Source organism: Salmo salar, chromosome 09 (genome assembly GCF_965601325.2).
Source record: "Salmo salar chromosome 09, fSalSal1, whole genome shotgun sequence".
Lineage (NCBI taxonomy): Eukaryota > Metazoa > Chordata > Actinopteri > Salmoniformes > Salmonidae > Salmo > Salmo salar.
Genome location: NC_138299.1, coordinates 130,834,815 through 130,906,903, shown reverse-complemented (window position 1 = coordinate 130,906,903; position 72,089 = coordinate 130,834,815). Strand labels below are relative to the sequence as shown.

At 41.6% G+C, this 72,089-nt stretch overlaps 3 protein-coding genes and 5 pseudogenes across 3 annotated transcripts; 2 read left to right on the top strand and 6 right to left on the bottom strand.

The window, feature by feature from the left end:
• The first annotated feature begins 9,091 nt into the window (after positions 1–9,091).
• On the top strand, positions 9,092–10,041 carry LOC123724090 (olfactory receptor 11A1-like; annotated as a pseudogene).
• An 8,796-nt stretch (positions 10,042–18,837) lies between these two features.
• Positions 18,838–19,768, top strand: LOC106612766 (olfactory receptor 11A1-like; annotated as a pseudogene).
• A 15,126-nt stretch (positions 19,769–34,894) lies between these two features.
• LOC106612764 (olfactory receptor 52K2) lies at positions 34,895–35,914 on the bottom strand. The gene has a single exon (XM_014214239.3). It carries the CDS (start codon positions 35,912–35,914, stop codon positions 34,895–34,897), a length of 1,020 nt encoding a protein of 339 aa, XP_014069714.2.
• A 13,179-nt stretch (positions 35,915–49,093) lies between these two features.
• LOC106612767 (olfactory receptor 52K2-like) lies at positions 49,094–49,890 on the bottom strand (annotated as a pseudogene).
• Positions 49,891–50,029: 139 nt separating this feature from the next.
• LOC106612768 (olfactory receptor 11A1-like) lies at positions 50,030–50,962 on the bottom strand (annotated as a pseudogene).
• Positions 50,963–55,472: 4,510 nt separating this feature from the next.
• On the bottom strand, positions 55,473–56,582 carry LOC106612926 (olfactory receptor 52K1-like; annotated as a pseudogene).
• Positions 56,583–56,946: 364 nt separating this feature from the next.
• On the bottom strand, positions 56,947–57,916 carry LOC106612769 (olfactory receptor 11A1-like). The gene has a single exon (XM_014214242.3). It carries the CDS (start codon positions 57,877–57,879, stop codon positions 56,947–56,949), a length of 933 nt encoding a protein of 310 aa, XP_014069717.1. The 5' UTR covers positions 57,880–57,916.
• A 6,008-nt stretch (positions 57,917–63,924) lies between these two features.
• On the bottom strand, positions 63,925–64,875 carry LOC106612770 (olfactory receptor 11A1-like). The gene has a single exon (XM_014214243.1). It carries the CDS (start codon positions 64,873–64,875, stop codon positions 63,925–63,927), a length of 951 nt encoding a protein of 316 aa, XP_014069718.1.
• Positions 64,876–72,089: the final 7,214 nt, after the last annotated feature.

The window sequence follows — 72,089 nt, the reverse complement described above, 5'->3', positions numbered from 1 at the left end:
TGAGCATCCCAGGATCACACATCATCCTCCATGCTCATGTCATCTGTTCCTTCAGATGGCAGCTCCAACACCTACACATTTGTTATTTACTCAGCATCATTATTATCATCCACTGCAGGAAATCGGCAAAGCCTGTGGTCTCATAGATTGTACAGTTGTATGCAAATTAGGGACAATATATCGGTGAGCATATCGGAATCGGCCGATATTAGCTAAAAATGCCAACATCGGCAACGGCCTGATGTCTACTTTAACACCAGAGTGCACTGACGGGCATACCTATGTAACGTAGGTAGATGATGTACTGACACCACAAAAAATACAGCGCTACACAGAACAAAAGCAGAAAAATATTAAGTGCACACTTCCAACAACTAAACGAGTTTAAGTTGAGCAGTCATTTGAAAGAGCAAGAACAGCGAGACAACTCAAAGGAGAAATCCATTGACGCCAAGATAATGGAATTCATTGACCTTGACAATCAACCGTTCTCTGTCGTGGATAATGTTGGCTTTCGCCGACTGGTCGAGCCCCGATACAAACTATTTTTCAGATGTTGCCGTACTGGAGCTACACAGTATTGTTGAAACTCGCATCCATGAGCTACTTGCTATGGGCGTCACTGCTATTAGCTTCATGACTGACATTTGGACCAGCGATGTCAGCCCCATGAGCATTATGAGTCTGACAGTACAGTGGGTCGACAAGGATTTCGTACTGAGGAAAGCCGTATTGCATGCTCAAGAATGTTCTGGTTTTCATTCCGCTGCTGCCATTTCAAAACATGTTTGAAACTTGGAAACATGAACACACTCCTAGTGCCGTTCGAACAACTGACTTGAGAAATAAGCTCATCAACTGCAGCTGCAGCAGACGTGATATCATTTGTCATGGCAATGAAACACCTGCTCAACAAAACTGCCGACACAGAACGTGGGGTTAAAACTTACAAAAGTACTCTAGGCTGTGAACAAGCGATTCGGTGGCATTCTCTCTGAGCCTCTTTACTGTGTCACCACCATGCTCGATGCTAGGTACAAGGACCGCTAGTTCGATGCAGACAAGAAACAGGGTTTATGTGATATTTTACATACACAGCTGGACAAGATGGAAACGGACACAGTGACAGTGTGCACAGAGGAAGAGAGGCCACGGACAGACAGAGCTGAAACTTCTCTGCTTGACATGTATGATGAGATCCTGGTTGAGAATGAAATGACTGAACAAATGAACAACGAAACAGCACAGCAAGAAAGTGGAAGAAATAGGTTTGATTGTTTTACTGGTAAATGGGGACATACATAAATGCAAACAAAAAAAAACGTTTTGGTCAGTGTGGTGTAGTGTGTGTAACCTTTATTTAACGAGGCAAGTCAGTTAAGAACACATTCTTATTTACAATGACAGGCTACCCCGGCCAAACCCGGACAACGCTGGGTCAATTGTGCGCCGCCCTATGGGACCCAATCACGGCCGGATGAGATACAGCCTGGATTTCAACCAGGGACTGTAGTGACGCCTCTTGCACTGAGATGTAGTGACGCCTCTTGCACTGAGATGCATGATTATACTCTCCAGTGGAGCTTTGGCCACCGGATCAGGAGTCTTCCTCATGACGCATCTCCTGCAGCACCACACATACTCCTTGACATCCCTCTCCAGACCATGTCTTGTCCGGTACATCGTCCTCTGTCCATGGTGGCCAGCTTCATCATGGACACGCTTTAACACCGTCTCTCATGGCGATTGGGACCACATACAGGTATGTTTTCCTCTTTGTAACCATGTTCTTTGAAACGCGATACAATATACCCATCTTTTGAGAAGACGTAGAATCTCGACAAACACGTATGGACGCTCTCTCCGTGACGGTCTTCGTCCCCGCTCCACAAAGAAGATCACTCTACTCATCACGTCATCATAACGATGCTTACTCATCAGTTAGTCTTGTGGCAGGACATCGTCATCGGATTGCTCTGATGGCATCACAGCTTGTGGAAGCTGTGGCAACAGCAGTGCACGGGAACACACATCCCCCACCCAGCGCCTGTTTGAGTGAAGAACAGCAGCAACTTCCTCTCTTTATAAAGCACCAGATGGGGTAGCAACAGCAGACTGGCAGCTAATGACTAACTCATTGGTGTTAGAGGCTTTGTCAAAAGGATGAGTGGACCAGCGAAACACATCTTGCACTCGGTCTGTGCACACAGCATTAGCTTCGGCTAGTAATGTCTCGTACGGAAACCTCGTCAGGCGGTGGAGTGCACTGGGTCGTATGAAGTGCTCTCTGAATCTGCAACGACATTTTTGGGACCAGCGATGTACTTGATGTCAAATTCGTACGGTGCCAGCCTGGCAACCCATCTCTGCTTACAAGCAATGAGCTTTGCTTTTGTCAGGATGTGCAGTGCATTTGGAAAGTACTCAGACCCCATCACTTTATTGAAATGTTGTTTTGTTACAGCTTTATTCCAAAATTGATAAGATTGATGAGGGAGAAAAAACTATACACATAATAACCGATACTGACAAAGCAAAAATGTTTTGGGGAAATTTTAGCACATTTATAAAATAAATAAAATCTAAAATATCACATTTACATAAATTGAAGCACCTTTGGCAGCGATTAGAGCCTGAAGTCTTCTTGGGTATGACACTACAAGCTTGGGACATCTGTATTTGGGGAGTTTCTCCCTCCAACTCTCCCTCACTCACTATGCTTCTTTGCCTCCCACATACCGGGCTTACCTGTAGCTGGATCACCCAAATTAAGGAAACGGTGGTGAAGAGGAAGGAAAAGGGATATCCAAGCTGGACTGAAAAGTGCTTTCTGATAAACATTCGATACTGCAGCGATACGAAAGTAATCACAAGCTCCTGCTCACCCAATCTGGAGTTTATGATGCTGAATTGCCGGCCCCACTATCTGCCGAGTGAATTCACATCTGTTTTCATGACTGCTGTGTACATACCACTGACACCACGTCAGCACTCAATGAACTGTACGAGACCATTAGCCAACAAGAATCCTTACACCCCAAAGCTGCCTTTAACCAGAAAAAAACAAAAACATCCTTAAATATCACCAACATGTCTCCTGTCCTACAAGAGCAGGGCCTACAATGAAATGTTTGGTCCACCGGCCACTGTGGCAGGTAGATGGAAAAATCTACCTCTTTTAAAGAAAATATCAGCTGAGACAAAATGTTCAGCTGCCACTTTAAGGACGGGAGGTTACCGTGGTAATGGTGACACTCATGTGTCTGTGTGTGTGTGATTTGGATCTGACAAGTAGAATACTCTTTTGTATCAGTTGAAGCAGCAGAATCAAAAATTGAAAAACAACTGACTTTGTGAACAAAACAATGTAAATAGCCAATAAACCCAAAGACAAAGTCCCTCTTGTAGACTTTCGAGTAAATTAGATAAACTTTTATGCCTGTGAGCAGTGCAGTGCACAAAGCTTCCCAGCCAGGCTGTGTTGCTGCACGAGATATAGATTCATATTTCTTTTTGTGATTAGCAGCTATAAAACAAAACGGCAAAAATACTTTGAAAACAGCTACTGCAACATTTTCCTGCTATAAATCACAACTCGAACATATGCTCATACTTCACCTTTTTTCTTCTTGCAAATGTAATGCTAGCACCGTAGAGGCCTGCAAATTGACCACCCACCTACGTGGTTGGTGAAATAAACAGTCTTACCCGCCAATACCTAAATTGACCCGCAATTTGGCAGTTGGCGGGTGTTGGCGGGTGTTAATTTTATGCCCTGTATGAGACAACGGAACATGCTGGACCATGCTTACACAAACATCCGGGACGTTTAGGGAGCCATGCCCCGCCCCCATTTCGGGCCAGTCAGATCACGTCTCCCTGTTTCTACTCTACTAATCTACACATGAATCATCCGCTAACATTGTGGAATACATTTGACATTTTACAAACACTCTTTTCCAGAGCAACTTACAGTAAGTAGTGAGCACATACATTTTCGAACTGGTCCCCCATGGGAAACAAACCCACAACCCTGGCATTGCAAGTGCCATGCTCTACCAACTAAGCCAAACCTGACCATCTTACACATCAATACATGTTAAATCCAGGCTTTATCACATCCAGGCCGAGATTGGGAGTCCCATAGGGTGGCGCACAACGGGCCCAGCGTCATCAGGGTTTGGCCGGTGTAGGCGTCATTGTAAATAAGACTTAACTGACTTTCCTAGTTAAATAAAAGTTAAATAAAAACATATTTAAAATAATATCAATACACATCATCAGTCACAAGTTTAATTAAAAAATGTGTTGATGTTGTACCCACAGAAAAAACCCAGGATGATTGGAAGAATCCGTGAAATGCTGAGAGCCAGTACTGCAGTATTCAACATCAGCAAAGCAATGCCTGATGACACTGCTGCGCATGATATGTACAAGGCGATCCTGTACGAGGTCTGGAAATCCATTAAGGATGCAAAAAGACAATATAGACTCATTGGAATCAAAATATGACAGCTCAGACACACAACGCATGTGGCAAGGACAACAGGCCATCCCGGACTACAAAGGCAAATCCAGCTGTGAGATGCCCACTGAGTCCTCCCTCCCAGACAAGCTCAACACATTCTATGGTCGCTTTGAGGCCACCAACACCAAGCAATCCAAGAGGTCTCTCTCTGCTCCGGACAACCAGGTGCTTCTGCACTCCGAGGCTGACCTGAGGAAAACGCTTTGTGAGTGAATTACATTAGATTACATTTTAATCATTTAGCAAACGCTCGTTCAGCATTCAACACCATTGTTCCCTCCAAGCTTGTCACAAAGCTTAGGGCCCTGGGTCTCAAAACCACCCTCTGCAACTGGATCCTGGACTTCCTGGCTGGCAGGCCACAATTTGTGAGGATTGGCAACAACACCTCGTTCACTCTGACTCCCAACAAAGAACCTCCAGGGATGTGTGCTCAGCCCACTGCGGTACTCTTTGTTCGCCCATGAATGCATGGCGAAGCACACCAGCTCCATCATCAAGTTTGCTGACGAAAACCATGTACAACCAGATCTCATAGTTTCACTTCGAAATATGCAGTAATTGGATGAATGTCTATTTTTTTACTCATTAATTCCATGTGGTTACAGGGTTTATTCCGTGTGGTTACATGGTTAAAACAGAAACAACTCAAAGGTTTAAGTTTAGGTATGCATTCACAGTGGTTAAGGTTAAAGCTATGGTTTGGGGAAAGCATTAAATAAAAATGGCCATTTCCATTTAGTCATGAAGTAATCTCCCTGCTTGCTAGGGAATTGTGAACTGCTGTGGCATAGTGTTCTTACCAGAAAGCTCTGGTTCTAGGCTTTGTGAGTTCAAGCCCAGTGTTGTGCCATTGTTTTTGTTGGTGAGCCCCGAGGAAGGCATATATCGACGTCCTCAGGACCTTTTCAAATGTCCAAAATCAAAATCTGTTTCTAGTGACCAGCCTGAACAACAACCTTTCCTTCAACATCAGGAAAACTAATTGATTTGATTGTCTATTTTAGGGAGGAGGACACACCCTGATCCACATCGACGGGACTGCAGTGGAAAAAGTCAGCAGCTTCAGGTTCCTCAGCGTCCACATCACCAAGAACCTCACATGGACCGACAACACCACCGCCCTGGTCAAGAAGATGCAACAGCGCCTCTACTTTCTCAGGTGGCTGAAGAATTTAGGCATTCCACCTCGGGTCCTCTCCAAATTCTATTGCAGCACCATCGAGAGCGTCCTGACCCACTGCATCACGGCCTGTTACGGAAATTGCTCCGTTTACGACCTCAAAGCCCTTCAGCGGGTACCGGAGCATCGGGTCCCGGACCTCCAGGCTCATAGACAGTTTTTACCCGCAAGCCATCAGACTACTGAACTCTTGAACCGGGACTGAACCCCGGCACAACAACAGTTTTTTGTACTGACTCCCTGCACCTTAACATACATGCACTCACTCACACAAAGGCTCGAACACACACACACACACACACACACACACACACACACACACACACACACACACACACACACACACACACACACACACACACACACACACACACACACACACTCCATGACTGCTGCTACTGTACTCCCATTGTATTTATAATACTGCACAATGTCTATTTGCACAATTCATCTACACATGTGTAAATATCCTACTTTAATTCAATTGAGTGACTTTTTGTAGATATTTTATCAAAGTTAAAAACCAACTTTTTTTTGTACTCTATTATTCAGTTAATAACTACTTTCCTATTGTTGTTGCATTGGCGAGAGGTAAACCTGCAAGTAAGCATTTCGTTGCACTGTGTACTTCACGTAAATCATGTGTATACAATAAACAAACTTGAACATGAACAGATCTAATGAAAATGGGGATCGACCATGAGTGCATTGTGCGTGCCACAGATTCGGGGGGGGGCGGGGGGGGGGGGGGGATTTGGTGGTGTAGAGAAATGCTCACCTTTAAATGTAATATTCTGCAATTCTACACATTTTGTCATGGGGCCTAGAGAAAATATTGCAGTTTAAAGAAAATTGTCTGCAATTCTTACATGTTTTTGTCATGTTGGCAGAGAGAACACTTAGCAGCCACGTATGCACTTATTGCCTGAGCACTAACCTAACCACCCACAGGAGGCTGAGCCACACCATGACAATTTTATTCTGGGTGTCATTAGAGTTTGAGTAAACAAACTGCTATATACTGTTTTTTATTTATTTAAAAGGTATAAAAGAACAGTGATGTGACAGTAGTTTATGTAGAATAGCCCAAAGACACAGAACATACTCTATGCCTATGTCTACACCACGGCAGTCTGGAGAAAGATACCAGGTGATCTGGACTTACATCCTTTTTTATACTTAAATCCTGTTTTTCTTGTTTTAGGTGGTTTTTTTTACTTTTTATATTCAGAAAGTAAGGACATCAGAGGGGGAGACAGGCAAGTGGGAGAAAGAGTGAGATAGGTGGACACAGGGATTGATCCATGGTCTCTGGTGGGGAGATGTATATATGACTTATGCCAGGGAGTTTTACCACTGTATGGGTCTGCACGACAAGCCTTCTGTTTGATTCACACACACTACAGTGAGGGAAAAAAGTATTTGATCCCCTGCTGATTTTGTACGTTTGCCCACTGACAAAGAAAGGATCAGTTTATAATTTTAATGGTAGGTTTATTTGAACAGTGAGAGACAGAATAACAACAACAAAAAATCCAGAAAAACTCACGTGAAAAATGTTATAAATTGATTTGCATTTTAATTTGGGAAATAAGTATTTGACCCCTCTCAATCAAAAGATTTCTGGCTCCCAGGTGTCTTTTATACAGGTAACGAGCTGAGATTAGGAGCACACTCTTAAAGGGAGTGCTCCTAATCTCAGCTTGTTACCTGTGCAAAAGACACCTGTCCACAGAAGCAATCAATCAATCAGATTCCAAACTCTCCACCATGGCCAAGACCAAGGAGCTCTCCAAGGATGTCAGGGACAAGATTGTAGACCTACACAAGGCTGGAATGGGCTACAAGACCATCGCCAAGCAGCTTGGTGAGAAGGTGACAACAGTTGGTGCGATTATTCGCAAATGGAAGAAACAAAAAAAAGAAATGTCAATCTCCCCCGGCCCGGGGCTCCATGCAAGATCTCACCTCGTGGAGTTGCAATGATCATGAGAACGGTGAGGAATCAGCCCAGAACTACATGGGACGATATTGTCAATGATCTCAAGGCAGCTGGGACCATAGTCACCAAGAAAACAATTGGTAACACACTACGCCGTGAAGGACTGAAATCCTGCAGCGCCCGCAAGGTCCCCCTGCTCAAGAAAGCACATATACATGCCCATCTGAAGTTTGCCAATGAACATCTGAATGATTCAGAGGACAACTGGGTGAAAGTGTTGTGGTCAGATGAGACCAAAATGGAGCTCTTTGGCATCAACTCAACTCGCCGTGTTTGGAGGAGGAGGAATGCTGCCTATGACCCCAAGAAAACCATCCCCACCATCAAACATGGAGGTGGAAACATTATGCTTTGGGGGTGTTTTTCTGCTAAGGGGACAGGACAACTTCACCGCATCAAAGGGACGATGGACGGGGCCATGTACCGTCAAATCTTGGGTGAGAACCTCCTTCCCTCAGCCAGGGCATTGAAAATGGGTCGTGGATGGGTATTCCAGCATGACAATGACCCAAAACACACGGCCAAGGCAACAAAGGAGTCGCTCAAGAAGAAGCACTTTAAGGTCCTGGAGTGGCCTAGCCAGACTCCAGACCTTAATCCCATAGAAAATCTGAGGGAGCTGAAGGTTCGAGTTGCTAAACGTCAGCCTCGAAACCTTAATGACTTGGAGAAGATCTGCAAAGAGGAGTGGGACAAAATCCCTCCTGAGATGTGTGCAAACTTGGTTGCCAACTACAAGAAACGTCTGACCTCTGTGATTGCCAACAAGGGGTTTGCCACCAAGTACTAAGTCATGTTTTGCAGAGGGGTCAAATACTTATTTCCCTTATTAAAATGCAAATCAATTTATAACATTTTTGACATGCGTTTTTCTGGATTTTTTTGTTGTTATTCTGTCTCTCACTGTTCAAATAAACCTACCTTTTAAATTATAGACTGATCATTTCTTTGTCAGTGGGCAAACGTATAAAATCAGCAGGGTATCAAATACTTTTTTCCCTCACTGTATGATTGGAGTGTTTGTAACAGTAAAGTAAAGACTGGTAGCTGAGACATTGCGTCAGTTGTATTTGTTATTCAATATATTCATATTATTGAACTACACTAGGGATTAATGAAGTTTGCTGTATAGACTACTCAATGTCCATTGCAGCCACAGGTAACAATGTTTTTCCATGGGGATGCCTATGGGATTAAACACTTAAAAGAGTAAAATTGTGGCAATAATGCAAAGAGTCTTGGTAATCGATGCAAATCTAAGAATGAAGGATTTATGAGACATCAATAAGAGATTGATAGTTTCACCTGATAGACACTGTTATCCTTGTCTTGTGAACCAAAAATATCTACAAATATTTCTACAGGTACTATTAGGAAAATGGAGAACTCAACGCAATTCACGTCATTTATGCTAGCTGGATATAGTGACAGTGACACTTAAAGTACTTCTATTTCATTATATTAACTGTGTTATACGTCTCCATAGTTTTTGCGAACACAGTGATTATTGTGGTTATATGTATGGAGAGAAGCCTTCATGAACCCATGTATCTGTTTCTGTGCAGTTTGTTTGTGAATGAGTTGTATGGTAGCACTGGTTTGTTTCCTGCTCTTATGATTCATTTGGTTTCAGATGCCCATTCAGTTTCCACTGTGTACTGTTACCTACTGATGTTTTGTTTATACACATATGGATCTATTGAATTCACCAATTTAGCGGTCATGTCCTATGACAGGTACCTTGCTATATGTTATCCACTACAGTATAATGTCGTCATGACACCCAACAGGGTGTGTTTTTTAGTTTGTGTAATATGGTTGTACTCTTTTGTAAAATTCATCATAACACTGTCTTTAACTATTCGTTTGAAATTGTGTGGGAACATTATAGACAAAGTGTACTGTGACAACTACCTGGTAGTGAAACTTGCTTGTTTAACTTCAGACACAACAGTTAATAACATCTATGGACTCTACGGTGTTGTTTTGTCTGTCGCCGTCCCTTTAATTACTATTTTGTTTTCTTATATTAAGATTCTGACTGTTTGTTTGAAATCTTCCATTGAGACCAGACAGAAAGCTTTCAGCACCTGTACTCCTCACCTGGCCTCGCTGCTCAACTTCTCTTTCGGCTGTTTCTTAAATCTGCTCCAGAGTAGATTTGATAGGCCTATGAGAAATGTTCCAACTGTACTTCACACTATGTTGTCAGTGTACTTTGCGATGTGCCAGCCACTTTTGAACCCTATTGTGTATGGAGTTAGGATGGCTAAAATCAGACAGGCTTGTAAAAACATACTACCTGTAGGTCTGTACCCTAAAACATAAGGTAAACCTTAGTGTGACCTTTTCTGTCCTGATTGTTAGATTTTTGTGATGTTGACTTGTGTGTTTTGTTACTTATAGTTACAATAATTAATGGGGGTGAGGATGGTGAAAATCAGACATGTAAAACACTTGCTAATTTGTGAAATATTGTCATTTACCTTTTATTCACTTTCTAAATAAATGGAATCGGACTCGTCTGCCTGTCAGGCCTACTGTCCCCCTATGAACCTTCATTAAGTTAAAGCCACGCCAAACAGCTCCATGCCACCAGGACCTGGATACACACAACGGAGGGCCGTTTCTTTTGATCCCAAGCATCATGCCTTTGGGACTCCCTTCCTGACAATCTCAGGGCTGCTCAGAATGTTGGGGCCTTCAAAGTTGGCCTTAAGACTCATCTCTATGAGCATTCCCTTCCTTCTAGATTTTGATTGTTGCTTTCATGGTTTGGTTATATATATATATTTTGTACACTTTTTTTGTTTATCTTTTATTTTATGCACTTTGAGATTATTCTTGTATAATGAAAAGCACTTAAAAAATGTAATACATTATTATTATTACATAAACAAAAAAAACAGAAGTTCATTACTTTGAATTCCTTACTTAAATTAACAGCTGTATCTAAATATGTAACAGTGGATAAACTTAGGAACAGTAAATGTGGAAAAGGTAAACCCACCTTATAGCCCACCTGGCACATTACATCCATCCTAATAGAAAATAGGCCCTGTACAGTACATACAAGCTTGGGGATTGTTTGGCATTTTGAGAGAGAAATTAAGGGAAATACTGTAACATGAAAACCAACTGTATTCTGTCTGAGATCTGGATGCATGTCATGTTTTCTGAGGGCCAACTGTTCAATGTAACATGATATATGTGTGCCAGCTATCTGACAGATGACTAGCTTTGGTATTCCTCAGAAATGTTGAGTCATACCAGAAAGGCAACTACCTGGGACACAAGAGTAACATGTTGCCTAATTTGAATAGCTTATTCTGTCCTCACAAAATCCAATCATTCATTCATTTTAACAAATATACTGAATATACTGTATTTCGTTTTATTTATAAATCGGAGGACCAGATTTACATTTATGTCATTTAGCAGACGTTTGTGTCCACAGCGACTTACAGTTAGTGCATTCACCTTAACACCGCTAGGTGGGACAACCACATACCCATCTTGTTTTTCCAGGTTCACTGTGAGATATGTTTGACCCACAGAATAAAATAATACAGCAAGGGTAATGATGATGGATTGCATGTATAAAACACATTTGTCATGTACTCTATCCATCCTGTAAAAAGCTGTAAAAAGTTTTGGAGTTCTGTCAATGAAAATGATGTGTGAAACACCAGTAATTTGTTTTACTCCATGCATACTTCACTATGGGGAAAGCAGAAGCCAATAACAAGAGCATAATAAAACATGTTTATTGAGTCATTAGGTACCAGGTCATTAGTCCACTGTATCACCTCGTTCCCTAGGAACCAATTAATGCAGCTATTAACCTGTAGAGACCTGAGGGGCTCCAGGAGAGGCATGGCTGGTTTTGATTGCATCCCAAATTGTACCCTATTCCCTATATATATTCCCTATTCCCTATATTGATCAGAGGCCTCTGGTCAAAGGTAGTGCACTATATAGGGAATAGAGTGCCATTTGGGACACACAACTTCTGTCATAGCCTCTGGGTTGATAGGCTCTGAAAGTGTACTGTAGGCCTAAGGAAGCCCAGAGTGTCAATAACGGTCTCATTTTAACCTGAGCAGGAAAGGCTCTGTGTCTAGTTCTTAGAGCATAGCTAGGACTCAGGGTCCTGAATTATTCCCTGTTTTCCCTGGTTAAATCATATGGTCAGGAAAAACTATAGTGCCCTAATACGTATATAGCCTGGGTACCGGTCTGTTTGTGCTAACATTCCACCCCTTGTCATTCCATACATGACAAGGAGTTGGAATGATAGCACAAATAGATCTGGGGCCAGGCTACCAACAATGACATCTCCTTAGACTGTTGTGTTGCTTCCCTCATTCAGACTGAAGCTAACAAGGTAGTCCCTCAACAATACCAAGATACCTGCCAGTGGTTGGGAACAAGAATAAGCGACGGATTTTCCATGAAAGTGTATTTTAGTCCAGGACTAAACTTAATCTGGGTCCAGGAAACCGTCCATTTGTCCAAGGCTTTGGATTGGTTTCAATTAACTTTTTCTTTACTTTACATGGTGCACAATAAATGGCACCCAAACCTCTGCTTAACAGATAATGAGAGAGCTGATAGTATTGCTTGCCCAGCCCATTGGTGATGTTACATACTTCTTCTACATTGTAGAGTACCAGACTAGAGGGTCCCCACACATACATTGTTTTAACAGGATCTTAGACCACGAACACAGCCTGTTCATAACATTAAGGATGTGTATTCTTCTGATGTGCTGTACTACCCTACCAAACTACTATTTTTATTTAGGAATGTCACTCTGGCTATGTGTAATAGTGTTGCTTCCGTGCTTCAACCTGGGCTTTAACCAGGGACTATCTGAACACATCGTCAACCGAAATGGACTGTCCTGGGTGTATTCTTTATTCATCAACTCCATCATTATCTCCCTGAGTTTACGACTGCAATTTTATGGTAACGTTCCAGACAGATTGTATTGTGACAACTACTTGCCTGTTCAAATATTACACAAAAATATAATATGGGGTCTTGTAACTGTGCTTTCTTTGGCTATTTCCTCGAAATATGTTAAGTATTTTACAGAAAGCATTTACCACCTGTACACCACATATAGCCTCTATGCTGAACTTCTTCTTTGGCTGGTTATTTGTGATTCTACAAGGCAGATATGATACTGCAGATCTTCCACCTATACTTCACACTATTCTATTTGTTTATTTTCTGATATGTCCACCACTTTTCAATCCTATTATGTACGGCATTAGGATGGTTAAAATCAGGCAGGCTTGTAAAAAGGTACGAGGCCTTAACCCTAAAACATAACATGATTGTTTTTTTTTGTAATATTGTATGATGTGTTTTTTAAGTTGTTATAATTGACTATACAAATATGTGGCCAAAAGATAATTTTTAAAAAAGTATGAAGTTTGTAATGTATTGTCACTGAGAATGTTTTATGTCATATTAGGTATCTGATCTTTATCATTTGCCAATTAAGTATGATGTTCCTCAAGGCTCTCTTCTAGGAAAGTTATGGTTTTTTACAGTTTTGAGAATTGGGCTGAAAAATGATATTCTGCTGGCAAAAATGTGTCATTAGGACGTTCCCTGAACATGAACAAATGGTCGCGTGAAGTGGTCAGGATGTTGTGTCATTGTCACCTGGAGGTTTTAGTTCCCGCTTTATCCCGGGGGCTCCCCTGATTACTTAGATTTTGTTTAAATTTCTATTTCATTTTTTCAATAATTTTAATGATCTTTTCGATTGCATCTCTTCAGTTTGTTTAGTTCAGTTTGGAAAGAACAGGGTTAATAGTGAAGCGAAAATATCCAATCAGGATTTGTCTTTGCTGGTCTCTGGGTAAAAAAACCGAGCCAGTTCAGCCAGCCATTGCCTAGGCCTTCAGAAGGTGGGTGGCAGGTAGTCTAGAGGTTAAGAGCGTTGGGCCGGTAACCAAAAGGTCGCTGATTCGAGCCGGTAAGGTGGAAAGTTATGCAACTGACTTGGTTTTCCCTGCCATTCAACTGTATTAGAGCAGGATTGTGGAATGAACCAACATAATTTTGATCTGCAGTGGGTGGAACCGTATATAAAAAAAACAAGTGACGTGTTTAGGCACATCAGTACTGAGAGAGCAAGAGCAAATAATCAGTGGCAAGAGCAAGCTGTAATCTTACCATGCTAGTTGCTAGTGTGTGTTGTAGTAGTGTGACATTGGCAACGATGGCTGCTGCAGCAGCAGGTGTTTTCATTTTCCATATTTTTATTAACTTTTAAAATATACAATCCACCTGCAGAGAAGCTGCCCAACATTTGCATTACATTTTAGTCATCTAGCAGATGTTCCCATCCAGAGTGACCACGGTCAAGCGCCCAGCTCAGGGGCACATCGACAGATCCCCCTGCCAGCTAACTCAGGGAACTGAACCAGCAACCTCATGGCCACTGGTTCAGTGCCCTTCGCTCCCAACCACCAACCTTCCTTTTTAGTGTCTTTCTTTCTTTTTATATTTTTACCGTCACTTCACTCATCTCCAGTTCCAGATTCCAACTCTCGGTTTCCTTCATCCCATCCCACCTATCTCTGCTGGTCATCCCCTTCAGATTTCAGCGCATTAAGTGATGCTATGTTGTCTGTTCATTTCTAGATTTTAAAGTTTGATTCAACGTAGGCTATTGAAAGATTTTTGTTCCCTCTGAAGGCCTTGGTTCGGTCGTCACAGTTCAAACTAAGATTTTATGACATTGTGTCATGGTTCCTCTGGATGTTTTGTCTCGTTCCCGTTTTTTCCCGGGGACGTCACTTGATGGTAGCAAAGAAATGTTATCCATGTATACCCAGGGCATGTATATCCTAGTTTCATTACACATCACTTGTTACTGTTGCCAAGCCCATGGTCCAATCACAGCCCTTTGTCTTTTGACAATGTTAGGGACATCCCCCTATACACAGTGCTTTTACCATACACTGTTTTCAACTCACATATTTGACATAGATGATTACATTGTGCATGTTCATTTATACAGTAATTATTATTCAAACATGTCCTCACCTGGGATTTGAACTCACAACATTCCGATTCTCATGCTATGCCACCTTGTCTATGTCAATGACTGATTTCATTTGTATTCCTACACTTTGCACTTCAAAGTAAATGTCAGTTCTGTTAAAAATACACTCAAGAAAGACTGTTATACTTATCGTAGTGATTCAGGAGTACGACTAAAACAGACAACTATACTGAAAAGCCAAACTCAAATAGTTGAAATAAGTAAATGAACTCAATGATGAGAGAATAGTCAGATTAACTGATAACTAAAATAACAGTGCAGATGGCACTATTTTGCTAAGTGCAGAGATGTATTATAGGTAATGAACATGTATGGGACTTCAGAAATTCTTCATATTGTGGTGCAGAAAAAAAAACAATATACCCCCAAATCCAGAGGTTGTGAGTTCATATCCTAGATATGAAATAATTACATTTCAGTTCGAAGTGATCATGTCAAATGTGATCATATTGTCGCTGAATAAAGATTTTTTTAGCTGAACAGCGTACCACTTACCTTAAAACCTCCATACCATTTAATTATTTAGTTACCTTGGGACACCTGGGACCTTCTTGTGACAAAAACCTCCAGGGGACCATGACACAACATCCTGACCTCTTTAGACGACCATTTTGTGACGTTCTGGGGACGTTCTAAAGACTCATTTTTGGTTGCAGGGACGTTCCCTTGAGACCATCCCACAACGTCCTAATGACTAGTAAAATGAAAGTCTTGAGAACGTCCTAAAAAATATATGATATGGTCCTCAGTGACGTTCTGGTAACTTAAAGGGAACTAGACAATAGTCCCCCAGAGACATTCCCTTGGGTCCATCACGCGACATCCTACTGACTAGTAAAATTAAAGTCCTGAGAACATCCTAAAAAGGTCCTGACATGATCCTCTGGGACATCCTGGTGACTTACAGGGAACTACACAAAAGGCTCCCCAGAGAATATTCCCTTGGGACCATCACAGGGCATCCTAATGACTACTAAAATTAAAGTCCTGAGAACGTCCTAAAAAGGTCATGATATGGTCCTCAGTGACATCCTGGTAACTTACAGGAAACTAGATAAAGGTCCCCAAAAGAACGTTCCCTTGGGACCATCATATGACGTCCCATTGACTATCATGAAACGTCTCCTTGTGGTCATTGAATGTCCCATGGATAACGTCATGTCAGACACAAATAGGAAGCTTTTCATAATGTTCCACATTTTTACATTTTAGTCATTTAGCAGACACTCTTATCCAGAGCGACTTACACTAGTGAATGCATACATTTCATTTCATACATTTTTTTTTTTTTGTGCTGGCCCCCTGAATCGACCCACAACCCTGGCGTTGCAAATACCATGCGTTGCAAACACCATGCTCTACCAACTGAGCTACAGGGAAGGTTCCCTAATGGACTTAAAAATAAATTATTATAACATTATACTGCGTCCAAACCGGGATCTGTACTGAATGTCCTCTTATCGTCCCGAGGTTAACGTCATGTTTCAAAGTTCCTAGAATGTTCTCAGAATGTCAGTGGGATAACATCTCGCTCAAACCCTTAAAACAATGTTTCCCAAACGTGGTCCTGTGGACCCCAAAGGGTGCACGTTTTGGTTTTTGCCCTAGCACTACACAGTTGATTCAAATAATTAACTAATTAAATCATCAAGCTTTGATTATTTGAATCTGCTATGTAGTGTTAGGGCAAAAAGAGAGAACATTGCCAAATGTCCTTAGGACATCCCCTGTTTGCTGGGTTAATACGTTAGCTGAATAAAAATATAAACGCAACGTGCAACAATTTCAAAGATTTTACTGAATTGCAGTTCACATAAGAAAATCAGTCAATTGAAATCAATTCATTAGGCCCTAATCTATGGATTTCACATTACTGGGCAGGGGCGTAGCCATGGGTGGGCCTGGGAGGGCATAGGCCATCCCACTAGAGAGCCAGGCCCAAAACATGAGACATCTGTGGCATTGCATTGTGTGACAAAACTGTACATTTCTGAGTGACCTTTTATTGTCCCCAGCATAAGGTGCACCTGTGTAATGATCATGTTGTATAATCAGCTTCTTGCCACATCTTTCAGATGGATGGGTTATCTTGGCAAAGGAGAAATGCTCACTAACAGGGATGTAAACACATTTGTCCAGAACATTTTAGAGAAATAAGCTTTTTGTGCGTATGGACATTTTCTGGGATTTTTTATTTCAGCTAATGAAACATGGGACCAACACTTTACATGTTGTGTTTATATTTTGTTTTGTGTACTTAGTTCAGTGTAATAATGAAGGGGGGCGAGGATAGTGAAAATCAGACATGTGAAATATTGTCATACCTTTTATTCACTTGCTGATGTCCATTGGCTACCTGTCCCTCAAATAAATTAGTTTAAAATTCTCCTTGTTTACTAGGCTCAACATATCATTGGACCAGCCTACCTGTCAGACCTACTCTCCCCTATGAACCGCCATGCACCCTAAGTTCCAGCAATGCCAAACTGCTCCATGCCCCCAGGACCTGGCACCCAACAGCAGTTGGGAACAAGACTAAGGGCTGGAATACAGGACCCAGATTAAGACTGGTCCTAGAATAAAATACATTCTCAATGGGAATCTCCATTGACAGTGTGGTTTAGCTCAGGAGTAGACTCTGGGTCCAGGAAATCATCCCTTTATCAGAGACTTGGATTGGTTTCACTGAACAATTTATTTACATGGTACATTTACATTTTAGTCATTTAGCAGACACTCTTATCCAGAGCAATTTACAGTAGTGAATGCATACATGTCAATTCATTTCATACATTTTTTTTTCTTCTGTACTGGCCCCCCATGGGAATTGAACCCACAACCCTGGTGTTGCAAACACCATTGCAAACACCATGCTCTACCAACTGAGCCACAATACATAGCACACAAACTCCTGCTAAAATGTAAGAGAGTATAGCCTGCCCAGTCCATTGGTGATGGGGTGGTAGGTAGCCTAGCGGTCAAGAGCATCGGGCCAGTAACCAAAAGGCTGCTGGTTTGAATCCCTGAGTCAACTAGGTGAGAATTCTGTCGATGTTCCCTTGAGCACTTAATCCTGATTGCTCTGGATAAGAGTGTCTGCTAAATGACTAAAATGTGAAAATTATGTCACATACTTCTACAGTGTAGAGTACCAGGCAACATTGTTTTAACAAAAGCCACAGCCCTTGCAGAGCAAGGGAAAAAACTACTTGGTCTCAGAGAGGGTAACATCTCCAATTGAACGCTAGTGTGAAACGCAAACGAGCTAGCCATTTCACATCAGCTAGACATGCCCTGTTTAATGTACTATTCTTTATGAATTACTGTATTTCTAGAGAATTTAAGAAAGGTTTTGAACATTTATATTTTAGTCATTTAGCAGACGCTCCTATCCAGAGTGAGCAATTAGGATTAAGGGCCTTGCTGAAGGGCACATCAACAGATTTTTCACCTAATTGGCTTGGGGATTTAAACCAGCAACCTTTCCGTTACTGGCCCAAAGCTCTTAACCACTAGGCTACCGGCCCCATGGAGGGCCTGTGTTACAAAATGGTATCTGTTTTTCTCTATATGCTTCCTTGACCGAGAATATCAAATTTCCCCCAGGTATTGGGGACTACTTGCATATCACACCAAGGCAGCCACTTTTTTTTCATCCCACAAGTATAAGAATCAAGTGAGGAGTTTCAGGAGTTCGTCATGGATTAGAAATGGTCAGTCTAAACATCATATCAATTTTATCAATATATTTAGCATTTTAATGCAATAAATAATGAGTGCAGGATAGAAAGTATAATATTGTTTGATTTAGGCTATGAATTATGTTATCCGGAGAATGAAAAGCCATCTATATTGGTGAGTACAGCTATGGGAAATGTATCACTGTAACATGAACAGGTCAAGGTTATCAATTTAGGTTGTCTGATCTGGTCTGTGATTTCATTGTTTTAAGTTATATTGAAGTTACAGTACTATAGAGGCTTTGCTTCTCTCCTTCAAACATTGACAGCACATCTTTACCAACTCCCAGGACCATGGAAAACTCTACTCACTACGAGGTCTTCAGGCTTGCTGCATACGGTGATATCGGACAATTGAAGTATTTCTACTTTGCTCTAGTAACTGTAATATATTTTGTCATCATTCTTGCCAATGCTTTGCTTATTGGAGTTATCTGCATTGAAAGAAGCCTTCATGAACCCATGTATCTGTTTCTATGTGCTTTGTTTGTTAATCAGTTGTATGGGAGCACTGGTTTGTTTCCTACTCTCATGTTTTACTTACTCTGACACACATGATATTTCCCTTTTTTATTGTTATCTCCAGATTTATGTGTTGTACACATACGGTTTAACAGAATATAGTAATTTAGCAGTTATGTCCTATGACAGGTACATGTCTATTTGTTATCCTCTACAGTATAACAATATTATGACACCTAAAGTAATTTGTGGCTTAATTCTACTGCCCCAAGTGTATTCTTTTTTCATCAACGCCATCATTATCTCCCTGAGTTTGCGACTGCAATTTTGTGGTAACGTTCTAGACAGAGTGTATTGTGACAACTACTCAGTAGTCAAGCTTGCCTGTTCAAATACTATGCTGAATAACATATGGGGTCTTGTTGTCACTGCACTCTCTTTTTCTTGTACTTTATTTCCTACCATATACTCATATGTAAGAATTCTGCAAATATGTTTGAAGTCTTCTAAAGAGACGAAACAGAAAGCATTTAACACCAGTATGCCACATATAGCCTCTTTGCTGAACTTCTCCTTTGGTTGTTTATTTTTGATTATACAAGGCAGATATGATACTGCAGATCTTCCACCTATACTTCACACTATTTTATTAGTTTATTTTCCAATATGTCCACCACTTTTCAATCCTATTATGTATGGCATTAGGATGGTTAATATCAGGCAGGCTTGTAAAAAGTTACTAGGCCGTTACTCTAAAACATAACCTGGTTGTAATTGTTTTGTAACATTTAATTATGTGTTTTATTACTTATAGTTGCTATTATTGACGGTACAGATACGTGTCATTTTGGAATAATTTCTCTGTAGCCCAAATATTATTGTAAAGTTTATAATGTATTGTAACAGAATGTGTTGTGTCATATTAGATAGTTAACTGCATAACTACAGAGCATCAAGGGGAGCGGCCCTCCCTACCTTCAAGCTGTTCTCAAATAGATGCTAAGTGGGATCCTTGGGATGACCCTACACCCCAACCCATTCTGCCTCTTTTGGTCTCTTGGCTCTGGTCTCTTGGCCCACCGTACATAAACATTTCAGCAATATATATGTAACGTTTGCTTACGTTATTATAGCAGTGATGGCATATGACAGGTATGTCTCCATTTTTCATTGCATTATGACTCCTTCTAAAGTGAATAAGTTGTTAGCCTTGGTATACTTTATTCCCTTAACTATTTTCAAATGTGTATCACTTCAAGGCTCCCTTTCTGCAGGAACAGCAGCTTTTTTTTGTGATGAATAAGCAGTTGTTAAACTCTCTCGTGTTGAAAGTGCACTGAGCAACCTGTATGACATATGTATCATATCAAGTCTAGTGGTTTTACCTTTTGTGTTACTTGTGCTCTCATATGTAAAGATATTGTTTGCTTGAAAGCCTCAAAGGAGTCACAAACGAAGGCTTTTAATACGTGTGCTCCCCACTTGATCATATTCATCAACTTCTCTGTAAGACATCCTTTTTCTGATGTTTACAACAGGCACAGAGGTTAATTGTCACGTCCTGACCAGTAAAATAGGTTGTTATTGTAGTTTGGTCAGGGCGTGGCAGGGGGTGTTTGTTTTATGTGTTTTTGGTGTATGTTCTATGTTAGTATATTTCTATGTCCGTGTCTAGTTTTTCTATTTCTATGTTTAGGCTTTTTGTTTGACCTTCAATTGGAGGCAGCTGTTTCTTGTTGCCTCTGATTGGAGGTCCTATTTAGTAGAGGTTTTTCATCTTGTGTTTGTGGGTGGTTGTTTTCAGTCTAGTGTTTTGTACCTGATGGAACTGTTAAGCTGTCGTTCGTTTCTTGTTTTGTTTACGTGCTCAATAAAAGTAAAAAATGAGCACTCCACCCGCTGCGCCTTGGTCTACTCCCTTAGACGGCCATTACATTAATGTATTAATATCAGTACAGTTCATTCTTTTCCCACCACTGGTACACCCTGTCTTATATGGTATTAGGACCAAGAAGATCAGGACATGTATTGCAAAAATTATAAGAAGAATCTTTCTAAACTCTCGATTTTTCTCATCAAAAATCTGAACCTAAACTGGTACCAATTATGACTATAGAAAGTACAGCAGCAGGACAGGGTTGCCAGACTGAATCACAGGATTGACAGGAACATCTGCCAGAACTGAATGCTTACACATTTGTTTTGATCATCAATCTAATCTCTTGTTTCTCCTTTGTATTGCATTCTATTTCTGTGAATTATTCTGAATTTCCTTTAAATGTAAGTCAAATCAGGGATGCAGTTGTGTCACTGACCCTATGTCCTTCTAGAATGTCAGTGGACATGTACGTGGGTTTCAGTGGGGTTGGGGACAGAGTAAAAGGATATAAGGATACAATAAGTTGTGTTTCCAAAAATGGGAAATAAATGATTCTTCTAGACATGACGGATCTAGCAGATATTCTGAAGAAATGTGAATTAGCAAGTGAAAATACAAATACTTTCCAGTAAAATAAAAAGGATGAATCCATTTTCTTGATCAAACAGTTGCGTTTTTTTCTTGCCAATGAAAATAATTCCAATGCATTTTTGAAAGAGCTTCATGCACAATGAGGAAGATCAGCCCAATTCCCCACTCAGCTACACTTAATCTAAAGACACCTCAGTCTGTCCCAATAGAGTACCACATAATACCCATGAAACCTGGCAGCCAGATAGGGAAATGGTTCCATAGGGGATTTTTTGAAACTATTGGAACCATCTCTCTGTTTGACGTCTAGTTTTTATGGGTATTATGACACCTCCACTGTGGGTCTCTTTATGGAGTCTCTAAGATCACTGGAAGCTCCATTGAGGCCGTCTCCATTTTGAAGTAGTCCATTTTCTTCTACTACTTCTATGAGTTTTCAAACAAACTGGAAGGGTGCATACTGCCACCTGGAGAGTGTTGTTTGAACAGGTATGAAGCCAATGTTGACGATTCACTGACACCAGCAGTTATGGAATGTTAGCTCACAAGTATAATACATTGGCTGATCCCTCATGGTGACCCTTATGGAATTATGTGATCCTTCCTTAACCCATATGAAGTCCCACCCAGTTACTACTCGAGTGACTTTTGGCCACGCGAGTCCTCTATCTATCTCTACGCTTGCTAACTTTTTAGACTGGCCACTGAGCTAAAGGAATGACCCATCTGGCATTTGCCCTAATTACTGGGCCGGTCTGATAAAGCTTAATTCTTAAAAATACAGTTCCAGTCAAAAGTTTGGACACACCTACTCATTCCAGGGTTTTTCTTTATTTTTACTATTTTCTACATTGTAGAATAATTGTGAAGGCATCAACACTATGAAATAATACATATGGAATCATGTAGTATCCAAAAACGTTTTTAAAAAATCAGAATATATTTTATATTAGAGATTCTTCTAAGTAGCCACCCTTTGCTTTGATGACAGCTTTGCACACAGTTGGCATTCTCTCAACCAGATTCATGAGGTAGTCACCTGGAATGCATTTCAATTAACAGGTGTGCCTTCTTAAAAGTTAATTTGTGAAATGTCTTTCCTTAATGCGTTTGAGACAATCAGTTGTGTTGTGACAAGGTAGGGGTGGTATACAGAAGATTGCCCTATTTGGTAAAAGACCAAGTCCATATTATGGCAAGAACAGCTCAAATAAGCAAAGAGAAAAGGCAGTCCATCATTAGTTTAAGATATGAAGGTCAGTCAATCCGAAACATTTCAAGAACTTTGAAAGTGTACTCAAGTGCTGTCGCAAAAACCATCAAGCGCTATGATGAAACTGGCTCTCATGAGGACTACCACTGGAAAGAAAGACCAAGAGTTACCGCTACTGCAGAAGATAAGTTCATTAGAGTTACCAGCCTCAGAAATTGCAGCCCAAATAAACGCTTCACAGAGTTCAAGTAACAGACACATTTCAACATCAACTGTTCAGAGGAGACTGCAAGAATCAGGCCTTCATGGTTGTGTTGTCGCAAAGAAACCACTACTAAAGGACACCAATAAGAAGAAGAGACGCCGGAGAAGAATGGCACCGGAGAGGATGGCTGACGTTTTAAGTGCTCCTAACCAACTGTGATATTTTGTTCATTTTTTTTGCGTTGTTTTGAACTTTTTTAAAAAACGTATTTAGTATATTGGCTCTAATGACCGAAAATAACTTCTGTACATCAGAACAACGATTACTCACCACGAGTTGGAAGAAGCTTTTTCCATTAACGAGTCCGACGTGAAGGATATACTGCTTTCCCGGGAACAGGCCCAAATCCGGCGGAGGTCGGGTTGCCTTCTGAGAATTTGTAGGCGAGCGAGTAAACCCCTACTACCATTCATCCTATTGGACAACGTGTTATCATTGGAAAATAAAATCGATGACCTGTGAGCAAGATTAAACTACCAACAGGACATTAAAAACTGTAATATCTTAGGTTTCACTGAGTCATGGCTGAACGACAAAATGAAGAACATACAGCTGGCGGGTTTTACACTGTATGGGCAGGATAGAACAGCAGCCTCTGGTAAGACAAGGGGTGGTGGTCTATGTATATTTGTAAACAACAGCTGGTGCACAATATCTAAGGAAGTATCAAGGTTTTGTTTGCCTGAGGTAGAATATCTCCTGATAAGCTGTAGACCACAATATCTACCTAGAGACTTTTCATTTGTATTTTTCGTGGCTGTCTACATACCACCACAGACCGATGCTGCCACTTCTAGTGGCCGGGGGCTTTAATGCAGGGAAACTTAAATCCATTTTACCAAATCTCTACCAGCATGTTAAGTGTGCAAACACAGGGAAAAAAAACTCTAGACCACCTTTACTCCACACACAGACGTGTATAAAGCTCTCCCTCGCCCTCCATTTGGCAAATCTGACCATAATTATATCCTCCTGATTCCTGCTTACAAGCAAACATTAAAGCAGTAAGCACCAGTCACTCGGTCAATAAAAAAAATGGTCAGATGAAGCAGATACTGAGCTACAGGACTATTTTGCTAGCAGAGACTATATGTTCCGGGATTCTTCCGATGGCATTGAGGAGTACATCACATCAGTCACGGGCTTCATCAATATGTGCATCGATGACGTTGTCCCCACAGTGACTGTACGTACAAACCCCAACCAGAAGCCATGGATTACAGGCAACATCCTCACTGAGCTAAAGGGTAGAGCTGCAGCTTACAAGGAGCGGGACTCTAACCCGGAAGCTTATAAGAAATCCCACTATGCCTTCCGACGAACCATCAAACAGGCAAAGCGTCAATACAGGATTAAGATCGAATCGTACTATGCTGGATCCGACGTTCGTCGGATGTGGCAGGGCTTGCAAACTATTACAGACTACAAAGGGAAGCACAGCCGAGAGCTGCCCAGTGACACGAGCCTACCAGACCAACTAAATTACTTCTATGCTCGCTTAGAGGCAAGTAACACTGAAACATGCATGAGAGCATCCGCTGTTCCGGACGACTGTGTTATCATGCTCTCCGCAGCCGATGTGATTAAGACCTTTAAACAGGTCCACATTCACAGGGCCGTAGGGCCAGATGGATTACCAGGACGTGTACTCTGAGCTTGCGCTGACCAACTGGCAAGTGTCTTCCCTGACATTTTCAACCTCTCCCTGTCTGAGTCTGTAATACCAACATGTTTCAAGCAGACCACCATAGTCCCTGTGCCCAAGAACACTAAGCTAACCAGCTTAAATGACTACCGACCCATAGCACTCATGTCTGTAGCCATGAAATGCTTTGAAAGGCTGGTCAAGCGCACATCAACACATTATCCCAGAAACCCTAGACCCACTCCAATTTTATACCACCCTAACAGATACACAGATGATGTAATCTCTATTGCACTCCACACTGCCCTTTCCCATCTGGACAAAAGGAACACCTATGTGAGAATGTTGTTCATCGACTACAGCTCAACGTTCAACACCATAGTGCCCTCAAAGCTCATCACTAAGCTAAGAACCCTGGGACTAAACACCTCCCTCTGCAACTGGATCTTCCTGACTGGCTGTCCCCAGGTGGTAAGGGTACGTAACAACACATCCGCCACTCTGATCCTCAACACGGGGGCCCCTCAGGGGTGCGTGCTCAGTCCCTTCCTGTACTCCCTTTTCACTCATGACTGCATGGCCATGCACGACTCCAACAACTTCATCAAGTCTGCCGATGACGGTAGTAGGCCTGATCACTGACAACGATGAGGCAGCCTATAGGGAGGAAGTCAGAGACCTGGCCGTGTGGTGAAAATGTCCCTATCGGACGGAACAGATATGACGGCTGGTTACAAAGAAAGGGGGTTGAGTTTTTAATGAAAGCGCGGGAAGACTGAGGAACAAAGGAATTTGGTCTCTGATCGGACCTTGTAAAGCTATGCTATCGTCAATACAGAATCTTATGCATTCTAAATAACCGCCCATTTGGAAAAGGAAAATGCATGGAATATTTACTCTGAACCGTCCTTCAATAGGTTGGTTGTAGATGGAAGGCCGTGTTGCCCAACAGAGATCTTCCTGTCCTCTGAAGAATGTCTGGTAGAACGGATACGTTGTAGTAACTTTGTGTGTTTGGTAGAAGAGATACTTTGTCCGTCCCTTCCTAGCCCACGTTTACAGCTGCTGCTGCTCGCTCAACGGCTAGGAGGTATCGCTCCTTTAGTGAATAAGAGTTCAAAGTTCATACCAAGTTGCCATACTTTAAGCTCACGCTGAAGTTGGCTTAGTTCTGTAGTTTGATATTAGCCCTTTTAACGTATGGACTGTCGTCCTCACGTCCTCGGGAACACAAATGTTACATTTTCGTAAAGGGCTTATATAGTGGTGGAGAGACGGGCGTGTTTCATTGTTTACAACCAATATCTGTTCACATGGGTGGGGCCACTGAGTTGAGCCTAGTTCACCTATGAAAACCAGTTATCTTATTTAGAAGCTAAATTACATTTCATCTTTTCACAAATAGTTTCATATTTAAACATTTAAATTGCACAACAATTCCATGTGAATCTGATAACTAGAATGTGTAGACTTTCCAAGATACAGTTTATGTCATCCTACCATCAATAATAATGTCTCAGATGACAACTGATCTGATATCATATTCTCTTTAAGTACCAACGCATATTTTCAACTGGTTGGATTTCCAAAATATGGTTCTGGTCCCCACCCTTTTGATGTTTTCAGACTCTCTATATTAACAAAGTTCTTTCCAAGAGTCACTCTGTATAGTAGAGAGAGAGAAATGGGGGGGGGGGGTATTTATGGAGGTCATAAACCACACCAACAGGCCAACGTCATGACAGTACGCTTATGTCTTCCACTTTCTGGAGGAATGAGTTTTGTAGTCAGTAGAATTAGAGTATGATAGCTAAGGAGGTGGAGAAATCACAGGTCTCCAGACTACATCTTCAAACTAAGGGCAAACATGGCCAAGGCGCAGCGGGTTGCGTGCTCATCATTATTTTTTTATAAGTGGACACGAAAAAACAATAAACATGGAACGACAGTACAACAGTTTTGCAGGCTAAACTAACAGCAGTGCAAAGACAACTACCCACAAAGGGACAGGTGAAAAACAGGCTCCTTAAGTATGACTCTCAATCAGAAACAACGATGTACAGCTGTTCCTGATTGAGAGCCACACTAGGCAAACAAATAAATACACAACGTAGACAACCTAGAATACAAAACAAGAACATAAACCAAAAACCCCAGAACACATAAATACAACACCCATCTAAGTACACACACACCCCGAACCATATAAAACAAATACCCCCTGCCACGTCCTGACCAAACTACAATAACCAATAACCCCTTATACTGGTCAGGACGCGACAGTGGTAGGGAAAAGTGTCCAACCATGATGTATACGGCGTGTAAGATAGTCTAGCTAGCTTCATTTTCAGATATAACACGTTTCTAATTTTAACAGAAAGTGGTTTCATTTCATGTGCACTGTTAGCTGGCTGGCTGACTTACTAGCTAACATTATGTGAATGATGTTATTATTCATATCTCAGAGCCTTTTGCTTGGCTAGTTATAGCCTAATGTTAGCTAGCTAACATTGGACCTGGTTGGTTATGTCACGGCCGTCGTAGTGAATGGACCAAGGCGCAGCAGGTAGAGTGCTCATCTTAACTTTTATTGTGAACACTTAAATAAACAAAACAATAAATGAACAGTCTTGCAGGCTAACCACAGCAGTGCAAAGAACAACCTCCCACAATTCCCATAACAAACGCACTCCTAATTATAGGACCTTCAATCAGAGGCAATGATAAACAGCTGCCTCCAATTGAAGGCCCCAATCCCAATACCTAAACATAGAAATAGAATGACTAGACGGAACATAGAAATACACTAACATAGAACATAGACCAAAACCCGGAATACATAAATCAAGCACCCCTCTACATAATACACTAACATAGATCATAGACCAAAACCCGGAATACATAAATCAAACACCCCTTTACATAAACACACACCCCAAACCACATAAAACAAATACCCCTGCCACGTCCTGACCAAACTACAATAACCAATAACCCCTATTACTGGCCAGGACGTGACAGGTTAGCTACCTGCAGATTCATGCAGGGTATTAACGTCATGAGTTGAGATTGTGGTTCATTGTTTATCTAGCTAGCTAGCAACATATCTTAACAAAATACTCCACTATGCAAGTAACCATTTCAGGTGCGTTCGTAAATTAAATCTGACCATCTACTCCGATTTCAGAACACTCTCGTCTGAATGTGCCAGAGAGCAGAATAACTCAAGTCCAGTAACTCAAGTTCTTTTTTTCATCCAACCTTGATTACCTCACAAGCAAATGCAGACTGTATTATCTCCCAAGAGAATTCTCTTCGGTTAGTCACAGCTGTGTATATCCCCCCTCAAGCCGATACCGCGACGGCCCTCAAAGAACTAAACTGAACTTTATGCATACTGGAAACCACATCTACTCCGATGAGGCCGCATTTATTGTAGCTGGGGATTTTAACAAAGCTAATTGGAGAAAAATGCTGCCGAAGTTCTAACAACACATTGACTGTAGTACTCGTGCTGCTAAAACACTCGACCACTGCTACGCCAGCTTCAAGGATGTCTACATGGCCCTCCCACGCTCTCCTTTCGGCAAATCTGATTGAGACTCCATTTTGCTCATCCCTTTCTATAGGCAGAAAATCAAACAGGAAGTACCTGTGCTGAGGGCTATTCAATGCTGGTCTGACCAATCGGAATCCACGCTTCAAGATTGTTTTGATCACATAGACTGGGATATGTTCTGGGAAGCCTCCGATAATAACAATGACGAATACACTGATATAGTGACTGAGTTTATCAGTAAGTGTATAGGAGATGTTGTACCCATTATGACTATTAAAACCAACCCAGAAACCGTGGATAGATGGCAGCATTCGCGCAAAACTGAAAGTGCGAACCATCGCATTTAACCATGGCAAGGTGACTGGGAATATGGCAGAATACAAACAGTGTAGTTATTCCCTCCCCAAGGCAATCAAACAGGCAAAATGTCAGTATGGAGACAAAGTGGAGTCGCAATTCAACGGCTCAGACACGAGATGTATGTGGCAGGGTCTACAGACCATCACGGACTAGAAAAGGAAAACATGTTATGTCGCAGACAACGACGTCTTGCTTCCGGACAAGCTAAATGTCTTCTTCGCCCGCTTTGAGGATAACACAGTGCCACCGACGCGGCCCACTACCAAGGACTGTGGGCTCTCCTTCTCCGTGGCCGACGTGAGTAAGACATTCAAGCGTGTTAACCCTCGTAATGCTGCCGGCCCAGATGTCATCTCTAGCCGCGTCCTCAGAGCATGCGCAGACCAGCTGGCTGGTGTGTTTATGGACACATTCAATCTCTCCCTATCCCAGTCTGCTGTCCCCCCACATGTTTCAAGATGGCCACCATTATTCCTGTACCCAAGAAAGCAAAGGTAACTGAACTAAATGACTATGGCCCCGTAGCACTCACTTCTGTCATCATGAAGTGCTTTGAGAGAATAGTCAAGGATCATATCACCTCTACCTTACCTGTCACCCTAGACCCACTTCAATTTGCTTACCGCCCCAGTAGATCCACAGAAGATGCAATCACCATCACACTGCACACAGCCCTATCCCATCTGGACAAGAGGAATACCTTTCATTGATTATAGCTCAGCATTCAACACCATGGTACCCTCCAAGCTCATCATTAAGCTCGAGGCCCTGGGTCTGAACCTCACCCTGTGCAACTGGGTCCTGGACTTCCTAATGAGCCAGCCCCAGGTGTTGAAGGTAGGAAACAACACCTCCACTGATCCTCAACACTGGGGCCCCACAAGGGTGCGTGCTCAGCCCCCTCCTGTACTCCCTGTTCACCCATGACTGCTTGGCCGCGCATGCCTTCATCTGAATCATCAAGTTTGGAGACGACACAACAGTGGTAGGCTTGATTACTAACAATGGTGAGACAGCCTACAGGGAGCAGGTGAGGGCTTTGGGACTGTGGTGCTAGGAAAATAACCTCTCACTCAACATCAACTAAACAAAGAGGATGAAAGCTTCAAGTTCCTCGGTGTACACATCACTGACAAACTGAAATGGTCCACCCACACAGAGAGTGTGGTGAAGAAGGCGCAAAAGTGCCTCTTCAACCTCAGGAGGCTGTTGAAATTTGGCTTGGCACCCAAAACCCTCACAAACCTTTACAGATGCACAACTGAGATTATCCTGTTGGGCTGTATCACTTCCTGGTATGACAACTGCATCTCCAGAGTGTGGTGCGGTCTGCCCAACCCATCACCGGGGGCACACTACCTGCCCTCCAGGACACCCGATGTCACAGGAAGGCCAAAAGGATCATCAAGGACAACAACCACCAGTGTATCTTAGTCTATGCCGCTCTAACATTGCTCATTTATATATTCTTAATTCCATTCCTTTACTTTGATTTGTGTGTATTGGGTACATGTTGTGAAATAGTTAAATATTACTTGTTAGCGCACTGTCGGAGCTAGAAACACAAGCATTTCGCTACACCCGCAATAACATCTGCTAAACATGCGTATGTGACCAATACGATTGGATTTGAATTTATGAACGCTCTACACCCATTGAATGTGGCCGGTGTCAGTAAATGACGGCAAGAAAGCGTAATTAAATTGTCACCAACGCTCTGGGCAACATGAAAACAGCCTATCCAGCTCTGCTAGAGTGAGTAAAATGGTCAGAGTGGGGTGTTCTCTCGTTTGTGTCTGGAAGTAGCTTACGAGCGCGTCAATGTTAGCCAGTTAGCTTGGGTGCTTGACTGCCGTTGTGAGGTCAGAATGCTAGGATCAACCCTACTCATCGGCCAGAGCGAAACGCTCTGAATTTACGAACGGACAATCTGACAACACAGTTGCAGTCACCAAAGCGCTGGATAACATAAAAACAGCTTAACCAGCTCTGCCATGGCGAGTAATGGTCAGTGAGCTGTTCTCTCATTTGTGTCTGGAAGTAGCCAGTTAGCTTGGGTGATTGACTGCTGTTGTTCGTACAGAACGCTCGAATCAACCTTTGGGTCGGGCTTAAGCTTAAGAGGGTGTGAACGATGCTGAATGGGTGTAGACAAAGAAGAGCTCTCCAACTGGTACCAAAACATTCAAAGACCATTTTCTCAAAAGTGAGGTTACAAGTTTATCAACCTTCAAAGCAGAATTACTTTCCCATTGTTCCTCAAATGCAGTGTATGAGCTACCATTTTGTAGCTCTGTGTCTCTGCTTTTATCCAATGTAAAAAACACAATTTCAAACTGAATCAAGTCGGTCACATTTATCCAGTATCTCCCAAAAAGGGTTCCCCACAAATGCTAAAAAAAAGAAAAAATAGTATTACCCTGCGAGTGTTTATGCAACTTTTCACTGCTTCAGAGTGATTGGAGCAACTACAGGAAACCTGGGACAAAATATCCCTGACGAGACCTCATTTTGTTACATTCCCCCAAAAACTAAATTCATCACTCAACATAAAAAGGGACTAACAAATGAGTCGCTGACAACCAAAACGAAACTAGGTGGGGTTTTGAAATAGGTTCTGAAAGGCATCCATGGGGGTGCCTACTGAGTCCTGGCCAAGGAAACTTGAGTAGGGTCTAAACTAGGGTCGCCATTGGTGTTGGCTAATGGGGATCCTAATAAAATCAATCTAAACATACACCCACTATGGATGCCCACTAGATTTACCTGAGAAGACAAACTAAAAGAAAACCCACACCACCTTAGGTTAGGGAGTGAAAGTAAACATGGAGCAAACCAATCAGAAAAGACACGATAAAAGGCTTTCTTTAACCCAAGCTTAAAGGGAGAGCTAAACATCGGTCTAGCTCTTCCAACATCTCTCGCACCACTAGGAGCATTGGCTCTGCTAGCACAGGTGAAACTAACCAGGCGACAGGTGCAACACATCCTGGCCAACAAGGACGACTCCAATCAGTGCACATCCACACCTAAAAAGAAACCAACCTCGAAATCGAAAACCAAAGCCTGTAACAATTACCACGTTTACATGTGCATCAATATCCCATTATTAATCGGGATACTCAAGTATTCTGTTTTTGAGCTGATGCATATAGACATATCCTGTTAAAATAACCCAAAACAAGTTGTATCCTGGTTATGAGAAACCCGGATACGATGCCTGGGATATACGGATCTAAGATGTGATACTGTGGCATGTAAACATCTTATCCCGTTTACTGTTGTTTTTGCAGTCTGCGCAGGCTCAGTTAAGCATATCATGGGTGTTGTGTGATGTTTTCATCTGATTGTCAAATAAATCACTTCAAAAACTAGGCTATCCTGAGCAGTTCGATCCACCATAATAGTTGAGCCTACTATAATGTATTTACTGGCTACTTTCACCCTTAATTTAGACAAGTTTCTGCTTATAGTTTGGTAGGCCATTTTTTCTGTCAACTACAGTTAAATACATGCATCTTCTCTTCTTTAATAACGTTTTGCCCCAGAAGACTAAATAAAGTAGTGCTCACCAGAATGTCTTACATCGATAGAATGCATGCATTAGTAATCTACATTTTTATTTATTTATTTCACCTTTATTTAACCAGATAGGCAAGTTGAGAACAAGTTCTCATTTACAATTACGACCTGGCGAAGATAAAGCAAAGCAGTTCGACACATACAACAACACAGAGTTACACATGGAGTAAAACAAACATACAGTGAATAATACAGCAGAAAAATACAGCAGAAAAATAAGTCTATATACAACATGAGTGTCACGAGATTTTTCCATCCCAATTTCCCAATATTCGTCATGGTAACTCTGTGCATTCAAATTGAGCTGATGTGAAATGGTCTGATGTGATTGGTGAAAAGACCAATTAGTCGAAAAAAGATCAGAAATGGGCTTTCTGCTTGAACACAGCCATATAGTCATCTTGTTACCCTGACCAATTAATGTCCCAGTGCAGTCAAAAAAGTGATTTTCCTGTGTTTAATATATATTCCCACACTATGAGGTTGGAATAATACTGTTAAATTGTACAAATTATGATAATGCCCTTTTAGAATAAGAGCTGTTTGAAAGTGCTAGAGGCGTCACTACAGACACCCTGGTTCGAATCCAGGCTGTATCACAACCGGCTGTGATTGGGAGTCCCATAGGGCGGTGCACAATTGGCACAGTATCGTCCGGGTTTGCCGGTGTAGGCCGTCATTGTAAATAAGAATTTGTTCTGAAGTGAAAATAGATGTTTATAGGCCTACTGTATATATCCTGTTCTTATATTTGACGTAAGAAGACATTTCCAGTTATGTGGATAATTGTTATCTTAGGCCTACTACTGATTCAAGTTCATTTCCACCTATTGTTGAAGCACTAACTTTAACATTGATCTTGTGTCTAATCCTCTGACTGATTAAAAGTCATGTTTGTCTTTGTGGAGATTTACTACAAACATCAAACCCCCATAAAACATTGCCTTCCTCTCTCATAGGCTTCAGACATACAACACATTTTTCCCATTGACATAATTGCACGATTGAGGCAAAAAATTGCGAAGTTCCAAATGTATTTTTCAAGTTAGAATTCTATGCATACTCCCTTGATCAAAGCATCCAGCCCATTCACAATACTAAGCACTTCATATGTGACACAGTAAGGCCCAACCAATATAATGATCATAAACAAGCCTATTTAAGTTACAATTTAATGATGAACTTTTCCCAAAACATGGGAATTAGCTTTCCTTTGTCCTCCTCACTGTTTGCACTAGAGACATGTGTACCAACACCACTGTTTTCTAATATGCCCACCAATTTTCAATCCTATTATGTATGGAATGAGGCTGGCCAAAATAAGACAGGCTTGTAAAAACATACTAGTTCTGTACCCTAAAATAAGAATCTTCCTGACTGTTTCATTGTGCTATTGAAATAAGTGGCTATTTGCTTATAGTTGTAATCACTGACTGTACACGTCAATGGACTTTCACTGTTGCTCAAAGACTATTAAAAGTTTGCATCAGTTTGCATTGTATTTAACCTTTACGTGTCTCTTGCCATATCATCTTCATACTCAGACCCAGTAACAGCACAAAGGCAGTAATTCAATCAATTTCAGATAAAGTAGAATCACACTGTGGTTCACTTAGAATGTTATGCTGTACCAGAGGTGTTCTCCACGTTAACACTGATACACCCCACAAACATTTCCTCTCAGGGACATTATCATGGGATATTGGTGTGAAACAACACCTGTGCTTAAATGACAGTCTGCACATATCTTGAAGAATTAAGCAGAAACAGACTGGCCAGGCAGTTAGGGCAAATGCTAGATGGGCTTGACAATCTTTAGCTCAGTGGCCGGTCTAAAAAGTTTGTAAGCATAGAGATAGAGAACTCTTGTGGCCAAAAGCCACTAGAGTAGTAACTGGCTTGGACTTCCTATGGGATAAGGAAGGATCACATAATTCCATAAAGGTCACCATGAGGGATCAGCCAATGAATCATACTTGTGGGCAAACTGCAGGTGGCAGTAAATCACCAACTATATACCTGTTCAAACAACTCTCTCCGAGTGGCATTATGCAACCTTTCAGATTGTTTGCCATCTCATAGAAGTAGTAGAAGAAGAAAATTGACAACTTCAAAATGGAGATGGCCTCAATGGCACTGCCCGTACTCTCACAGACGCCATATTGGGACAGATACACTGATGCGATGTCTATGTTTGTAACACTAACTGAGGTGTCTTTAGATTAAGTGTATTTGAGTGGGGAATTGGGCTGATCTTCCTCATTTTACATGAAGCTATTTAAAAAATGCATTGGAATTATTTTCAATTACATAAACAATAAATATTGCAATAATAGTTATATTTATTTTAGGATGACTAAATTAATCAACTGTTTGATCAAGAAAATGCATACATCCCTTTTTTTACAGGAAATGATTTGTTTATTTTACTTTCTAATTCACATTTCTTGAAAATATAAAAAGGATCTACTAGATCCGTCATGTCTAGAAGAATACTTTACTGCCCATTTGTGGAAACAGAACTTATTGCATCCTTACATCCTTTTTCTCTTTCTCCAACCCCCCTGAAACACACGTACATGACCACTGACATGCCAAAGTAGAAGGACATTGGGTCAACGACACAGCAGCATCCCTTATTTGACTTTCCTACATTAAAATAGACTTAACAAAATGCATAATAATTCACAAAAATAAAATGCAATACAAAGGAGAAACAAGCGATTCGGTTGATGATAAAAACATTCAGTTCTGGCGGCTCACATTCTGTCGTAACTTCTTGTGAGACCTGGGATTTAAACCGGCAACCCTTGCCCTGTTGCTGTACCATCTAAAGTCATAATTGGTACCAGTTTAGGTTCCGATTTTAGATGAGGAAAATTAAGAGAGTCAGGAAAGATTCTTGTTCTTATTATTTTTGTAATACATGTTCTGATCTCCTTGGTCCTAATACCATATATGATAGGGTGTACCAGTGGTGGGAAAAGAATGAACTGTACTGATATTAATACATTAACCTCCTTGCTAACTGTGCTGTGCCTGTTGTAAACAACAGAAAAAAGGATGGCTGTAGAGAAGTTGATGAAAGTGATCAAGTGTGGAGCACAAGTATTAAAAGCCTTCTTTCGTGACTCCTTTGAGACTTTCAAGCAAACAAGTAATATTTTGACGTATGAGAGCACAACTAACACGAAAGGTAAAACCACTAGACTTGCTATCATACATATACCATATAGGTTACTCAGTGCACTTTCAACACAGGAGAGTTTAACAACTGCTAAGTTATCACAAAATAGCTTATTGATGTTGTAGCTGCACACAGGGAGCCTAGAAGTGATAAACATTTGAAAAGCAAGCATGGTTATGGGAATAAAATATACCAAGGCTACCAACATCTTCACTTTAGAAGGAGTCATAATGCTATGATATTGCAATGGCTTACAAATGGAGACAAACCTGTCATAAGCCATCACTGCTAGAATAACGTAAGCACACGATGCATATACACTGCTGAAAAACACCTGCAATAAACAACCTTTGTGAGATATGTCCTTTATGTCATTAACAAGATTGTCCATGATCTTCGGACAGACGGATAAACACCCAATCAGTCCATTCACCGCCAAGTTGAACAGAAATATGTACATGGGCTTGTGTAAGCGTGATTCTAAGTAGATGACAAGCATGAGACTGATGTTGGAAAATATTGTAATGAAGAAAAGCAAAAATGTTAAGAAAAAAGCTGTGTAGTTGATTGGGCCTGGAGGTCCATACGCAGTGAAAAAAACAGTGCTATGTAAGATAGTTTGGTTCATATTTACTGAGTAAAAGACAATAATAATCAGAAGTTATCAGACAATTTTACATAAATATAATGCATTAATAAAATAAACGTTTTGAAAATGTGCAAATGTCAAAATAGTTACCATCAGATTAGTACACTAGAGTTGGTGTAAGGGGTTGACAGAATGAATTTGATGAAGATGAGAACATTCTAAAATGAACAGTCTTCCAAGTAAGATGTTGGCTGGCATGATACATTTTAGCCTTTTTTATACCTTCACCATATCATAATTGACATGAGTATTTTTAGTATTTTCCAAATTAAAGCAATGTCTTAGAGAGATGTCACCCAATGGCATTAATTAAGGATGTATTTGTATCACTTCATTTGAGATCAGGGAGGTGTTGTGTTTGTTTGACTGTATTCCAATTATTTTGCTTCTCTTAAATGGGCAATCTTGCTAACCCATTTTCAAACTTTTAAAAGAATGATATACACCCATTGATTCTTGAAAAATATAACTTATGAATGCCTCATGGGCTTAGTCAACTGTCTTACCCCATAAGAACCCAAAATATAAGCTTGTTTCACTCCATTGCTTATAAACAATACAACTGAAAACAAACACTGTATAGACTCAAAACATGGTTAAAACTCTGATTTTGATATCGTGGATGGTCAGTCCTTGCATCTATGAATTTGGACGATATATACCACCGCCAACAACAGGTTGACTTTAGTAGGGGTCATGATGGTGTGGTACTGCAAGGGCTTACAAATAGAGTCATACCGGTCATAGGCCATGACTGTTAGAATCAGATATGCATAGACTCTACTGAAAGAGATTGGATTAAACAGCCAACCGAGATATCTTGGATTCCCATGAGGAGGCATCATGGTCTTTGGACAGACTGAAGAACTTTCAATTACAGCCAAGTGGAACAAAAACATGTAGACTTGTTTCATTGTAGATGACCATGAGAAACAGATTAAGAGACAAAGTTTAGACATACATCACAAACAGAAATATACATTTGAAGTCGGAAGTTTACATACCCCTTAGCCGAATACATTTAAACTCAGTTTTTCATAATTCCTGACGTTTAATCCTAGTAAAAATTCCCTGTCAGTTAGGATCACCACTTTATTTTAAGAATATGAAATGTCAGAATAATAGCAGAGAGAATGATTTATGTCAGCTTTAATTACTTTCATCACATTCTCAGCGAGTTAGAAGTTTACATACACTCAATTAGTATTTGGTAGCATTGCCTTTAAACTGTTTAACTTGGGTCAAACGTTGAGGGTAGCTTCCCACAATAAGTTGGGTGAATTTTGGCCCATTCCTACTGACAGAGCTTGTGTAACTGAGTCAGATTTCTAGGCCTCCTTGCTCGCAAACGCTTTTTCAGTTCTGCCTACAAATTTTCTATAGGATTGAGGTCAGGGCTTTGTGATGGCCACTCCAATACCTTGACTTTGTTGTCCTTAAGCCATTTTGCCACAACTTTGGAAGTATGCTTGGGGTCATTATCCATTTGGAAGACACATTTGTGACCAAGCTTTAACTTCCTGACTGATGTCTTGAGATGTTGCTTCAATATATCTACATAATTTTCCCACCTCATGATGCCATCTATTTTGTGAAGTGCACCAGTCCCTCCTGCAGCAAAGCACCCCCACAACATGATGCTGCCACCCCCGTGCTTCACAGTTGGGATGGTGTTCTTCGGTTTGCAAGCATCCCCCTTTTTCCTCCAAAAATAACGATGGTCATTATGGCCAAATTGTTATATTTTTGTTTCATCAGACCAGAGGACATTTCTCCAAAAAGTATGATCTTTGTCCCCATGTGCAGTTGCAAACTGTAGTCTGGCTTTTTTTATGGCGGTTTTGGAGCAGTGGCTTCTTCCTTGCTTCGTGACCTTTCAGGTTATGTCGATATAGGACTCGTTTTACTGTGGATATAGATACTTTTGTACCTGTTTCCTCCAGCATCTTCACAAGGTCCTTTGCTGTTGTTCTGGGATTATTTGCACTTTTCGCACCAAAGTACGTTCCTCTCTAGGAGACAGAACGCATCTCCTTCCTGAGCGGTATGACGGCTGCGTGGTCCCATGGTGTTTATACTTGCGTACTATTGTTTGTACAGGTGAACATGGTACCTTCAGGCATTTGTAAATTGCTCCCAAGGATGAACCAGACTTGTGGAGGTCTACAATTGTTTTTCTGAGCTCTTGGCGGATTTCTTTTGATTTTCCCATGATGTCAAGCAAAGAGGCACTGAGTTTGAAGGTCGGCCTTGAAATACATCCACAGGTACACCTCCAATTGATTCAAATTATGTCAATGAGCCTGTTAGAAGCTTCTAAAGCCATGGCATCATTTTCTGGAATTTTCCAAGCTGTTTGAAGGCACAGTCAACTTAGTGTATTTAAAGTTCTGACCCACTAGAATTATGATACAGTGAATTGTAAGTGAAATAATCTGTCCGTAAACTATTGTTGGAAAAATTACTTGTGTCATGCACAAAGTAGATGTCCTAACCGACTTGCCAAAACTATAATTTGTTAACAAGAAATTTGTGGAGTGGGTGACAAACAAGTTTTTATGACTCCAACCTAAGTGTATGTAAACTTCCAACTTCAACTGGGTTCACAGGATAACAGAAAGTACACAAGATCAGTTGGATAACAAAGCAGTCTGGAGTTAATCAGACATATGTTTCATGAGGTGAAGATTATTGCATATGATTTTGAGCTTTAGCGTTACATCTGCAAAGAATGTTGCCAATCATTTCCTTGTTTTAGATGTCAATACCAAATTCAGTGAGGTTCATTTTAAGGACATCCATGATAGCGACAACACGTTTCAAGTTGATAAGCAACTATTTACAGTGGTTTAAATGGACACGTAAAATCTGAAATTTGATTTGTCAATAACTCAGCCTATCCCTTAGTTTTTCTCAAACTAAGTATAGACATGGTGTCATTTCGTCCTGTAATTGTTTTGTTTTTTAAGCATATTTTAGCATATTTGCATAGCCGCGTGAAGTAGGGGTACTGATTGTGCTGCAACGCCCCCAGAAAAACAAAAAAATATATATACAGTACCAGTCAAAAGTTTGGACACACCTACTCATTCAAGGGTTTTTCTTTATTTTTTACTATTTTCTACATTGTAGAATAATAGTGAAGACAACAAAACTATGAGATAACACATATGGAATTATGTAATAACCAAATCAAAATATATTTCATATTCTTCAAAGTAGTCACCCTTTTCCTTGATTACAGCTTTGCACACTCTTGCCATTCTCTCAACCAGCGTCATGAGGAATGCTTTTCCAACAGTCTTGAAGGAGTTCCTACGTACAGTATGCTGAGCACTTGCTGGCAGCTTTTCCTTCACTCTGTGATCTAACTCATCCCAAACCATCTCAATTAAGTTGAGGTCGGGTGATTGTGGAGGCCAGGTCATTTCATAGAGCACTCCATCACTCTCCTTCTTTGTCAAATAGCCCTTACACAGCCAGGAGGTGTGTTTTTTCGGTCATTGCCCTGTTGAAAAACAATTGATAGTCCCTGTCATAGGCGTCGTAAGGATAGGACCGAGGCGCAGCGGGTAAAGTGCTCATACTTAATTTATTTAAAGAAACCACTTAAACAAAAATAAATGTACAACGAAAACAGTTCCATAAGGCACATAGGCTATACAGAAAATAACCACCCACAAAACACAAGTGAAACAAACACAACTAAATATGGCCTCCAAATAGAGACAACGACAACCAGCTGCCTCTAATTGGAGGTCATTGCCAAAAACCCAACACAGAAATAGAAAACTAGATATAGACATAGAAATAGAAAACATAGAACCTAAACCAAAAACACCGAAACAAACAAAACAAACACCCCCTGCCACGCACTGACCAAACTACAATGACAAATAACCCCTTTTACTGGGCAGGACGTGACTGTCCCGCTAAGCGCAAACCAGATGGGATGGCGTATCATTGCAGAATGCTGCGGTAGCCATGCTGGTTAAATGTGCTTTGAATTGTAAATAAATCATAGACCGTGTCACCAGCAAAGCACCCCCACACCATCACACCTCCTCCCCCATGCTTCACAGTGGGAATCACACGTGGAGATTATCCGTTCACCTACTCTGCGTCTCACAAAGACACGGCGGTTGGAACCAAAAAGTTCAAATTTGGACTCGTCAGACCAAAGGACAGATTTCCACCAGTCTAATGTCCATTGCTCGTGTTTCTTGGCCCAAGCAAGTCAAATCAAATGTTATTTGTCACATGTGCCTGAATACAACAGGTGTAGACCTTACAGTGAAATGCTTACTTACAAGCCCTTAACCAGCAATGCTTTAAAAAGTTTTTAAAAAGGGGGGTACTGGTACAGAGTCAATGTGCAGGGGCACTGGTTAGTCGAGGTAATTAAGTAATATGTACATGTAGGTAGAGTTAAAGTGACAATGCATAGATAATAGAGAGTAGCAGCAGTGTAAAAGAGGTGTCTGGGTAGCCCTTTGACTAGCTGTTCAGGAGTCTTATGGCTTGGGGGTAGAAGCTGTGAAGAAGCCTTTTGGACCTGGACTTGGCGCAGTCTATGACTAGGGTGGCTGGAGCCTTTTACAATTCTTAGGGCCTTCCTCTGACACCGCCTGGTATAGAGGTCCTGGATGGCAGGAAGCTTGGCCTAAGTGATGTACTGGGCCGTACACACTACCTTTTGTAGTGCCTTGCGATCGGAGGCCAAGCAGTTGCCATAGCAGGTAGTGATGTAAGCAGTCAGGATGCTCTCGATGGTGCAGCTGATGATCCTTTTGAGGATCTGAGGACACATGCCAAATCTTTTCAGTCTCCTGAGGGGGAATAGGTTTTGTCGTGCCCTTTTCACAAGTGTCTTGGTGTGCTTGGACCATCTTACTTTGTTGGTGATGTGGACACCTAGGAATTTGAAGCTCTCAACGTACTCCACTACAGCCCCGCCGATGAGAATGGGGGCATGCTCGGTCCTCCTTTTCTTGTAGTCCACAATCATCTTCTTTGTCTTGATCACGTTGAGAGAGAGGTTGTTGTCCTGGCACCACACGGCCAGGTCTCTGACCTCCTCCTTATAGGCTGTCTCGTCGTTGTAGGTTATCAGGCCTACTACCATTGTGTCATCGGCAAACTTGATGATTGTGTTGGAGTTGTGCCTGGCCGTGCAGTCATGAGTGAACAGGGAGTACAGGAGGGGAACTGAGCATGCACCCCTGAGGGACCCCTGTGTTGAGCATCAGAGTGGCGGATGTGTTGTTACCTAGCCTTACCACCTGGAGGCGGCCTGTCAGGAGTCCAGGATCCAGTTGCAGAGGGAGGTGTTTACTCCCAGGGTCCGTAGCTTAGTGATGAGCTGTGAGGGCACTATGGTGTTGAATGCTGAGCTGTAGTCAATGAATAGCATTCTCACATAAGTGTTCCTTTTGTCCAGATGGGAAAGGGCAGTGTGGAGTGCAATAGAGATTACATCATCTGTGTATCTGTTAGGGCGGTATGCAAATTGGAGTGGGTCTAGGGTTTCTAGGATAATGGTGTTGATTTGAGCCATGACCAGTCTTTCAAAGCATTTCATGGCTATAGATGTGCGTGCTATGGATCGGTAGTCATTTAGGTAGGTCACCTTAGTGTTCTTGGGCACAGGTACTATGGTGGTCTTCTTGAAACATGTTGATATTACAGACTTAGACAGGGAGAGGTTGACAATGTCAGTGGAGACACTTGCCAGTTGGTCAGGGCATGCTCGGAGTACACGTCCTGGTAATCCGTCTGGCCCTGCGGCCTTGTGAATGTTGACCTGATTAAAGGTCTTACTCACATCGGATGCGGAGAGCATGATCACACAGTTGTCAGGAACAACTGATACTCTCATGCATGTTCCGGTGTTACTTGCCTCGAAGCGAGAATATAAGTAATTTAGCTCGTCTGGTAGGCTCGTGTCACTGGGCAGCTTTTGGCTGTGCTTCCCTATGTAGTCTGTAATAGTTTGTAAGCCCTGCCACATCCTACGAACGTCGGAGCCGGCGTAGTACGATTCGATCTTAGTCCTGTATTGACGCTTTGCTTGTTTGATTGTTCGTCGTCCAGGTTAGAGTCCTGCTCTTTGAAAACTGCAGCTCTACCCTTTAGCTCAGGGCAGATGTTGCCTGTGGGCAGATGTTGCCTCAGGGCAGATGTTGCCATGGCTTCTGGTTGGGGTATGTACGTGCAGTCACTGTTGGGACGACATCATCAATGCACTTATTGATGATGCCAGTGACTGATGTGGTGTACTCCTCAATGCCATTGGAAGAATTCCGGAACATATTCCAGTCTCTGCTAGCAAAACATTCCTGAAACTTAGTATCTGCTTCATCTGACCACTTCTTTATTGACTGAATCACTGGTGCTTCCTGCTTTAGGTTTTGCTTGCAAGCAGGAATCAGAAGGATATAATTACGGTCAAATTTGCCAAATGGAGGTCGAGGGAGAGCTTTATACGCGTCTTTCTGTTTGGAGTAAAGGTGGTCTAGAGTTTTTTCCCTTTGGTTGCATATTTAACATGCTGGTAGAGATTAGGTAAAACGGATTTAAGTTTCCCTGCATTAAAGTCCCTGGACACTAGAAGTGGCAGCATCGGTCTGTGGTGGTCTGTAGACAGCTACGAAAAATACAAATGAAAACTCTCTAGGTAGATAGTGTGGTCTACAGCTTATCAGGAGATATTCTACCTCAGGCAAACAAAACCTTGAGACTTCCTTAGATATTGTGTACCAGCTGTTGTTTACAAATAGACACAGCTGTATGTTCTTCATTTTGTCGTTCAGCCACGACTCGGTGAAACATAAGATATTACAGTTTTTAATGTCCTGTTGGTAGTTTAATCTTGCTCATAGGTCATCGATTTTATTTTCCAATGATTGCACCTTGTCCAATAGGACGAATGGCAGTGGGGGCTTACTCGCTCGCCTACAAATTCTCAGAAGGCAGCCCAACCTCCGCCCCCTTTTTCTCAGAAAACAAATTACGGGGAATTGGGCCTGTTCCCGGGAAAGCAGTATATACTCATCAGACGCGTTAACTTCTCTAGGGTAGGGGGTAGTATTTTGACGTCCGGATGAAAGGCGTGCCCGTAGTAAACTGCCTGCTACTCAGGCTCAGAAGGTAGGATATGCATATTTTTTGTAGATTTGGATAGGAAACACTCTGAAGTTTCTAAAACTGTTTGAATGATGTCTGTGAGTATAACAGAACTCATATGGCGGCAAAAACATGAGAAAAATCCAACCAGGAAGTGTGGAAATCTGAGGTTTGTAGTTTTTCAAGTGATTGCCTATACAGTATACAGTGACTTAGTGTTCATTTTGCACTTCCTGAGGCTTCCACTAGACGTCAACAGTCTTTAGAACGTTGTATCATGCTTCTGCTGTGAATGGGGAGAGAATAAGAGCTGACTCAACAAGTGGACTGCCTGAGGCCAATAAGTTGTTTACTGTACGGTCATTCAGGTGTGCCGTTCCTTCTTTTTCCTCTGTAATGAATACGCTATTGTCTGGTTGGAATATTATCGAAGATTTATGATAAAAAGACCATACGGATTGATTGTAAACATCGTTTGACATGTTTCTACGAACGTAAATATAACTTTTTTTGACTTTTCGTCGTGACATTTTGCGCGCGCTTCCTGCATTTGGAGTAATGGACTAAACGCGCGAACAAAAATGAGGTATTAGGACATGATGGACTTTATCGAACAAAACAAAAATTTATTTTGGAACTGGGATTCCTGGGAGTGCATTCTGATGAAGATCATCAAAGGTAAGTGAATATTTATAATGCTATTTCTGATTTTAGTTGACTCCAAAATGGCGGGTATCTGTATTGCTTGTTGTTGTTGTCTGAACGCTGTACTCAGATTATTGCAAAATTTGCTTTCGCCGTAAAGCTTTTTTGAAATCTGACACAGCGGTTGCATTAAGAAGTGTATCTATAATTCTTTGAATAACTGATGAGTATTTCTGTAAATTGATGTGCTCATTCACCGGAAGTTTTGGGAGGCAAAACATTTCTGAACATTACACGCCAATGTAAAATGGGGTTTTTGGATATAAATATGAACTTTATCGAGCAAAACATACATGTATTGTGTAACATGAAGTCCTATTAGTGCCATCTGATGAAGATCATCAAAGGTTAGTGATTAATTTTAACTGTATTTCTGGTTTTTGTGACGCCTCTCCTTGCTTGGAAAATGGCTGTTTGATTTTTCTTGTTTCGGCGCTGTCCTAACAATCTAATGTTATGCTTTCGCCGTAAAGCCTTTTTGAAATCGGACAATGTGGTTGGATTAACGAGAAGTGTATCTTTAAAATGGGATATAATAGTTGTATGTTTGAGAAATTTGAAATATGCAATTTTTGTTATTTTGAATTTGTCGCCCTGGTATTTCACTGGCTGTTGAATAGTGTGTCCTGTGGGTGGGACGCTAGCGTCCCACATGTCCCAGAGAGGTTACAAGAGCATTAGGCCGGTAACCAAAAGGTCGCTGATTCGAGCCGGTAAGGTGGAAAGTTGTGCAACTGACTTGGTATCCCCTTTCCCTGCCATTCAACTGTATTAGAGCAGGATTGTGGAATGAACCACCATCATTTTGATCTGCAGTGGGTGGAACCGTATATAAAAAAACAAGTGACGTGTCTAGGCACATCAGTACTGAGAGAGCAAGAGCAAATAATCAGTGGCAAGAGCAAGCTGTAATCTTACCACGCTAGTTGCTAGTGTGTGTTGTAGTAGTGTGACATTGGCAACGACGGCTGCTGCAGCAGCAGGTGTTTTCATTTTCCATATTTTTATTGACTTTTAAAATATACAATCCACCTGCAGAGAAGCTGCTCAACATTTGCATTACATTTTAGTCATCTAGCAGATGTTCCCATCCAGAGCGACCACGGTCAAGCGCCCAGCTCAGGGGCGCATCGACAGATCCCCCTGCCAGCTAACTCGGGGAACTGAACCAGCAACCTCACGGCCACTGGTTCAGCGCCCTTCGCTCCCAACCACCAACCTTCCATTTTAGTGTCTTTCTTTCTTTTTATATTTTTACCGTCACTTCACTCTCACTCATCTCCAGTTCCAGATTCCAACTTTCGGTTTCCCTCATCCCATCCAGCTATCTCTGCTGGCCATCCCCTTAGGATTTCAGCACATTAAGTGATGCTATGTTGTCTGTTAATTTCTAGATTTTTTAAAGTTTGATTCAACGTAGGCTATTGAAAGATTTTTGTTCCCTCTGAAGGCCTTGGTTCGATAGTCACAGTTCAAACTAAGTTTTTAGGACATTGTGTCAATGGTCCTCTGAATGTTTTGTCTTGTCCCCGTTTTTTCCCGGGGACGTCACTTGATGGTAGAAAAGAAACGTTATCCATGCTAGCGTCCCACATACCCCAGAGAGGTTAAAGGAAAAATTTTCTTCCAACCCATGGTGAGTATTCGCTGTTCTGTCCAGAAGTTATCTCCAGAAGTTATTTCCGGTCTTTAGAGCCTGTAGCAGCAACATTATGTACAAAATAAGTTAACATTGTTTTTCAAAACATTGCAAAAAAACGAACAAAATAACACAGTTGGTTAGGAGCACGTGAAAATGTCAGCCATGCCATTCTTCTCCGGCATCTCTTCTTCTTATTGGTGTCCTTTAGTAGTGGTTTCTTTGCAGAAATTCGACCATGAAGGCTTGATTCACGCAGTCTCCTCTGAACAGTTGATATTGAAATGTGTCTGTTATTTGATCTCTGTAACAACTGTCGTAGCGAGGGGACTAAAGCGCAGCATGTTGAGTGCTCATAATGACTTTTTATTTTGACACAGAACACTAAAGAAAATAACAAAATCGAAAATGATCAGATCACAGTTCTGTCAGGTACATAGACTAAACAGAATACAACTACCCACAAACACAGGTGGAAAAACCCCCTAGTTAAGTATGATCTCCAATTAGAGACAATGAGGACCAGCTGCCTCTAATTGGAGATCATCCCCAAAAAACCAACATAGAAATAGAAAACTAGAACTAAACATAGATATAGAAAACATAGAAAAACACAAAACACCCCCTGTCACGCCTGACCTACTCTACCATAGAAAATAACATCTTACTATGGTCAGGACGTGATAGTACCCCCCCCCCCCCCCCCGCCAAATGTGCAGACTCTGAATGCTCCTAAAAAGGGGAGGATGGGTAACTCCTGTTTATGGCGGCTCTAGTGCAGTCCACATAACCTTATCCTCCAGCAGAGGAGGCGGATCCGGTTCGGGGCATAACCCCTGCTCCACCCGCTGATCCCTCTGCTTTAGTACCACCGGACCGTGGATCGCCGCTGGAGGTTCTGGGCTGTGGGCCGCCGCCGGAGGTTCTGGGCTGTGGGCCGCCGCCAGAGACTCTGGACTGGGGACCGCCTCAGGAGGTTCTGGACTGGGGACCGCGTCTGGAGGTTCTGGACTGGGGACCGTCGCTCCAGGCTCCGTGCCATGGATCATTACTACAGGTTCCACGCCATGGATCACAGGAGGCTTTGTGACATGGATCATCACTGGAGGCTTCGGACCATAGATCATCACTGGAGGTTTCTTTCCGTGGAGCTGGAATAGGTCTCACCAGATTAGGGAACGTCGCTGAGAGTTCTGGACTAGGGAACGTCCCTGGAAGCTGGGTGCGCAGAGCAGTCACAGGGTATACTGCGCCGTGGAGGCGCACTGGAGGTCTGGAGCTTATGGCTGGCACAACCCGTCCTGGCTGGATAACCCCGGTAGCCCGGCAAGCGCGGGGCGTTGGCACAGGACGAACTGGGCTGTGCAGGCGCACTGGCGACACACTGCGCAGAACTGACGCAGGATATACTGGGCCGTGGAGGCGCATTGGAGGTCTGGAGCATATGGCTGGCACAACCCGTCTTTGCTGGATGCTCAACCCAGCTTGACAACTGCAGGGTGCGGGCACAGATCGCACCGGCCTGTGAGTGCGCACTGGCGACACAGTGTGCATCACCGCATAACCCGGTACTTGCCTCGTCATTAGCTCCCCACGGTAAGCACAGGGAGTTGGCTCAGGTCTCCACCCTGACTTCGCCTATCTCCCGGTGTGCCCCCCTCCCAATTTTTGGGTGGGGGATGCCTCTCGGGCTTCCGTTGTTGCCGTGCTTGTTCCTCATAGTATCGTCGTTCCGCTTTCGCTGCCTCTATCTCCTCTTGCGGACGGCGCTACTCCCCAGGCCTTGTCCAGGGTCCTGCCCCATCCAGGATTTCCTCCCAGGACCAGTCCCCCTGACCCCGCTGCCTGGTCCTTTGGTGGTGGGTAGTTCTGTAACGACTGTCGTAGTGAGGGGACCAAAGCGCAGCGTGTTGAGTGCTCATAATGACTTTTTATTTTGACACAGAACACTAAAGAAAATAACAAAAGCGAAAACGATCAGCTCACAGTTCTGTCAGGTACATAGATTACAACTACCCACAAAAAACCCTAGTTAAGTATGATCTCCAATTAGAGACAACGAGGACCAGCTGCCTCTAATTGGAGATCATCCCCCCCAAAAAAACATAGAAAGAGAAACCTAGAACTAAACATAGATATAGAAAACAGAAAAACACAAAACACCCCCTGTCACGCCCTAACCTACTCTACCATAGAAAATAACATCTTACTATGGTCAGGACGTGACAATCTCTGTGAAGCATTTATTTGGGCAGCAATTTCTGAGGCTGGCAACTCTAATGAACTTATCTTCTGCAGTTGAGGTAACTCTTAGTCTTCCTTTCCAGTAGCGGTCCTCATGAGAGCCAGTTTCATCATAGCACTTGATGGTTTTTGTGACTGCACTTCAAGAAACTTTAAAAGTTATTGAAATGTTACGGATTGACTGACCTTCATGTCTTAAACTAATGATGGACTGCCGTTTCTCTTTGCTTATTTGAGCTGTTCTTGCCATAATTTTGGACTTGGTCTTTTACCAAATAGGGCAATCTTCTGTATACCACCCCTACCTTGTCACAACACAACTCATTAAGAAGGAAAGAAATTTCACAAATGAACTTTTAACAAGGCACACCTGTTAATTGAAATGCATTCCAGGTGACTACCTCATGAATCTGGTTGAGAGAATGCCAAGTGTGTGCAAAAATGTTATTTGTTTACCACTTTTTAGATACTACCTGATTCTATATGTATTATTTCATAGTTTTGATGTCTTCACAATTATTCTACAATGTAGCAAATAGTAAAAATAAAGTAAAACCCTGGAATGAGTAGGTGTGTCCAAACTTTTGACTGGAACTGTATTTTTAAGAATTAAGCAGAATCAAACTGGCCCAGTAATTAGGGCAAATGCCAGATGGGTCATTCCTTTAGTTTGCAAGCGTAGAGATAGATAGAGGACTTGACTGGTAAACAATCACTAGAGTAGTAACTGGGTGGGACTTCATATGGGTTAAGGAAGGATCACATAATTCCATAAAGGTCACCATGAGGGATCAGCCAATGAATTATACTTGTGAGCTAACATTCCATAACTGCTGGTGTCAGTAAATCTCCTCTGGAACCATTTCCCTATTTGACTGTTGGGTTTCATGGGTATTATGTGGTACTCTATTGGGACAGACTAAGGTGTCTTTAGATTAAGTGTAGCTGAGTGGGGAATTGGGCTGATCTTCCTCATTGTGCATGAAGCTCTTTAAAAATGCATTGGAATTATTTTCATTGGCAAGAAAAAATGCAACTGTTTGATCAAGAAAATGGATTCATCCCTTTTATTTTACTGGAAAGTATTTGAAACAGAACTTATTGTATCCTTATATCCTCTTACTCTGTCCCCAACCCCCCTGAAACACACGTACATGTCCACTGACATGATAGAAGAGCATAGGGTCAGTGACACAACAGCATCCCTGATATGACTTTACTACAGTAAAATACATTTAAAGGAAATTCAGAAGAATTCACAGAAATAGAATGCATTACAAAGTAGAAACGAGATTTGGTTGATAATCAAAACAAATGTGTATGGATTCATTTCTGGCAGATGTTCCTGTCAAACCTGTGATTCAGTCTGGCAACCCTGCCCTGCTGCTGTAATATTTAAAGTCATAATTGGTAGCAGTTTAGGTTCAGATTTTCGATGAGGAAAATCAAGAGTTCGGAAAGATTTTTGTAATACATGTCCTGATCTTCTTGGTCCTAATACCATATATGATAGGGTGTACTAGTGGTGGGAAAATAATGAACTGTATTAATAGATTAACCTCTGTGCCTGTTATAAACAACAGAAAAAAGGATGGCTTGCAGAGAAGGTGATGAAAATGATCAAGTGGGGAGTACACACATTAAAAGCCTTCGTTTGTGACTCCCTTGAGGCTTTCAAGCAAACAATATCTTTACATTTGAGAGCACAACTAACACAAAAGGTAAAACCACTAGACTTGATATAATACATATACCATACAGGTTGCTCAGCGCACTTTCAACACGAGAGAGTTTAACAACTACTTAGTCATCACAAAAAAGCTATTGTACCTGCACAAAGGGAGCCTTGAAGTGATACACATTTGAAAAGAGTTATGGGAATAACGTATATCAAGATTAACAACATATTCACTTTAGAAGGAGTCATAATGCTATGATATTGAAATGGCTTACAAATTGAGACATACCTGTCATCAGCCATCACTGCTAGAATTACGTAAGCAAACGTTACTTATATACTGTAGAAATGTTTAAGACGGTGGGCCAAGAGACCAGAGCCAAGAGACCAGGGCCAAAAGACCAAAAGAGGCAGAATGGGTTGGGGTGTAGGGTCATCCCAAGGATCCCACTTAGCAACTATTTGAGCACAGCTTGAAGGTAAGGAGGACCGCTCCCCTTGATGCTCTGTAGTTATGCAGTTAACTAGCTAACATGACACAACAGATTTTCAGTTACAATACATTATAAACTTGATGCAGTTTTTACAATAGTATTTGGGCTACAGAGAAATTATTCCAAAATGACACGTATCTGCACAGTCAATTATAGCAACTATAAGTAACAAAACACATAATTAAACGTTACAAAAAATTACAACCAGGTTATGTTTTAGAGTAACGGCCTAGTAACCTTTTACAAGCCTGCCTGATATTAACCATCCTTATGCCATACATTATAGGATTGAAAAGTGGTGGACATATTGGAAAATAAACTAATAAAATAGTGCGAAGTATAGGTGGAAGATGAGCAGTATCATATCTGCCTTGTATAATCGAAAATAAACAACCAAAGGAGAAGTTCAGCAAAGAGGCTATATGTGACATACTGGTTTGAAATGCTTTCTGTTTTGTCTCTTCAGAAGACTTTAAACAGATTTGTAGAATTCTTACATATGAGTATATGATAGGAAATATAGTACAAGAAAAAGAGAGCGCAGTGACAACAAGACCCCATATATTATTCAGCATAGTATTTGAACAGGCAAGCTTGACTACCGAGTAGTTGTCACAATACACTCTGTCTAGAACGTTACCACAAAATTGCAGTCGCAAACTCAGGGAGATAATGATGGCGTTGATGAAAAAAGAATACACTTGGGGCAGTAGAATTAAGCCACAAATGGTTTTAGGTGTCATAATATTGTTATACTGTAGAGGATAACAAATAGACATGTACCTGTCATAGGACATAACTGCTAAATTACAAAATTATGTTAAAGCATATGTGTGCAACACATAAATCTGGAGATAACAATAAAAAAGGGAAATATCATGTGTGTCAGAGAGTAAGTAAAACATGAGAGCAGGAAACAAACCAGTGCTCCCATACAACTGATTAACAAACAAAGCACATAGAAACAGATACATGGGTTCATGAAGGCTTCTTTCAATGCAGATAACTCCAATAAGTAAAGCATTGGCAAGAATGATGACAAAATATATTACAGTTACTAGAGTAAAGTATAAATACTTCAATTGTCCGATATCACCGTATGCAGCAAGCCTAAAGACCTTAAAGTGAGTAGAGTTTTCCATGGTCCTGGGAGTTGGTAAAGATGTGCTGTCAATGTTTGAAGAAGAGGAGCAAATCCTCTATAGTACTGAAACTTCAATATAAGTTAAAACAAAGAAATTACAAAAAACAGACAACCTAAATTGATAACCTTGACCTGTTCATGTCACAGTGATACATTTTCCATAGCTGTACTCACCAATATAGATGGCTTTTCATTCTCCGGATAACATAATTCATAGCCTAAATCAAACAATATTATATGTTCTATCCTGCACTCATTATTTGTTGCATTAAAATGCTAAATATATTGATAAAATGTATGTACCATTTAGACTGACCATTTCTAATCCATGATGAACTCCTGAAACTCAGCTCTTCACTTGATTCTTATACTTGTGGGATGAAAAAAAAGTGGCTTCCTTGGTGTGATATGCAAGTAGTCCCCAATACCTGGGGGAAATTTGATATTCTCGGTCAAGGAAACATATAGAGAAAAACAGATACCATTTTGTAACACAGGCCCTCCATGGGGCCGGTAGCCTAGTGATTAAGAGCGTTGGGCCAGTAACAGAAAGGTTGCTGGTTTAAATCCCCAAGCCAATTAGGTGAAAAATCTGTTGATGTGCCCTTCAGCAAGGCCCTTAATCCTAATTGCTCACTCTGGATAGGAGCGTCTGCTAAATGACTAAAATATAAATGTTCAAAACCTTTCTTAAATTCTCTAGAAATACAGTAATTCATGGCTAGCTAGTTGGCGTTGCACACTAGCGTTCAATTGGAGACGTTACCCTCTCTGACACCAAGAAGTAGTTGTTTCCCTTGCTTTGCAAGGGCTATGGCTTTCGTGGTAACAATGCTTCATGGGTGACGATTGTCGATGTGTTCAGAGGGTCCAACACTGTTGCACATGGTCAGAGGGACATTCCTAATCTCTTGTTTCTCCTTGTATTGCATTCTATTTCTTCTACATTTCGTTAAATGTATTTTACTGTGGTAAAGTCAAATCAGTGATGCTGCTGTGTCACTGACCGTATGTTCTTCTAGCATGTCAGTGGGCATGTATGTGTGTTTCAGTGGGGTTGGGGACCGAGTAAAAGGATGTAATAAATTCTGTTTCAACAAATGGGCAATAAAGTATTCTTCTAGAAGTGTCAGTTCTAGCAAATCCTTTTGATATTTTGATGATGTAACGGCTGTCGTATTGTAGAGAGGACCAAGGCGCAGCGGGTTGCATGTTCATCATTATATTTAATGAATAAAGATAACACGAAACAAAACAATAAACAAAGAACGACAGGTGACAGTTTCACAGGCTACAATAATCACTAGCAGTGCGAAATACAACTACCCACAAATCCCCAGGTGAAAACACGCAACTAATATATGACTCCCAATCAGGAACAACGACGTACAGCTGTTCCTGATTGGGAGCCACGCAGAAATAAACAAACTAGAAAACCAACCTAGAAATTGTAAGTCACTCTGGATAAGAGCGTCTGCTAAATAACTTAAATGTAATGTAAATGTAAAACTCACGCTGGGGCGACCGTTAGAGATATTTGGAACTCACACGTGAAAGGGTTAAAAATCCTACAATGTGATTTTCTGGATTTTTTTCCTCATTTTGTCTGTCATAGTTGACGTGTACCTATGATGAAAATTACAGGCCTCTCTTATCTTTTTAAGTGGGAGAACTTGCACAATTGGTGGCTGACTAAATACTTTTTTGCCCCACTGTATATGGAGGTGTGTATGGAGTGGAGGGCGCCGAGTTATGAAGAAGTGCGCACGATCTCGCCCATACGCACGCACAGTCCAGTGCGAGTTTTTCCAGCCCCTCGCAGATGCCATGCTAGAGTGGGCATCCAGCCTGGTAGGAGGATGCCTGCGCAGCGCGTCTGGTCACCGGTGCGCCTCCTAGAACCAGGCTACCCTACGCCCGCTCTACGCACGGTAACCATCAGGCCCCTGCACAGCCCAGTTCGCCCTGTACTAGCACCCCGCTCGTACAGGGCTGCTAGTTCCATCCAGCCAGGACGGGTTGTGCAGGAGGTGCAATCAAGGCCACCTGTGCGCCTCCATGGCCCAGTTTTTCCAGTTCCCGCCTCTCGTGCTGACCCGGAAGTGCGAACCTCTAGTCTGGCACGTCCAGTACCAGCACCACGCATCAAGCTTCCAGTGAGTCAGCCTAGTCCTACTCAGCCTGTTCTCGCTCCTCGCACTAGCCCTGACGTGCGTGTCCCCAGGCTGGTACCTCCACTACCAGCCCCACGCATCAGGCTTCCAGTGCGTCAGACCAGGCCCGAGTGTCCGGCAACAGTGCCTCGTCCAGAGTGTCCGGCAACAGTGCCTCGTCCAGAGTGTCCGGCAACAGTGCCTCGTCCAGTGTGTCCGGCACCAGGTGAGACGGCCCACTGTCCGGAACTGGGTGAGACGGCCCACTGTCCGGAACCGGGTGAGACGGCCCACTGTCCAGAACCGGGTGAGACGGCCCACTGTCCCGAACCGGGTGAGCCTGCCCGCGGTCCGGAACCGAGTGAGCCTGCCCGCGACCCGGAACCGAGTGAGTCTGCCCGCGACCCGGAACCGAGTGAGTCTGCTCGCGACCCGGAACTGAGTGAGTCTGTCTACGGTCCTGAGCTAAGAAAGCCTGCCTATAGTCTGGAGGACAGTAGGCCAGAACCTGAGCCACCTCGAGTATAGGTGGATTGGGGATGGGGGGTGTAGCACAGGTGCCGTCGTTGACGGCAGCCACCCTCCCTTCCCTCCCCAAAGAGCTGTCAAAGGACACCAGAAACAAAATTGTAGACCTGCACCAGGCTGGGAAGACTGAATCTGCAATAGGTAAGCAGCTTGGTTTGGAGAAATCAACTGTGGGAGCAATTATTAGGAAATGGAAGACATACAAGACAACTGATAATCTCCCTCGATCTGGGGCTCCACGCAAGATCTCACCCCGTGGGGTCAAAATGATCACAAGAACGGTGAGCAAAAATCCCAGGACCACACGGGGGGACCTAGTGAATGACCTGCAGAGAGCTGGGACCAAAGTAACAAAGCCTACCATCAGCAAGGGGATTGAAGATGAAACGTGGCTGGGTCTTTCAGCATGACAATGATCCCAAACACACCGCCCGGGCAACTAAGGAGTGGCTTCGTAAGAAGCATTTAAAGGTCCTGGAGTGGCCTAGCCAGTCTCCAGATCTCAACCCCATAGAAAATCTTTGGAGGGAGTTGAAAGTCCGTGTTGCCCAGCGACAGCCCCAAAACATCACTGCTCTAGAGGAGATCTGCATGGAGGAATGGGCCAAAATACCAGCAACAGTGTGTGAAAACCTTGTGAAGACTTATAGAAAACGTTTGACCTGTGTCATTGCCAACAAAGGGTATATAACAAAGTATTGAGATAAACTTTTGTTATTCACCAAATACTTATTTTCCACCATAATTTGCAAATAAATTCATTAAAAATCCTACAATGTGATTTTCTGGATTTTTTTTCTCATTTTGTCTGTCATAGTTGAAGTGTACCTATGATGACAATTACAGGCCTCTCTCATCTTTTTAAGTGGGAGAACTTGCACAATTGGTGGCTGACTAAATACTTTTTTGCCCCTCTGTAAGCACGGGTAGCTGGCTTAGGGCCCAGCCAAACTACCCGTGTCCCCCCCCCAAAAAAAAATCTTGGGGGTGCCTCTCGTGCTCTACCTGCCTCCCAGGCAGGTTGTCACAGTGGTCAAATAATTGTTCCCATGTCCAGTCAATCCTTGACTCCAACACCTCCAGCGACCAGGATGCCATCTCCTCCCGAGCGCGCTGATTCCTATAGTCCACCTGCTGTCGCTCCTTCCTCCGCTGCTTGGTCCGTGTTTGGTGGGTACTTCTGTATGACTGTCGTATTGTAGAGAGGACCAGGGCGCAGCGGGTTGCATGTTCATCATTATATTTAATGAATAAAGATAACACGAAACAAAACAATAAACAAAGAACGACAGGTGACAGTTTCACAGGCTACAATAATCACTAGCAGTGCGAAATACAAATACCCACAAATCCCCAGGTGAAAACACGCAACTAATATATGACTCCCAATCAGGAACAACGACGTACAGCTGTTCCTGATCGGGAGCCACACAGACCACACTGAAATAAACAAACTAGAAAACCAACCTAGAATACAAAACCCAGAACATACACCAAAACCCCGTAATACATAAATAAAACACCCTTCTACAATACACATAACCCCCGAACCACATAAAAAAAATACCCTCTGCCACATCCTGACCAACCTACAAATACAAATAACCCCTATACTGGTCAGGACGTGACAGATGACATTTGAATTAGCAAGTAAAATATACAAATAATTTCCTGTAAAATAAAAGGGATGAATCCATTTTCTTGATCAAACAGTTGTTTATTACTTTAGTCATGCTACACTGAATAAAACATTGCATTATTTATTGTAAATTAAAATACTTCAAATGCGTTTTTTTTAAGAGATTCATGTACAATGAGGAAGGTTGCTCAATTCCACACTCAACTACTGTAACGATGGTCGTCCAAAGGGGACCAAGGCGCGGCGTGTAAAGTGCTCATATTTTACTTTAATGAAAACACTAAATCAAAAACAACAAAAACGACTGTCAACAGTTCCGTCAGGTTACAAGGAACAAAACAGAAAACCACTACCCCCAAAACCCACAGGAAAAACAGGCTGCGTCTCTGTAGGTTCCGGACTGGGGACCTTCACTGCAGGCTCCGTGCCTTGGATCCTCACTACTGGTTCCGCGCCATGGATCATCACTGGAGGCTTTGTGCCATGGATCATCACTGGAGGTGTAACGGTCGTCGTAGTAAGTGGACCAAGGCGCAGCGGGTTGAGTGGTCATTTTCACTTTTATTGTGAACACTTAGGTTGATGATAAAAACAAATGTATAAGCATTCAGTTCTGGCAGATGATCCTGTCAGACCTGGGATTCAAACCATCAACCATGGCCTGCTTCTGTAATATCTAAAGTTATAATTGGTACCAGTTTAGGTTCAGATTTTTTATGAGAAAAATCAAGAAAGTTCGGAAAGATTCTTCTTCTAATTTTTGTAATACATGTCCTGATCTTCTTGGTCCTACTACCATATATGATAGGGTGTACCAGTTGTGGGAAAAGAATGAACTGTACTGATATTAATAGATGAACCTCTGTGCCTGTTGTAAACAACAACAAAAAAGGATGGCTTGCAGAGAAGTTGATGAAAGTGATCAAGTGGGGAGCACACGTACTAAAAGCCTTCTTTCATGACTCCTTTGAGGCTTTCAATCAATCAAGTAATATTTTGACATATGAGAGCACAACTAACACAAAAGGTAAAACCACTAGACTTGATATGGTACATATATAGTACCATACAGGCTGCTCAGTGCACTTTCAACACAGGAGAGTTTAACAACTGCTTAGTCACCACAAAAAAAACATAGATGTTTTTCCTGCACAGAGGGAGCCTTGAAGTGATAAACATTTGAAAAGAGTAATGGGAATAAAATATACCAAGGCTGACAACATCTTCACTTTAGAAAGGTTCATAATGTTCTGATATTAAAATAGCTTACAAATGGAGACATACCTGTCATAAGCCATCACTGCTAGAATAACATGAGGACATGTTACATATACATTGCAGAAATGTATATGTAACGGTGGGCCAAGAGACCAGAGGCGGCAGAACGGGTTGGGTTGTAGGTTCTTCCCAAAGATCCTTGTTAGCATATGTTTAAGCACAACCTGAAGGTAAGGAGGGCAGCTCCCCTTGATGCTTTGTAGTTATGCAGTTAACTAGCTAATATGACACAAAACATTCTCAGTTATAGTACATGATAAACTTGATGCTTTACAATATTATTTGGTCTACAGAGAAATTATGCCAAAATTATACATATTTGTACAGTCAATTATAGCAACTATAAGTAACAAAACACAATTCAATAATACAAAAATAATCAGTTTATGTTTTAGGGTAAAGTCCTAGTACCTTTTTACAAGCATGCCTGATTTTAACCATCCTAACACCATACATTAAAGGATTGAAAAGTGGTGGACATATCAGAAAATAAACTAATAAAATAGTGCGAAGTATAGCTGGAAGATGAGCAGTATCATATCTGCCTTGTAGAATCACAAATAAACAGCCAAAGGAGAAGTTCAGCAAAGAGGCTATATGTGGTGTACAGGTGTTAAATGCTTTCTGTTTCGTCTCTTTAGAAGACTTTAAACATATTTGTAGAATTCTTACATATGAGTATATGGTAGGAAATATAGTACAGGAAAAAGATAGCACAGTGACAACAAAACCCCATATGTTATTCAGCATAGTATTTGAACAGGCAAGCTTGACTACCGAGTAGTTGTCACAATACACTCTGTCTAGAACGTTACCACAAAATTGCAGTCGCAAACTCAGGGAGATAATGATGGCGTTGATGAAAAAAGAATACACCCAGGGCAGTAGAATTAAGCCACAAATTACTTTAGGTGTCATAATATTGTTATACTGTAGAGGATAACAAATAGAAATGTACCTGTCATAGGAAATAACTGCTAAATTACAAAATTCTGTTATAGCATATGTGTACAACACATAAATCTGGAGATAACAATAAAGAAGGGAAATATCATGTGTGTCAGAGAGTAAGTAAAACATGAGAGCAGGAAACAAACCAGTGCTCCCATACAACTGATTAACAAACAAAGCGCATAGAAACAGATACATGGGTTCATGAAGGCTTCTTTCAATGCAGATAACTCCAATAACCAAAGCATTGGCAAGAATGATGACAAAATATATTACAGTTACTACAGCAAAGTAGAAATACTTCAATTGTCCGATATCACCGTATGCAGCAAGCCTAAAGATCTCGTAGTGAGTTGAGTTTTCCATGGTCCTGGGAGTTGGTAAAGATGTGCTGTCAATGTTTGAAGAAGAGGAGCAAATGCTCCTTCTGTAGCTTAAATATATATTAAAATCATGAAATCATAAACATCAAACAACCTAAATTGATAATTCCTTAACTTGTTAATTCAGAGATACATTTGCTCACATCTATACTCACCAATACAAACAGCTTTAGATTCTTCTGATAAAATAATTAATTGCCTAAATCAAACAATATTATACTTTGTATCCGGCACTCATGTTACTTATCACAATGAAATGGAAAATAATGAATTGATTACCTGTAAAGTGTGCTAAATCCAACATTTTGACAGAGCATTTCTAATCCATGATGAACTGCTTAAACTCCTCAAACGATTCTTATACTTATATATATAAAAAAACACCTGCCATGGTGTGATATGCAAGTGTACACCAATACCTGGGGAAAATTAGATATTCTCAGAGTCAAGGAAACCGTCCAGAGAAAAACAGACACCATTTTGTAACACAGGCCCTCTAGGGAGGAGGTTCAAAGCCTTTCTTAAATTCTATACAAACTACAGTAACTCAAAGAGAAAAGTAGATTACACAGGGCACGTACAACTGATGTGAAATGGCTAGCTTGTTGGCAGTGCGATCTAGTGTTCAATCAGTGATGTCACTCTTTCTGAGACCTAGAAGTAGTTGTTTCCCTTGCTCTGCAAGGACCGTAGCTTTTGTGGACTGACAGGTAACGATGCTTCGTGGGTGACGGTTCTTGATGTGGTCAGAGGGTCCCTGGTTTTAGCCCAGGTTGGGGCAAGGCAGGGGATGGAAGCAATACTGTTACAGTACACATGGTAAGAGGGACATTCTTAAATAAAGAAAGTCATTTGGTAGGCATTGCTAGTGGCCTATGATCCTGTTAGAACAATATATGATCGTGGACTACAGCAAAAGGAGGGCCGAGCACTCCCACATTCTCATAGATGTGGCTAAAGTGGAGCAGGTTGAGAGCTTCAAGTTCCTTGGTGTCCACATCAGAAACAAACAAACATGGTCCAAACACACCAAGACAGTCGTGAAGAGGGCAAGACAATGCCTATTCCCCGTCTGGAGACTGAAAAGATTTGGCATGGGTCCTCAGATCCTCAAAAAGTTCTACAGCTGCACCATCGAGAGCATCCTGACCGGTTGCATCACCGCCTGGTATGGCAACTGCTCGGCCTCTGACCGCAAGGCGCAACAGAGTGTAGTGCGTACGGCCCATTTCATCACTGAACCTCAGGACCTCAAAACCGCGCAGTGTCAGAGGAAGGTCCTAAAAATTGCCAAAGACTCCAGCCACCTTAGTCATAGACTGTTCTCTCTGCTACCGCATGGCAAGCGATACCGGAGCGCCAAGTCTAGGTCCAAAACAATTTTTAACTGCTTCTACCCCCAAGCCATATGACTCCTGAACATCTAATCAAATGCTACCCGGACTATTTGTATTGAACCCCCCCCCCTTTATGCTGCTGCTACTCGCTGTTTATTATCCATGCATAATCACTTTACCCCTACCTACATGTACAAATTACCTCAATTACCTCAACTAACCAGTACTCCGGCACGTTGACTTTGTCAGGGGTGTGCGTACTTGTGGTGAAGTCAGGTGCAGGAGAGCAGAGAATTGTGAACAGGCGAACACTTTATTTCGACAGGAGAGCGATACAGACGGACGCAGCTGCGTCAAAAGACCTCCAGCAACAAGGCAAAGTGTAAAGTGCGCAAAACAGTCACAAAAAATAAAATGTATAACAATACAAACAGGCTTCGTGAAATAGTCACGGAAAAACGAACGCTAGCCTAGTGCGTACAAAACACGTAACACACAATTTCACACAAAGACATTAGGGGGAACAGAGGAATAAATACATGTAGTGTATTTGGGGAATGAAAACCAGGTGTGCAGGGAACAAGACAAAACAAATGGATAAATGAAAAATGGAGCGGCGATGGCTAGAAAGCCGGTGACGTCGACCGCCGAACGCCTCCGGAACAAGGAGAGGAGCCGACTTCGGCGGAAGTCGTGACAGACTTGGTACCGGTGGCCTCATTATTGTTATTTTATTTTTTACTTTAGTTCATTTAGTAAATATTTTTCTTAACTCTTATTTTTCTTAAAACTGCATTGTTGGTTGAGGGCTTGTAAGCAATAATTTCACGGTAAGGTCTTCATCTGTTTTATTCGCCGCATGTGACAAATACAATTTTATTTTATTTGATGTGTTGGGACCCTCTAGCCTGGCACTCTACAATGTAGAAGAAGTATGTGACATTAACAACGGGCTGTGTAGGCAATGCTATCGGCTCTCACATTAACCTTCCAGGAGTTTGTGTGCTATGTACTGTGCATAATAAAGAAATAATTCAGTCAAACCAATCCAAAGCTTCTGACAAAGGGAAGGTTGCCCGGACGCAGATTAAGTCTACTCCTGGACTAAAACACACTGTCAATGGAGATTCTCCATTGAGGATTTTTTATTCTATTTACTCTATGACCAGTCTTAATCTGGGTCCTGTAATTCAGCCCTTAGTCTTATTCCTGACCACTATAGGGAGGTATCTGGGTACTGTTGAGGGGCTACCTTGCTAGCTATAGTCTGAATGAGGGTGCAACACAACAGTCTGAGGAGAGGTCATCATTGGTAGCCTGGCCCCAGATCGTTTTGTGCTATCATTTTAGCTCCTTGTCATGTTTGGCATGACAAGGGGTGGACTAATAGCACAAACATACTGGTACCTAGAATACACAGTTAGGGCAGTGTCGTTTTTCCTGAACATTTGATCTAACCAGGGACAACATAGAATAACTCAGCAGCCTGAGTCCTAGCTATAGTCTAAAACCTAGGCCCAAAGCTTTTGCTGCTCAGGTAAAAGTGAGGATCCTTATTGTCACTCTAGGCTTCTTTAGACCTACAGTACACTTTCAGGGCCTATCCACCCAGAGGGGATGACAGAAGTTGTGAGTCTCAAATTGCACCCTATTGCCTTTATAGTGCACTACTTTTGACGAGAGGCTTCTGGCTAATATAGGGAATAGGGAATATATATAGGGAATAGGGTACCATTTGGGATGCAATCAAGACCAGCCGTGCCTCTCCCGGAGCCCCTCAGGTCTCTACAGGTTAATGGCTGCATTAATTGGTTCCTAGGGAACAAGGCAATATAGTGGACTAATGACCTGGTACCTAATGACTCAATAAACATGTTTATTATGCTTTCCCCATGGAAAAGTATGAATGGAGTACATGAACAATGTGTCTTATACATAAACTCAGCAAAAAAAGAAACGTCCCTTTTTCAGGACCCTGTCTTTCAAAGATAATTCGTAAAAATCCAAATAACTTCTGCGTGAACATGCCTTAGGCATGCTGCAAGGAGGCATGAGTACTGCAGATGTGGCAGGGCAATAAATTGCAATGTCCGTACTGTGAGACGTCTAAGACAGCGCTACAGGGAGACAGCTGATTGTCCTCGCAGTGGCAAACCATGTGTAACAACACCTGCACAGGATTGGTACATCTGAACATCACACCTGCGGGACAGGTACAGGATGGCAACAACAACTGCCCGAACTACACCAGGAACGCACAATCCCTCCATCAGTGCTCATAGTGTAAGGCAGGTCCTCACCAGACATCACCGGCAACAACGGGCACAAACTCACTGTCGCTGGACCAGACAGGACTGGCAAAACGTGCTCTTCACTGACGAGTCGCAGTTTTGTCTCACCAGGGGTGATGGTCAGATTCATGTTTATCGTCGAAGGAATGAGCGTTACAACAAGTTCTATACTCTGGAGCGGGATCGATTTGGGGTGGAGGGTCCGTCATGGTCTGGGGCGGTGTGTCACATCATCAGACTGAGCTTGTTGTCATTGCAGGCAATCTCAACGCCGTGCGTTACAGGGAAGACATCCTCCTCCCTCATGTGGTACCCTTCCTGCAGGCTCATCCTGACATGACCCTCCAGCATGACAATGCCACCAGCCATACTGCTCGTTCTGTGTGTGATTTCCTGCAAGACAGGAATGTCAGTGTTCTGCCATGGCCAGCGAAGAGCCCGGATCTCAATCCCATTGAGCACGTCTGGGACCTGTTGGATCGGAGGGTGAGGGCTAGGGACATTCTGCCCAGAAATGTCTGGGAACTTGCAGGTGCCTTGGTGGAAGTGTGGGGTAACATCTCACAGCAAGAACTAGCAAATCTGGTGCAGTCCATGAGGAGGAGATGCACTGTAGTACTTAATGCAGCTGGTGGCCACACCAGATACTGACTGTTACTTTTGATTTTGACCCCCCCTTTGTTCAGGGACACATTATTCCATTTCTGTTAGTCACGTCTGTGGAACTTGTTCAGTTTATGTCTCCGTTGTTGAATCTTGTTATGTTCATACAAATATTTACACATGTTAGGTTTGCTGAAAATAAACGCAGTTGACAGTGGGAAGACATTTCTTTTTTTTGCTGAGTTTACATCATCATGACCTTTACTGGATTGTTTTATGCTGGGTCAAACATATCTCACAGTTACCCGAGAAAAAAAAGGTATCTAGTCCTTTGATTTCTCAATTGAAAACAAAATATATGCAGTGTATTTCTGATTGTCAAGGAATTTCCTGGACATTTTTTATAAATAATAAACTATCCAAATTTGGCAACAGGTTTTCAGAGGAAAACCAAAGCTAGAGGCCATCTGTCAGATAGCTGGCACAGGGGAATTATGTTACATTGAACAATTGGCCCTGAGAAAACAATACATGCATTTAGTTGGATTTCATGGTATAGTATTTCCCTAGACTTCTCCCTCAAATTGTCACACAATCACCAAACTTGTATATAACTTACATTGCCCATTTTCCATTACTGATGGATGTAATAATAGTAGTGTCAGGTAGCCTAGCGGTTAGAGTTTTGGACCAGTAATCGAAAGGTCGCTGGTACGAATATTTGCGACGACAAGGTGAAGGCATATAACCCTAATTTGCTCCAGGGGTGCCGTACTGCTTTGGCTGACCCAGTAAAACAACACATTTCACTGCACCTATCCAGTGTATGTGACAATAAAACATCTTATTTTTTTATGGAGGTCTAAGGGGTGGGCTTACCTTTTACACATTTAAATCCATTTATTCACTGTTGTCAATTGATACTGAAAGTCTTGCATATCTTATGTAAGAAATTCAAAGTCATAAACTTCTGTTTTTTTTAATCTTTTTTTTATTGAAATAATAATTGTATTGCATTATACAGAACTTATCTCAGTGTATAAAATAAAATATAAACTTGATAAAGACAATTAAAAAAGTCCATGTATTTTACTAGAATAAGAATATATTTACTAGAATAAGAATATATAATTTTACTGTGTGTGTGTGTGTGTGTGTGTGTCTATATATGTGTATATATATATATATATATGTGTATATATATATATATATATATATATATATATATATATATATATGTGTATATATATATATATGTGTATATATATATATATGTGTATATATATATATATGTATATATATATATATATATATATATATATGTGTATATTATATATATATATAATCATGAAATCAAAATGTAGGAGGAAAGGAAGGCAAGCCGATAGAGATGAGTCTTAAGGCCTGCTTTCAAGGCCCCAGCAGTCTGAGCAGCCCTGAGATTCAGGAAGGGAGTTCTAAAGGCGGGTGCTTGGTAGTTAAAGGCACGTCCCCTATTGTGCGGAGCCAGGTGCTAGGGGCGAGGAGCAGTTTGGCGTGGCTTGAACGTAGAGTGAGTGGAGGTTCATAGGGCGAGAGTAAGTTTGACAGGTCAGTGGCTCCAATGCCATTTAGTGCTTTTTAGATGAGGAGGATAAGTCAATTATTTGAACAATAGGTATCCAATGGAGACCAGCAAGTGAATTACAGCAAGTAAATGGCAATATTTCACAAATCAGCAAATGTTTTACAAAAACACACAAGTTACATCACAAAAATCTAACAATCAGGACAGAAAAAGTCACACTAATGTTTAGCTTATGTTTTAGGGTACAGACCTACAGGTAGTATGTTTTTACAAGCCTGTCTGATTTTAGCCATCCTAACTCCATACACAACAGGATTAAAAAGTGGCTGGCACATCAGAAAGTACACTGATAAAATAGTGTGAAGTACAGTTGGAACATTTCTCATAGGCCTATCAAATCTACTCTGGAGCAGATTTAAGAAACAGCCGAAAGAGAAGTTGAGCAGCGAGGCCAGGTGAGGAGTACAGGTGCTGAAAGCTTTCTGTCTGGTCTCAATGGAAGATTTCAAACAAATAGTCAGAATCTTAATATAAGAAAACAAAATAGTAATTAAAGGGACAACAACAGATAAAACAAGACTGTAGAGTCCATAGATGTTATTAACTGTTGTGTCTGAAGATGAACAAGCAAGTTTCACTATCAAGTAGTTGTCACAGTACACTTTGTCGATAACGTTCCCACACAATTTCAAACGAATTGATAAAAAAAGTGTTATGATGCTTTTTGCAAAAGGGTACAACCATATTACACAAATTAAAAAACACACCCTGTTGGGTGTCATGATGACATTATACTGTAGTGGATAACATATAGCAAGGTACCTGTCATAGGACATGGCTGATAAATTGCAGAATTCCATAGATCCATATGTGTACATGCAAAATATCTGTAGGTAACAGTACACAGTGGAAACTGAATGGGCATCTGAAACCAAATGAATCATAAGAGCAGGAAACAAACCAGTGCTACCATACAACTCATTCACAAACAAACTGCACAGAAACAGATACATGGGTTCATGAAGGCTTCTATCCATACATATAACCACAATAAGAACTGTGTTCGTAAAAACTATGGAGATGTATAACACAGTTAATATAATGAAATAGAAGTACTTTAAGTGTCCACTGTCACTATATCCAGCTAGTATAAATGATGTGAATTGTGTTGAGTTTTCCATTTTCCTAATAGTACCTGTAGAAATATGTGTAGATATATTTGGTTCACAAGACAAGGGTAACAGTGTCTATCACGTGAAAATATCAATCTCTTATTGACATCTCATAACTGCCACATTTTTAGAATTGCTATAGATTTTTAAGATTCTGCATTATTGTCACAGTAACCTGTTACGTGGCTGTCATGGACATTGAGTAGAACATACAGCAAACTTAATTCATCCCGAGTGTAGTTCACTAATATTATATATTATACAAATACAATTGACAAACTGTCTTAGCTTACCGGTCTTTGCTCTACTGTTAAACTTACAAACACTCCAATCATAGTGTGTAAATCAAACAGGATGCTAGTCATGCAGAGCTGTGGTGTGGTAACACTCCTCATCATAAGTCACATACATCTCCACACCAGAGACCAGGGTTCAATCCCTGTGTCTACCTTTCTCACTGCTTCTCCCACTTGACTGTCTCCCCCTCTGATTTTCTTACTGTATAAAGAAAAACCAAGAGAAATATATACATATACACACACACACACACATACATACACACACACACACACATATATATATATATATATATATATATATATATATATATTAAAAACAGGATGTAAGTCTAGATCACCTGGTATCTTTTTCCAGACTACATTGGTGTAGACAGGCCTTCTGTATGGTCTGTGTCAGTGGGCTATTCCACACTAAAATACTGTCACATCACGGACCTTTTATACCCTTTAAAGGAAAAAAAACAAAACAATATACAGCAGTGTGTTTACTTGAACTCCAATAATTTCTCTCTCTCTCTCTCTCTCTCTCTCTCTCTCTCTCTCTCTCTCTCTCTCTCTCTCTCTCTCTCTCTCTCTCTCTCTCTCTCGTATGCCATGAACAAAAATATGATTAAACAAATATATCATGGCTTCTTGCATCATCAAACGATTAATTGATGTTTAGAATACACTGCACAATTACAAAGCAGATGCATAAGACATAGATATCACTCCAACAATGTCTTCATTTACTTTCACCTGACAAGGTGCTCTCCAAGGCTCGGAACACATTCCTAGCCAGTGTTTTGAAGTCAGTGATCAAGCAGCTCCTGGATGACCTTTTGGAGGACAAGGTGCTGAACGATGAAGAGACAAACTCAGTGATGGAGGAGAACAGCGCTAGGGCAGAGCAGGCACGATGCCTTATCGATATGGTGCGGAAGAAAGGGGGCAAAGCCAGTGAGAAGATGATTGCCAGAGTTCAGGAGAGAGATCCTGGAGTTTATAACAAAATGGGTCTGGCCCCCAGGCAGTCTGCCCAGATGAGTGATTATGACCACTTTATGGAAAGGGGAGACTCCCATGATGGTGTTCTTTGTTTTGCTCTACGACACCCACAAGTGTATCAGCAAATAATGTATCAAGAGTAGGTTTTGCTACTCCTGTTGTAACATTTGGAAAATAAGCAAGATAAGTCTGGGTGACACAAATGAGAGAACCTCACTGACCATTTTAGTCACCCAGAGCTGGTTTAACTTCTTTTCATGTTATCTAAACAGGTGAGTGACTATAATACAGGAGGCAGCTCTGCAGAGGGGTCACCAGCTGGCACAGCCACAAAGTCATAAAATCAGATTTTAAACCTAACCTTAACCACACTGATAACTCTAATACCTAACCCTAACCTTAAATTAAGACCCAAATGCAAATGTTTGTTTGAAGAATCTCAAATATAAAATATATTTTGATTTGTTTAACACTTTTTTGGTTACTACATGATTCCATATGTGTTATTTCATGGTTTTGATGTCTTCACTAATATTCTACAATGTAGAAAATAGTAAAAATAAAAAAACACCCTGGAATAAGTAGGTGTGTCCAAACTTTTGACTGGTATTGTGTATACTGTGTCTCAGATGGCTCAGATCAACAAGAGGATCCAATAAGTCTTCAGTATTTTCACTCTGTCTACACTCTGTTGACAGCAACAGCTCTGTAGCATTGTGGCGGGATAGATTTACTTTTTTTCCTGCACAGGGCCAATTACAGTTTGCCCTGTGAAAAGAGTGTTAGCACATGAATGTTTATATTTTTAAGGGATATGCAGTAGGTTGATAACGATATCACCTAAGTACATCTAATCACCTGAACATCTAATCAAATGGCTACCCAGACTATTTGCATTGCCCCCCCCCCCCCCTATTTTACAACGCTGCTACTCTCTGTTGTTATCATCGATGCATAGTCACTTTAATAACTCTACTTACATATACATATTACCTCGACTAACCGGTGTCCCCACACACTGATTCTGTACCGGTACCCCCCTGTACAGTTGAAGTTGGAAGTTTACATACAGTTAGGTTGGAGTCATTAAAACCTGTTTTTCAACCGCTGCACAAATGTCTTGTTAATAACAAACCATAGTTTTGGCAAGTCAGTTAGGACATCTACTTTGTGAATGACTGTAACGGGCGTCGTAAGGATTGGACCAAAGTGCAGTGGGAACGTGTATACTCATCTTCTTTATTTAATTAAAAGAAGGAAAAACAAACAAATCACGTATATAAAACAACTACCGACACTAACAGTCCTGTCAGGTGCACAGACACAAAACAGGAGACAACTACCCACAAATCCCATAGGGAAAAACACCCCTCTTATATAAGACCTTCAATTAGAAACAGCTGCTTCCAATTGAAGGTCAACCCCATTAACTAAACAGACATAGAAAGACTAGAACTAACATAGAAATAAACTAACAGGAACATAGCCCAAAAACCAAGGAACACTCTAAACAAACACCCCTCTTACATAATAACTTAACCCAACAAACCCCAAACCACATAAAACAAACACCCCCTGCCACGTCCTGACCAAACTACAATAACAAATAACCCCTTACTGGTCAGAACGTGACAATGACACAAGTCATTTTTCCAACAATTGTTGACAGACAGATTATTTCACTTGTAATTCACTGTATCACAATTTCAGTGGGTCAGAAGTTTACATACACTAAGTTGACTGTGCCTTTAAACAGCTTGGAAAATTCCAGAAAATTATGTCATGGCTTTAGAAGCTTCTGATAGGCTAATTGACATAATTTGAGTCAATTGGAGGTGTACCTGTGGATGTATTTCAAGGCCTTCCTTCAAACTAAGTGCCTCTTTGCTTAATATCATGGGAAAATCAAAAGAAATCATTCAAGACCTCAGAAAAATAGTTGTAGACCTCCACAAGTCTGGTTCATCCTTGGGAGCAATTTCCAAACGCCTGAAGGTACCACATTCATCTGTAAAAACAATAGCACGCAAGTATAAACACAATGAGACCACGCAGCCGTCATACCTGTCAGTGTGCACAAGGAAGCAGGAGGGTCGAAGTCAGGCTCAGGAGACACAAGTCCGTGAACACATGTAATTTTAATAATTATCCACACGTTGCCAAGAAAACAGGTAAGGCAGGGCAAGGCAAAACAAATGCCCAAACAAATAGCCTGCATGCAGCTTAGGGACGCAGCCCAAAACACGCTGCACCAAAACCCACAGGCAGAGGGGAAAAAACCTGTACCTCTGAACACCTGACAACAAATAATCACGCACACAGCACAACCTACACAGAACGACTAAATACCCTCCCCCACTAATGAACTTATACTAAACAGGTGCCAACTAAACTAAACCTAACAAACAGAAAATAAAAGAGGATCAGTGGCAGCTAGTAGGCCGGCGACGACGACCGCCGAGCGCCGCCCGGGCGAGGAGGGGCGCCACCTTCCGTCGATGTTGTGACAATACCGCTCAGGAAGGAGACACGTTCTGTCTCCTAGAGATGAACGTACTTTGGTGCGAAAGGTGCAAATCAATCCCAGAACAACAGCAAAGGACCTTGTGAAGATGCTGGAGGAAACAGGTACAAAAGTATCTATATCCACAGTAAAACAAGTCCTATATCGACAGAACTTGAAAGGCCGCTCAGCAAGGAAGAAGCCACTGCTCCAAAACTGCCATAAAAAAAGCCAGACTACGGTTTGCAGCTGCACATGGAGACAAAGATCATACTTTTTGGAGAAATGTCCTCTGGTCTGATGAAACATAAAATAGAACTGTTTGGCCATAATGACCATCATTACGTTTTGAGGGAAAAAGGGGGAGGCTTGCAAGCCGAAGAACACCATCCCAAAAGGGAAGCACAGGGGGTGCTTTGCTGCAAGATCGACTTAAGACATCAGTCAGGAAGTTAAAGCTTGGTCGCAAATGGGTCTTCCAAATGGACAATGACCCCAAGCATACTTCCAAAGTTGTGGCAAAATGGCTTAAGGACAACAAAGTCAAGGTTTTGGAGTGGCCATCACAAAGCCCTGACCTCAATCCTATAGAAAATGTGTGGGCAGAACTGAAAAAGTGTGTGCGAGCAAGGAGGCCTACAAACCTGACTCAGTTACACCAGCTCTGTCAGGAGGAATGAGCCAAAATTCACCCAACTCATTGTGGGAAGCTTGTGGAAGGCTACCCGAAACGTTTGACCCAAGTTAAATAATTTAAAGGCAATGCTACCAAATACTAACTGAGTGTATGTAAACTTCTGACCCACCTGGAATGTGATGAAAGAAATAAATGTTAAAACAAATCATTCTCTCTACTATTATTCTGGCATTTCACATTCATAAAATAAAGTGGTGATCCTAACTGACCTAAGACAGGGAAAATTTTCTTAAATGTCAGGAATTGTTAAAAACTGAGTTTAAATGTATTTGGCTAAGGTGTATGTAAACTTCCAACTTCAACTGTACCCACTTTCGTCTCTCTCTCTCTTTGTCCAGCTTTTCCGTGCAGTGAATTATTCTTCTGTTCCCAGCTGGGGTGGATGGTGAACTCAGTCAATCTTGAAAAAGCAAACAGTGTGTTCCGCATGATCACCTCATGAATGACTGCTTCTGTCTGAGTAAGATAAGTCTTGTCGGTAGGTGTTTGGTTTCCAAGGAGAATGTAGATCATTATGTTCAACTGGTGTGGCCGCAACACAAAGAAACTTGATCAAGCCAGTCTGTCAGCAAGCCCTGTAATTATAGGGATACTCACAGGGCGCGGGCCGATAATCCGGACAGGAAGTCATGGGACCACCCAGTTGACTCTGGCAATTCAGTACATTTCTGGCTATTGAGATAAATCAGAAATGTCCTTGTGTATCTTCCTAGTATACAGAAAAGAGTTCAACAGTCCTTAGGATGAAATATGTAGCCTGTACAGTAGGTTCTAAAAATGCCTTGCGTAAAATGCATACATAACATGTTACAGCAGATACACATTATACACCTATTTAATGAAATAGAAAAATATGAAGAAATATCACATTATTCTTCAAGTTATGAGTCCTTCAGTTTGATACATTGTTAAGGAAAGTGTTTAAATGTCAGTGACGCAATTGGCACCACTTCTCCCTCTTTCCACAAAGAATATCATAGCCTGCCTCTCCTCCCTTTTCTAAGAATCCACATCTGCACCCCCAGAAATACGTGTGAATCATGAGGATGGTCTGGTGATCTGAAGAAAGTGGCTGTTCTTTGTCTCCTGACCTCCAACAGGGGACACCCAGTGTAGTAAAAAGGGGAGGAACAGATGAGTGATAGGGGTGTCTGGAAAGCCACTAAGTGACAGGAATGGCTGAACCCCCTTCACACCATTTATGGGTGAACTGTGTATCTTTGCCTGAAGGGTGTTTGACCTCACTCGTGGACCCTCATTACAACAGTCCCCCTTGTGGTTTCAGCTTGGATGGGTTTCCCAAGCTGTGAACCTAGATGTAGGAGTAGCCACGAGGTGTCCCATGGTGGGTGTGTTTCCCAACCACGTTGTTCTTTCAGCCATCTTGGTTGACCTAGGCAGTAAATTGTTAACAAAGTTAATGGCACATGACATTCAGGCAATACACCATTACATTTTCTTTCCTATGATTGGACACCATAGCACTTAATTTGTGGTTGTATGGGAGACTGTACATGGCAATTTGGTCCCAAAAAAATCTAAAGATTACAAAAAAAGGTAACTAAACACATTCATTCTGGTTACCACACCTTAACAATCTAAGCAGATATTTTTATGATGTCCATACATTGGGCTAAATGACTATTAGGAGACTTGTGTAATTTGTCATACTTAAGGTGATTCTACTTCAATGGTGTGTCTTTACATTGGCAAGAAAAAGTACCTGGATTTCTGCATAAATTGGTCATAAAATTTGATCTGATCTTCACCTAAGTCACAACAATAGACAAACAAAGTGTGCTGAAACTAATAACACAAATTATTGTATTTTTTTTCTACATTGAATACATAGTTTAAACATTCACATTGTAGGTTGTAAAAAGTATGTGAACCCCTAGGCTAATGACTTCTCCAAAAGCTAATTGCAATCAGGAGTAAGCTAACCTGGAGTCCAATCAATGAAACGAGGTTGGAGATGTTGGTTAGAGCTGCCCTGCAACATAAAAAACACTCACAAAATGTGAGTTTGCTATTCACAATAGGCATTGCCTGATGTGAACCATGCCTTGAACAAAAGAGATCTCAGAAGACCTAAGAATTAGAATTCTTGACTAACAAAAAGCTGGAAAGGGTTACAAAAGTGTCTCTAAAAGCCTTGATGTTCATCAGTCCACGATAAATTGTCTATAAATGGAGAAAGTTCAGCACTGTTCCTACAGTACTCTCCCTACGAGTGGCCGTCCTGCAAAGATGACTGGAAGAGCACAGTGCAGAATGCTCAATGATGTTAAGAAGAATCCTAGGGTGTCAGCTAAAGACTTACAGAAATCTCTGGAACATGCTAACATCTCTGTTGGCGAGTCTACGATAGGTAAAACACTAAACATGAATGGTGTTCATGGAAGGACACCACCGAAGAAGCCACAGCTGTGTAAAAAAACATTGCTGCACATCTGAAGTTTGCAAAAGAGCAGCTGGATGTTTCACAGCACTACTGGCAAAATATTCTGTGGACAGATGAAACTAAGTTGAGTTGTTTGGAAGGAACACACAACACTATCTGTGGAGAAAAAAAGGCACAGCACACAAACATCACAACCTCATCCCAACTGTAAAGTATTGTGGAGGGAGCATCATGGTTTGGGGCCTCAGGGCCAGGACAGTTTGCTATGATTGACGGAAAAATGAATTCCCAAGTTTATCAAGACATTTTGCAGGAGAATGTAAGGCTATCTGT

What these genes read in the sequence shown, in the direction of transcription:
- LOC106612764 (XM_014214239.3), bottom strand. Translation starts at nt 35,914, where the DNA reads ATGAACCAAACTATCTTACATAGCACTGTTTTTTTCACTGCGTATGGA.
- LOC106612769 (XM_014214242.3), bottom strand. Translation starts at nt 57,879, where the DNA reads ATGGAAAACTCAACTCACTACGAGATCTTTAGGCTTGCTGCATACGGT.
- LOC106612770 (XM_014214243.1), bottom strand. Translation starts at nt 64,875, where the DNA reads ATGGAAAACTCAACACAATTCACATCATTTATACTAGCTGGATATAGT.